The 72,089-nt window shown below is 33.5% G+C and overlaps 2 protein-coding genes across 8 annotated transcripts; one reads left to right on the top strand and one right to left on the bottom strand.

Annotated features, from left to right (window-relative positions):
* Positions 1 to 13,630: 13,630 nt before the first annotated feature.
* On the top strand, positions 13,631 to 43,220 carry LOC110024747 (probable ribosomal RNA small subunit methyltransferase B). Of its 7 annotated transcripts, none has more exons than XM_020724888.1 (10): positions 13,631 to 13,733; positions 13,830 to 13,977; positions 14,248 to 14,392; positions 17,638 to 17,728; positions 26,344 to 26,541; positions 26,608 to 26,849; positions 32,155 to 32,286; positions 36,469 to 36,536; positions 36,766 to 36,827; positions 42,905 to 43,220. In XM_020724888.1, exons 2-10 carry the CDS (start codon positions 13,832 to 13,834, stop codon positions 43,036 to 43,038), a joined length of 1,218 nt encoding a protein of 405 aa, XP_020580547.1. In that variant the 5' UTR covers positions 13,631 to 13,733; positions 13,830 to 13,831; the 3' UTR covers positions 43,039 to 43,220. The 7 variants fall into 7 exon arrangements, with proteins under 7 accessions (XP_020580547.1, XP_020580546.1, XP_020580550.1 ...); XM_020724887.1 differs by having other exon boundaries at positions 13,820 to 13,977; XM_020724891.1 differs by having other exon boundaries at positions 13,809 to 13,977; positions 26,404 to 26,541.
* Positions 43,221 to 49,864: 6,644 nt separating this feature from the next.
* On the bottom strand, positions 49,865 to 55,600 carry LOC110024749 (eukaryotic peptide chain release factor subunit 1-3-like). Its single transcript, XM_020724894.1, has 4 exons — positions 55,505 to 55,600; positions 51,444 to 51,673; positions 50,190 to 51,396; positions 49,865 to 50,096 (listed from the first exon to the last, which is right to left on the bottom strand). Exons 2-3 carry the CDS (start codon positions 51,648 to 51,650, stop codon positions 50,305 to 50,307), a joined length of 1,299 nt encoding a protein of 432 aa, XP_020580553.1. The 5' UTR covers positions 51,651 to 51,673; positions 55,505 to 55,600; the 3' UTR covers positions 49,865 to 50,096; positions 50,190 to 50,304.
* Between the last annotated feature and the right edge of the window lie 16,489 nt (positions 55,601 to 72,089).

Below are 72,089 nucleotides of genomic sequence, written 5' to 3'. Positions count from 1 at the left end.
TGGAACATTGTTATGATTCATTCAAAGTTACTGCACACTCACATTTACATGCATATTTTCTTAAATTTGTTCAACTTCAACCTACATTATTAAAGAGTGAGTGTATGCTTTTGATAATATAAATTCACATGAAACATCATGAGTTACATATAGAGCTAAAAATCCATTGCTTAGTTGAAAGCGATAAACAAGATGAACATCAAACTCATTAACATCAAAGTTTAAATGCTGAAGAATTTACTATTTTAACTTGTCATGATTCTTGTCTACTAGCATCTGTATCATTTTGTTCTTTCCACCAAAATAGTTAGGTGTGAAATCTTTCATAGCCCTTAGCTCACCAGCATATTATAACATCAGTATGTAAATATATCATATGTCATGTAAATAGCCTTATATGTAAGTTCTTCATCAGCATAAGATTCCTCCCTATGTGCATTAATTGGCCAATATGATGGTGGACCTCCCTTTTTGTACTTGTGTTATGGGTTAATATCTTTAATAATTATCCTAATTAAGCACTAATATGGCCACTAGTGGATGATGTGACCACACTATGCTAAATAGTACGTTGATAGAGCCCTATGTTTGCACCATGTATTGGCGAAGATCAAAATAGTTGTCATTATTAGCAGATAATGTCAGATTATACTAAATTAATTCAGATATCATCCAACCCTAAATTAAATGCCCGTGATTTATCTAGAAACTCAGAATTATAGGCATCACAAACCTCCAAAATCTAAGATTAATTCATTTGGATCATAACTTGTTATTAGCCTTAGTGGAGTGATGGTCACTAGGTTAGATATTGGCTTCCTGTGTGTGGATGGTAGATGCAAGACATACATTGATTGACTTGACCATGATCAATTAAGAATATAGTTATGGAATCAAAGATTTGCTTACATTATATATCCCATAATCATGCCAAATAATGATTGTCATGCAATAGCTTGTTAGTATATTGGTATAAGTATGACTTCATTATAATTTGCTTCAAGCTAAGTCATAACCTTGAAGAACTCTATCATGGGGCACTTATTTAATGGATTTATGTAAATATATTTCACTTTTATATACATTTTCTATTGAATTTTCAATACACAATTTTATTATTTTATTATAACAAAAGATAATTGATCGAATGTATGACATGTTTGAACCATTATAGGGTAATGATGCGAGAGATGTTGGCGTAATAAAGCTCGCCATCAATAATTTTACTGTGGAGGCCTGACAACTACATTCTTTAGTGCACTCTGAAAGCACTAAACGATAATATTTTGATACATGTAAAGATTACGAGCAAACTATTCAACAACAGTAGAAGGCTTGATAGATAAAAGACAATTAAGAGAAGCACTAATTTTTTTTCTACCAAATTCCATGAACAATCATCATCCCTTAATCTCGGATGAGAATCACATCAAAGTACTATAACCATACAACAACAAATTGAATATTTACCTTATGGTTACACAATAACATACAACCTAGTTCAGGAATCACCAAAAGGGATGCCTTCTTTTCTTACTTTTTTTTCCTTCATATTCTCATAATATTTTTAGTCAACAAAATTTAGGGTCGGGTGCATCCCACCTTGATGTTGAGATGTCAGTAGTTACTTTTTTTTTTCACTGATATGTAATCAAAACTTTATTAGTTTTTAATTTTCATGAATCTTTTGAGTTCTTTTTTGTGGTAATTCTTTTATTTATATATTCTCTAGAAATTAGTTATAGAAACTAAATATATTTTTAATTTTAATTATTATTTTTGTATCAATTTATGAAAGAAAGAAAAATTACCTAAAAAATATAGAGAAATTTTATATTATTCTACATTTAAAAACAAATTTACGAGTATAAAATATTTTCTTACTTTGCGTATTAAAATTTTGAATAATTTTAGTTTACTAAAAATGTATTAAATTTATAAAAAAATTGTTAAATTTAATCAATATAAAATTAAATAGTTTCAAATATTTAAAATAAAAACCAAAAATTTTTAAATATTATACTACAATACAAACTTTTCTTTTTCTTTTAAATTATTTATTTTTGCTATAGTTAAACAAGTGTAATATTTTAATATTATCATTCAAATCACTTTAATAATTTAAGAAAAATTTTATATTTTTTCTAAATTAAATATTAAGTTTATTATTATAGAAAGAAAAGTACTTTTAAACTAAACAATTTGATAAAGGTTCTTAAATTTTTTTTTATAATATTTTGTTTTTTTATTTATTCAAACATTTTTAAAAAAATATTTATAATTATTACATTTTTAAACAAAATAACTTAAAAAATTAAAGTTTTTTTAATAAAAAATGAAATATTAAAAAAAATATTTGGCTCATTGTCGCGACCCACTTATGGTCTATTTGGGGCAGTTGTAACTTAGTAAAAAATTGTTGCACAATAACTGTGTTATGATGTTGTTGCGCGAAAGTTCTGTGTCTATTTATTTTGTGCAGTTAAGCAGCAGATGTGCTAAAGTTGTTTATGATAAAAATACAATTTTGTCATTGTACTATTGTGATGTTTAAAACAAAATAAGTGCTTGTTTTGGATATCACAAAGTAAAACCTAAACAGTGAGTAATTTAACAATCAAAATTAAAAATAAAATTATTAAAATAATAAATAATATTAACATAATATTGAATTTAAAATGTAAAAGATTAATGTCACGAGATAATCTTCACTCCAACAAAACTATTTACACCTCATCACCATTGGAGGTGGAATCATCAAACTGATCTGTCCATTTGAAAAATTTACAGCTCTCTGATATATTCCTTGGACAACTGTAAAATTATCTCCCATAACTATGCTCCGGTCGCAAATTAAGTAGAGAACATTGCAGTTCACTATATTAGGGCAATATTCTAGATGCATCGAAAGATCTTATTCATCTTTTTTGAAAGTTTAAAACCACAAAACACAGACCCCTATATGAAACATTAGTAAAACATAATAATAGAAATACACAAATAAAGTTTTATAAAGTTGTGGGGTTTCGGAGCATAAAATATAAACTAACGAATAATCTCACTACAAGAAAAAAGTAGATCTTAAGAGAAGGGGTCTTGGTTGCCTTTACACCATCAAATATAGAGCTCATATGTGTCCCAAAAGCATAGCACCATAAAGGCCATCCGGAAAAACCCCTACGTCATTTATGTCATCATAAACCTCGAGCTCATCTTTTTAAAGGTTTACAACCATAAAGCATAAACCCTTATATGCAACATTAATAAAAAAATAACAATATACATACACAAATGAAGTTTTGTAAAGTTAGGAGGTATCAAAGCATAAAGTATAAACCAACAAGTAATTTGTTACTACAAGAAGACAATGGATCTATAACAAAAAAGGGGTTCTTGTTTATCCTTAAACTAAGTAATACTGAGCTCGTATATGTCGCTGAAGCATATCACCAAAAAGACCATCCAGTAGTCATTTGACAGGATAAAAAATGTGATCTTAGTTGCCTTTAAAACATGTATAACCATGCCCGTATGTATCACAGAACCATATCACACAAAAGACCGTCTAGATAAACCCCAACTTTTATTTGACTTAAAAATAAGGGACATTTGGTTGCCTTGATAGTGATTTAATGTGTATCAAAACCCATAACAACATATAGGCCATCCAAAAAAACCATTAAGGGCTTACATCTCATCATAGACTTCCAATTCAAAAATAAAACATGCAAAAGAACTAAAAAATAAATAAACACGTGAAATATTTACCATAATTACCTAGAAGACCATCCATGCAGAAAAAAAATGCATACGAAAGAATTGAAAATAAATGTTGCTCCAAATTAAGATTCAACACAAGCATTATTTCGCAAACCGTCAGCTATAATAAACGCTAAGCATTTTCACAACACATTATACATAAAGAAATTAAAAAAAAAACATACAACATCATTTAACCCACTAATTATGACATCTGTAATTTAGCTCTTAACTCCATCATCTCCCCAGCACCTTCCCCATCTCGGGTACATGACAATGGCAAATCACTGTTAGCCTAAGATATTGAATTCCCTAAACGATATTCATCTTTAACAGGGACATATGAATGATCTTCATCTGTCCTATTGAAGTCAATGTCACTACGCGAAAGATGTCGACGAATGTAGTTTTGGAGTGCCATTCTATCGACCACAATCCACACTTATTTGTTGAATGTATATGTGGGCATATCTCACAGCATAACCCTTTTTGTCTTTCAATACCCAAATGCTCTTTCAATAACACGACATAAGGAATAGTGTCTCTTATTAAACATCTCTTTTCTAACTCGAGCGATGTTGTTAGCATTTTTAAAATAAGAAATATGGTATTTAGTATCAAGAAAGGGTTTGAGAAACCCTCTTTAAAATGGATATCCAGTATCTCCAGGACATAATTATAATCATTAATATTACACAGAAAGTACTATTTCGTTATTCAAGCAAACCTGAGGGTGGCCATGGAAAGTGGTATTTTTTAATAAATTTGAATATGCGACTGTCGTGTTCACTGTTTTCGCATCTACCCATAACAAAAGTGAAGCACATATTAAAATCACATAAAACAAATAAATTTTGTGTGACTGAACAACATTGCCCGATACAACCTTTTCACAGTTTGGCATGCGTGCATCTCCTTATGTTCCATCAATCACTCCAATACAACCTTAAAGCATTATCCAAGGTATTAAAGTAACTATGTTTAAGTAAATTTAAGAAAATATGAATACATTAACTTCAACTTAAAATATGATATACAACGTCAGTCTTGTGAAACCTCTACAGGAGTCCTTTGGAACGTGGGGTCCTTAAGGCTGATAATGTTTTATGATAAGCTGATCCGAACATTTAAACTAATTAGGAAATATCTACTGATTATTTCTGATTAGTGTTGGATTTGGTCAATGACTCCTCTCATAGATTCATTCTGTGATAAATTATAGTGTTATGACTAACATCTCTCTTGAAGTTATTATGGAGGAGCCATGAAGTTCATGATTCATGCGTAGTTCTTCTAACATATTAATGAATATTTGTTGTGTTATACTAAACATATTGTTAAATCTTGTCAAGTGACCTACAAGCAACTCTCCAATGCGCTTCTTGCCTGTGTATGTGGATGTCATACATCTAGAGCGAGCAATATATGAGTTGTAATACTTCTTTTCTTCAAGCTCGGGGTCAATTTTGCTTAATTTATTTGTTTTTTTTTTTTTGCATTTGGCTCAACCTATAGATTAATGGATGATTGATATCTTGATTTAATTGCATAGAAAAAAAGATGAAGGGTTGGATGTTTCATAAATTCTTACCTCCAATCTCTCGGTCGGCCCACCATTATTCCGAAGCATTAATAGGTTGCTTTATTAGATCTCAACCCATGCTCATGGATCCTAGTTTCAACTCTTTTCATATTCTCCAGACCCTTTTTAACGAATCTCACTTGTTGTTCAATTGTATTCTATCATATTCCCTTCTCGTGCTTTCCATGTTTTTTTTTCATTATATTTTGTCAACACTCATTGTTAAAATATGTGGTTGGCCTATATTCCAATTCCACATTTTTAAAGCAGAGATCGTAAAATATTAACTTCACATCTTTATTCAACATGACAGACGAACCAATTTCTTCAATTTTAATCATGACATTTACTAAGATGAAAAGAACTAATCAACATAAATGTGTGATAGAGAAAACATAAAGTGTCATTTAAAATACCACAAATCAAAAATATAACATAAAATAAACATCGGAAATCTATTAGCACATCACCACTGACACACCATCACATCATCATCATCATCAATACCAACGTACCACTACCACTTCATCAACACCCACACTTCATCATCACCAACCAACCACCATAAAAACAACCACCAACCCAAAAAACCACCACCACCACTTCAACAAACCATCACCAACACACTATTAACACACTAATACCACCAATCCCAGCTCCACACGTACCTTCCACATCACATAAAAAAGCAAACTCATCATCAATGGAGCACAACCAACAACCACCACCACCATCAACACCAATATAGCACCATCACCACATCATCAACACCAATATAGCACCATCACCACATCATCACAACGGACAAACTACTACCAAAACCACCACCAACACACCATTAACACACCAACACTACCACTTCCATTTCTACACACACCCCCATACCACTATCACAAAAAAAAAAACAAATTCACCACCAATAGACCACCACAACATTCAAGAAAGAGAGAAGCCCACCGAGACCAATTAAATCAAAAAATGAAGGAGCAAAAGCATCATTTCGGTGGCCATACACAGAGACCACAAATCAGAATTAACAACCTAACCTCCAAATGTCATAAAAAACAAATTCTTCACCAATAGAACACTACAAAAAATCTATCACCAAAACTAACAAAGAGCGGAGCAACAACCTATTGAACAAGCCATACATCAAAAATAAAAAATATAATTACTTCCAGAGGCCACATACCACAAAAAGCAATCCACATATCTCATTGATCAGAAAACAAAAGGTGCACAAAATCAGAAATAGTAAAGAGAAAAGGCCACAAAAGACAAACCTCAAATCAAACCTTCCAACATAGAGCAAAGCCATAAATCTTAAAGATCAGGCAACATGGGGTAAACCTCAAACCACAACATCTCAAATAACAAAAAATGTATAGAGCAGAGAATGTCGTAGGAGGAGAAGGGAAACTGTCATTATTGACCTCATTTTTTATGATATCAAATTATCTTATTTAGAAGCTTAGGATCTAACCATAGAACTTTCATGTCGACTATCTTAGAGAAATAGTATGGAACTTACCCCCATAGAAATTCTAATCACTTCTTATCTCTTCTTGTGGAGTGCCACATGGGTGGTCACAAGCCCTCATTTGTCACTTGAGATGGCTAAGAAAAACATGTCAAGACGCAAGAATGAGTTACTATAAGATCATGAAGTCTTAAGGCGACCCTAGGTGGCTTGGTCTTGCACACACACACTTGCACTCACCTCAAACTCCTCAACACATCCAAAACCATCCATTTACCTAAATTAACTTATCTTCCCTCTGAATACCCATATTAAACTTCCTAAACTCTTTTGAAGGCTCATGTGGATGGTCCCAAGTCCCCAACCTTTGGTTAGGAGGGCTAAGATCAACATTTGGAGGCTCCAAAATGAGTTCTTAAGGACCATACAACTTTAATGAGACTTTCATGGATTACATGCTTACATCACCCAATTGACCTCAAATCCACCCTAAAATAAAAATTTACCCTAAATATCCCTAAAATCTCAAAATACAAAAATTATCAAAATCCCTAATTTCAGTCAAAACTTCACCAAAACCAATCCTAGCCATCCAATTTACTCAAATTCACCATAGATTTCCCAAATCCACCAAAATTGCCCAAATTACCAAAATACCAAATATTGACCAAATACCCAAATTTTCACCAAAAATCATTTTAAACCTCTCAAAATAATCCAATAGCCCTAAAATTACCAAAATTGATAAAAATGTCCAATTTTTACCAAAATACTAAAAAAATAGCTAAAATTTTTAATTTACCCCCAATTTTCACTAAACATATTCCAAACCAATTCATCAAAATTCAAATACAATTTTATCAAAATCTAATTGTAAATTCAAAATTACCCAAGCCCAATTTCAAGCCCACCATACCAATTTCAAAAGCCTAATTTCAAGCACACCTTACTTAAATTCCAAAAGCCCAAATCCAAGCCCACATGACAAAATTTCATCCCATCATCCATTCAATTAAATCAAACCATACACCATGGCATGACTGATTGATTCACCTATATTTATACTCATGACAATCCTTCATAAAATACCCAAAAAATTCCAAAATCCTTTCTCATGCAAATTGACCAAGCCAAATGCAAGCCATGAAGCCATCTTCAAGCCACATGCTAGCCATGCGAGTTAAACCATGTCACCCTCAAGTCCCAAAAAGGAGGGGGCTCTTTCTTGATTCCATTTAAAGTGCCTAACCCTTCTCATGATTCCTTCTAACCTATGCTTAATGCCTAATATCTTAGATGGGGACTTGACCACACTAATCCAGCTGACTCTCATCAGCCCAAGCCACCTTAGGAGTGACCTAACTCCATTTTCATGAGCCTAAACCCAAGTTAGACCCAAGTTGACCCAAACCCCTTTCCTCTTTGATCAAACACATCTACCCATGCACAAATCTAATTGTCTTCTCATATGTCACCCCTGACCACCCTGAACCAGATGGTGACCTATTCCCTGACAACCGACCACCTTAGCTGTCGGAAAACACCAAACCCGAGAGCACCACCATGGTCAAAATCCAAAATTGAGCCCATCCAATGTGGATCACCCCAATTGGACACTTGTCATCTTCTTCCCTTCACCTAAGTGCCACCTTGAACTTCTTAGCTTGGTCAATCAAGCTCCATGACCGAGCCTATAAGAAGGACCCCCTCACGACCAAATAGAAGTGATGCACAAACCCTGACAAAGCCCTGCCAAATTGATCCCAAAATTTTCCTACAGCCTCACGAAGATCATCCCCCATAATTCCATCCATTGCCTTCTATATAGAAATAATAATTTCATCACTGAAATCCAGGGCTTTTTTGTTCATTCCACCAAACTCCACAAAACTCACAATTGATCATCCCAAAAGCTTCACAACACCTCAAAACCACTTCCTCAATCAAAAGCAGCCATTCCTAAGCTCTCTAACCTAGTCCAAAACCAAGCCGGATTCCCCCTTTGGTCTAGATCATACTTAAATCCAACCACAACTCAAATTAGCACTTAAAGGACGTTCGTGGACTCAAGGCAAAGTTCTCAACAAACCCAATTGAGGACTCACCTCTTAGGCAAAGGTATAACCTGAAATTTCTCATTTTTACCTCATTTTGGACCTTTGTGAAAGAAATTTATATTTCATGTGTATTTAGCCGTATGTATGTGTTAGTCACGTAAATGAAGTTGTAGAAACAAACCCCATGATATTTGGAATATCGAGTGAGATCGTAGGGTTAGAACGTGAACAGTTCTCAAGTTTGGGCGATCGGGGATGATGAACGGGTGTTGTCCATTTCCACGTGTATCAAAAAAATGATGGAGATCAGGTCAGATTGATGAATGATATGTGAACCACAGGTCGATTCATCAACGTACATGAAAGTGCAACCAATCAAGCAAAGACGCGTGGGGCTTCAGAATTGGCGAGGTTGACGCGACGCCGACGTGTATAAGTAGATAAATAGGAAATTCTCTATTTAAATTAATTCAGAAACTTTCAAAATTCATATCTTGGTGTAGAAAAATCACAAAAAAAATTAAAACACATCTATGCTCAGTAAACAGAGGAGAATTTATTCAACTAAAAATAAAAAATATTCATTAAGTATTTTATTATAAATTAATTTAATACTCCATAGAGTAATTAAATCATAATTATATGAATATTTATCCAAATTAAATAAAATTTTTAGGGTTTATTCCCAATGATCTTAGGAGCATCCTTTGATTTTTTCAAAGTTAGAGAGCACCATAACATGAAAAAACCTAATTTTCTAGGATTATTAGCATTATTTTAATTAAAAAAATTATAAAAAAATAAAATAAGAAACTAGAAAAATATAAATCAAATTTGTTAGGTTCACTGTGGCTAGAGAACCTTAGAAAAAATAAAAAACAAATTTAAAAAGTTAAAAGTACTTTTTTCTATTTTAAAATAAATAAAAATCATTAAAAAATAAGAAAATATAAAACAATTTAAAAAATTAGCAAAATGGCTCAAATTGAAGAGAATGATCTTAGAAAGCCTTTACAAAAATTTAAAAGTCATAAAAAGTTATTTTTAATATAGAAATGTATTTTCTAAGTAAATAAGGATTTTAGCTTGGAATAATTCTAAAAAAAGAAATAAAAAATCAGAACATTATAAAAATTAATTTGGAGTGTTCTTTGAAACTAGCGGCACTTATGAAAAACAAAAATAAAGTTAAAACAAAAAGTTAAATTTTTAGGCATTTTTCTAATTTAAAAATAATTAGAAATAGAAAAAAATCACAAAATATAAATATACTTCAAAATGTCACAAACTTCACCCTAATTAAGAAAACAACAAAAAAAATGCTTTTGTAAATTTTTAAAGTGTAAATATATATTTTTAAGTACTTAAATGTATTTTTATGCATTTTTGGATAAAATAATTATAAAAATAAAATAAAAATCATAAAAATATGAAATTCATTTCTCTGTGTTCTCTGAAGTCAGGGAGATCAATGAAAAATATAAAAAATAATTTTTTAAATAAAATATATTTTATATTTATTTATTTATTAAAATTAATTAAAAAAATTAAATATTATTCAAAAATTTCTGAAAATTATTTCAAGTGGCCCTCTAACCTAGGTAAACCTTTTAAAAATTTACTAAGAATATAAAGTGTGTTTTAGTTAAATAAATTAATTAACATTGAAAATTCCTTTTTTTTACTAAAATAAGTTCATAAAAATTAAATAAAAATTAGAAAAATAGAAATTCTTCTCTGATGTGTAGATTGACCCATAGGGTAACAACAAAGTGTTAAAGACTTTGAAATTAAATTGAAGGAATTATGGAGTAAAAAATCCTAAGGGTAAAATGGTAATTTTGAAATTTCATATCTTAATTAAAATTTAAGTCAAACCAGAGGGAAAGGGCACTTAATTAGGATGATTTGAGATCAAATACAATTTATAAATCTTTTTAAAATTATAAAATTTCCCCTAAAGCCTTTAGGAGCTTAATGGTGAATCAAAATGAGAACTCTTGTTGAATAATTTGAGGACAAGATTAAAATGATAACAACATCTTGAGATACCATAAGCTAGGAACCAATAGGAAGGGGAAGAGTGAAAGTCTCCCAATACTTTGCAAATACATCCTTAGGGTTAAACCATATCAAAATTGATTTCACCCTTACTCATGGGTTAATTAAAACATAAAACATTGAGCACAGTTTAAAGAACAATGTAATTCAACATGGGTTGATTAATTCAACAACATAGTAAGATCAAATGAATTAGAAGTGACCGAGAAATATTAAGGGTGTTTTAGAATTATATCTTAAATACCATTGAGAGATGTTGGATATTTCGGAGGACATTTGAGTTTACTACACTTTGTTGTGCGAAATCATCCACAAAACACAACAATCATTACATTCAAACTGAACAAACATGAAATCTCTAAGGACCCACCAAGATATGACTCAGGACCCGTTAATACACATCAAATGAAAATACCCTAACACAACTTATCTTACCATAATAACCCAATGCTCAAGGGTATGAGTCTTGGATATGATATTTATACCCGTGGGGGCACTTGAGAATTTTTAATGCCACATATGGATCATTGGGCTTGTGTAAGTTGGTGGTTCAAGTGGCGAGGGCGATGACGATAATGCTTATGTGTGCTAAGAGTGGGACATTAAGATAGTGTCTCCTACCTCAGATCTTTAGGGAGGGGATGTGACCGGTGATTTTGTTCCCCAACTTTTGGTAAGAAGTTGTCCTTGATTTCTTAGGTAGCCGGTAGTTATAGTTCGATCAAGGTGAGGAATTTGTGGACTATCCTATTTTACCAAAACATTTACATACAACATAACAAAAATATATTTTCCTGTGACAACACTACTTTTGATTGCTAAGTAAGTTTTACATGCATGAAAAATTAAAGAATTTTTTGATGTTACCCTATAAAGGTCCACTTATTAAGCACTATGATTGAGGTCAGGAATTGCCCTCCTTAGATTTGCTTGGTTGGTGGCTCATATCCAAAGTTGGGATTACAAAGCATACAACTCAGCTCTGAGCCCTATGATAACAAGTTTAGTTTTACTTGAGTTGTGTGTTCTTACGATTTGCTTAAGTTTTTCTCATACATAATTTTCTTACAATTTGCTTAAATTCCCTGCATTTGTTTAAATTTCATGCATGTTACCGTATTATGTTTATCGTACTAACCTTGCAGTAGTGGCAAGAATCCCAGGCACGCAAATTTATTTTTTACATTTACTGCATATTATTGTGCTTTACTGTTCTTTTATATTCTACATACTTGTTATATCTGTTAGAATAGGAGAATAGTAGACTGATTATTTAGGAGGTACACAGTGACAGACCACGAGACCCAACATTAATTGCATGTTCACATTGAATCCTAAACCTGAAATCATTTTGTAAAGAACAAGTTGCAAGCAGATCGAGGATAACTTTCGTCGACGAATCAAGACTCAACAACATTAACTGGATCTACATCAGCTAAACTTTCCTCAGACTTAAATAATTAATCAATAGGACTTCGAGGTTGTATGTTTAGTGCGACATAAATCCTCATAGCATCTTTACACTTTTGCACAACCATTGTGTGCAATACAAACCCTAACTCTCTTAGGGTTCCGAGGTCGTCGTCTGATACAACATAAGTCCTCATATCATCCACGCTATTTGAATGATCGGATATCCTGCAAAAATAAGCCCTAAATAATAAAAATTGATAGAATTGAAACATCAAATAATATTATCATAAAAAAGGTAAGGCCAAACAATAGGATTATTTGAGAATTCACCGATGTTCTCCTCATCGTGACATCCTCTACTTTTCACTCATTTGACTTCTAAAATAATTGCTCCTATTTAGTCCTTTCCTACTTGATTTTCTCTATGTTCAACCTTGAAATCTCGAAGACAAAAATCTCTGATCATTATCGAGAGTTTTCTTAAGTGACATTATTCATTTATGATGTGATTAACTATAAAGACTTGCCTCTGTAAGGAACTAAAGAACCCATGTAATATAAACCCAACATAATCTTCAATATTCGGTAGGAGAACTTGTCAGTTATACATTAAAGATTCACAGACCAAATGAATGTCATAAACTGTTTTAGTTTATTTAATCGACCCCGATGTTGAGTAATGTGTCTATTCTCTGGGATAGATGCATTATTTTTCGTTTATTTAAACTATATGTATGAAATCTTGTTAGTCTTATATTTTTAAAATTAAAATGCTATTTTCCAAATTTTAAAAAATATATATTAAATTAAATTATAATCAATTTCAAAATTAAAGCGACCAAATCCAAATTCCGACCGACAGTCACCAGAGTCGGAGATTGGAGAGAAGTATGAAAGGAGAAGAGAGTTCATGCCACCAGAACCATAGATAGAAGAGAAGCGAGAGAGGAGAAGCGGGCTAGGGCATAAACGTGAGAGAAGCACGAGAGAAAAATGGGCACACGAGTGAAGCTCGCAAGGGCCGCAAGGTCATTTGTTTCAAAAAAAAATGATAGCCGCAGGGTCAAATCTGTGACACTCGTTTAGATAGGATTTTCCCAAAACGTGACTACATCGCAATATCCAAATGCAGCTTCTTGCATTTACGTGTCTTGATACATTGGTACTCCAATTATGGCCCACCTAAAAAAAAAAAAATTAATATATGAGTAATCTCAATGTAAATACGACACAAACACACTACTCAAAATGAAATATTTTTTCCAACCTTACTCAGCAAATTAATATCAAAGCGCGCACAAGCTCCCTCGCGGTTTTCTCGATTTTGGTCTCTTTCTCCATCTCGGTTTCCCTTGGAGATCGGTGCAAGTAGGTGGTGCAGGTAGGCGTCGAATTTATTCTTTTGTTTCGTTCATTTTCAATTTTCACTGTAAGTTTACGAAGCATATTGGTTTAGTAAACCTGTAGGTATCTCTAGGAATGGACTTGAGCCAGGCTTGTATTCCCGGCGAGGAGAACAAAGCTTCTGTATTACCATTGCCCGATTCTTTTCTTGAATTTCTGAAGGAGAATGATCTTAATTCATCGATATATACTGGTTTGGATACCATCCCACGCTATATAAGGTGAGATTTCTTTTAAAAAATTATTTTTGTAGCCATGTAATCCTTTATATGCTGTACCAAGCTTTTGCCAACCACTATTCCGGCTACATTAGATTAGCTTAGCATATTGAAGAAAAACATTTGTGTATTTTGCCCAAAAAGCTGATTTGTTGATTAATAAACCATGCTGGCTATTGTTATGCATTGTATTCTTTTCTCGTTTTCTTCCGCATCGCTTTTTGTGAAACCCTATTTTACATACTGCTATAATCTTAAATTTTGATTTGCAAGATTGAAACCTGGTTATGAATCTCAGCTAAAAGAGATTGAAACTGAGCTAGATTGCAAGCTGGAGAAGGTAGATTGGCTACCAGGCTTCTTTTCCATCCCTCCTCAGATTCAAATTGCTAGAACAAATGCATATCGCTCTGGAAAGGTGAGGCAACTGCTCTGTTAAGTGCAATCCTAATAATGACTTTACTTCTTTTTTGTGATTTTTTAGCATGTCTTGTAATTAAATAAAGCTCGCATTGGAATGCCACACGGTCAACTACTCCAAACAACAAATGATTTAAAGTGACTGAACTAGACGTTCTTGTTCAGAATGATACACAAGATAAAAGACTATTATTTGAGGTTTTCATGAATTTAAGTAGCTCTGTAGTCCCTAAATGCAGAACGAAGTTGTAGACCAACCCAAGGCTGTTTCTTGCTTTAAGATATACTCATGTATGCTTTTTTTAGCATCAAATATCTTTGTTTACCATGTCAAAAATCAAACTTGGTTCTTAAACCTTTGCAATTAAATTATCTACCTGTTTCATGTTCGCTGTATAATTGCCTAGGGATAATTAGTTGTAAGGCTTTTGCATTCAAAGCTATTATTTGCTCACCTTTATCAATTTTAACTGTTTGACATCTATCTGGGTAGTATGATGAATGTCATGGTCTCCTTTAGGAAAAGTATGTACCCATGTATAAACTCACTGTTATTATTGTTCTTACTCCAGCTTCAGTATTCGATGTCATAAGTTAAAAACTGCTTGGTTATCTTAAAACCAACTGTGATTTTCTGCTTGCTGCAGCTTTTTTTTTATGGCACTTTTCTGTAATCTCATTTACTCCATATCATATGCTGTTCGCTGAGTTCATTGGGTTTTTTTAACTTCCCTTACGGGCAATATAATCACGTGCCTTTGCATAATGACAATCATATAACTATGGAGTCTTAGTTGGATGATTTTCATGGAAGGTATTTGATTCAAAATGTGGATTTTTAGCCGCACTACAACCCTTAACTGCAGCTCTCAATAAATAAGTGATCAGAGTGCCCAGTGAGTCTCCAAAGTAAAATTATACATGGACCTTATATTACCTTAAATCAATCAGTAAATAACAATTAGTAATGGTGGAAGAAATCATGAAGGTGTTGAGATTTTGGTTCTTTCTATATCAACATCATCATCATCAGCAAATTTTGGATTAATTTTTGAATTAATTTCCATTTTTCTCTATTACATATTTCACGAGATGTTAAACTTATTCTGCTAAAATCTTTTTGGGCAGCTTCTAGCTAGGTTATCTTTACTCATTTTTTTCCTAATGTTTCGACAGATATTCTTTTTTCTTTATGCATCTTATTGGTGAATTTTCTATTTTTCATTATACATGCTCGGGCCATTCAAGTCGATTAACACTATGATGTAGGGCATCATCATTGTCATCATTGTTGTCATCCTGAAGTTTAATTTTATGTTTTAAGAGATAATATGATTGTAAATTGTATACACCCATGTTTTTGGGTCTTTGGGTCATATTATATTTTTGGCATGTATGTGTTTTGTAATTTCTTATGTCATGGGCGATGATGCGGCCTTTATGTTATGGAGCTTGGTTGTAAGTGTGAAAGTGACATATATGAAAATTAAAGGGGTACATTTGATCACTTTGGATGATTTGGCTTATGAATCAGCCAAATCATTTGATTTTGGTTATAAAATTTAACCGTCAAACTATTTTTCAAATCAAACCAAACCAAACTTTAGTTTTGTTGGTTTGGGTTTTGTATGAATAAAATGTAATTATTTTTAGCAATGAGCCTAATTATCTTTAATTTAAATAATGTTTATTAAGAAGAATACTGAATAATATTTTTTAAAATTTATAATTTTAGCATGTGCAATAAATGTTATCCACATTAATCTTTATGTCACTTGTTTATTTACATGTGTTTATTGATTTGATGTTGGAAGAATTTAAGAATTAGATTTTGGGTTTATAAGAGCAAATATCAAACCAATAATGGAAAATTAATAAAAAGTTAAAATTACGACCAATAATCCATCTGATATTTTAGCAACTGAGCGAACCAGTGAAAGAAGATCAATTTGGTTTGATTTTTTGATTTTATCCAAACAAATTTCTTGCAAATGAAAATGTTGGTGGGTAATACTTTAGTGATAGTTTTGAATTTTGAAGTAGATTTATATCTTCCCGTCTTTCTTCCTTATTCATATAATTATTTCTCTTGTAACACCAAACCCTTGGTTATTGAATAAGAAGTTTTCTTATTTTTTTTATTTTCAATTCTTCTCGCGTTTTTCCACTCCGAAGTGACCCACTACTTGAGTATTTGAGGCATAGCTTTTAGAGAACCACTTTTAAGGAAGAGTGGAGTTCCTTGCGTGGTGGATTGTTCCATAAAGGTTGACTTCAAAATTATATTCACATTAAATCTATTACAATTTAAATTATCCATAAGTTAAATTATTATTATTATTATTATATTTTTTTTTACATTCATAGGAATTAGACTACTAATGTATTTAACATAACATGAGCTTGATTGATCCCACCTTTATCATTCTCTCATTATTGTATTTTCCTTAATATTGGTTGCCTATTTATCGTTCATATATATTTTTAGAACCACCGGTGCAGTCGTCTAGTTTATATTCATCTCATAGTAGAATACACTCATCTTATAGTAATTTACAATTATCTTACATCCGTGTATCTTATCTTGATTCTTTCTATGAAAAATGAAAATTAAATGAGAACACACCTGTCACTATTATGGTTGAACGGTATAATTGGAGAGGAGCCGCTATAGCGCTTCTTGTTTAGTTTGCTTGAGAACATTGTTATATGTATCTTATTATTATGCCAAAAAAGAATCCAGAAGCAAGGAAGCCCTTGGTCATGTGCAAGGATAATGCTAACATGACCTTGCTAAAACTTATTTAACTGAGAAATACTTAACATCGAATGCTACTCTATGCTAGAACTAACAGGAAAGAAGGATTCCTCAACTAGTCGTAAAATGATGTTACACATTGTATCGAAAGCTACCTTGTGTCCTGTTCTCTCTCCATGATGATCCTGTTCTCTCTCCATGATGATTGCCATTTATCTAGTTATATGAATATTATAATACTTGCAAGTTAATTTTTTGTTCAATGTGAATTATTTGTTTGACCAGAAAAAGCAGGTTGGTAAAAACTTCTACTGACGGTTGGCCTTATGTTGTTTATGATGCATATCCTCCGGGTTATCTATTGTTTAGTTTTTTTTAATCTTCAATGCATTACTTCATTCTTGACTTCCAACTTCACTTGTAGAAAATTGAAATAGGTTATCCAGACATCTTGTATCTAATCTAATGCATCACACTTCCACTAGATTTATGGAATGGATGCAGCATCAGGGGCAGCTGTGATGGCCTTGAATGTGACATGTGGAGATCATGTCCTTGATTTGTGTGCTGCCCCAGGTACCTTTTTCTTTATTGTAATTCACTTGTTTATCCATGTTTCTGCGTTTGCTTTTTTCATGTGCAGTTTGCTATGATGGGTATATGTTACGGTATTGGAAGATATAATCTTAGAACCATGTGGTGAATATGCCTTTTGATTTTAACTTTACTATTATCTAACCATATGCAGTTTTGGGGAAAACAATGCAAAAGTAAAACTATGCATAAATTACAGAAAAATATAAGCAAGGCTGTTTGACTCCCCCTTTAATAAACTTGCACGAGATATAGGCATCCAAGCCTATTTTAGTTTATTTGAATGTTTTTTCACTCTGGAGAGAAACTTATATTTCAATGTCTACCATGTTACTGCCCTGTGGCAACTAAATTGTTCATTTTGATTTTTCTTAATATTCTTATGTTCTTGCACTCGAAACTTTCTTTTTTCTGAAGTACTTTATTTTTGTATCCCTAAGTTGCTTTTAGAGAAAAAGTACGTTCTTTTGCAAAAAAGGAAAAAGGTAGATTCAGTTGCAGTGGGTTAATTATGGTCTAAATGTATAAATACATAAACTTTTATTACATAAAAATAAATTAATTTTCTCTAAACTACTTGGATTAAAAATTAATTTTTATTTTTTAAAGAATGCATGTCAGACAGCAAAAAATTTGGTAGAGTTTTGCCACTATATGATTCTACATCCGCTGCCACATGGACATCGGTGTGTCAATGATTCATGTTAAAGTTTCTTTTGGGAGTGTAGCATTACTTCTTTTGCTTTAATTGTAGCTTTTAGATAAATGAGTTCTGAGAGATATGGCTAGACTTAGTTGATGAAGTGTTGATAATATGTTTAAGTTTGATTTTGGTTTAGGACCATTGGAGGTTACTCATCTTCTGAAGGTGAAATTGAAAAGATTTTAGTTTGCAAACTTTGTGAGCAAATGTCACAAAAATTATGAGTAACTCTGGAAGTTGGCATATTCATGGAATCGTGGTTTTGAATTTATTTTTGACAAAAACAAAGTGTCCTTATTTGAAAGCACTTATATATATATATATATATATATATATACATGTTACTAAGTACCACCAAATGTGTGTGTGTGTGTGTGTGTGTGTGTGTGTTACTAAATACCACCAAGGCTTATTGATTTATTTGGTTAGGTATTTCCGAGGATGTCGGCACTTAGTTGACCTAGACCAAGAAAAGTCTTCTTGGATTATTATGTGATTGGTTTGGACCAGCCATATTTAGCCTTTTTGACTGCAAGCACTAAGCTACATTTTTCTATCCAAGGTCACATTGCCAACCGTAGATGGTTCTAAAATATCCCATTTCAGTGAATATGACATGTGGTTTTGGGCATCTTTTGGCGAAATTTCCCTTGCTCATCTTGGATGAATGATGCTATTTAATATATCCTGGAATTTAGAAGCAGAGGAGGTCAACCTTTCTTTTTTTGCATGATATAATTGTGCATGCATAAAGGGGATGCACAAGAATATGGAAATTTTAGAGGAATTAATTTAATGTGTCATATATTAAAGTTATGGAAGAAAATAATTGAACATATGTTCAACGTGATACAAAAATTTCTCAAAATCAATTTGGATTGATGCCGGGCAAGTCTACTATGGAATCTATAAATTTTGGGGAGAGTTGATGGAGAAATATATAGAGAGTAAGGAGGATTTACATATATCTTTGTTGATTTAGAAAAAGCATATGATAAGGTTCCAAGAGTACTTTGGAGAGTTCTAGAAAAGAAAGATGTTGATATTGGTTATGTTCAAGTCATTAAAGATATGTATGCTAGAGCTATTACTTGTTTTAGAACACAAGGTTGATTCACCATTTATTTTTCTATTTCAGTTAGATTACATCAGGGATCGGCTTTATGCCCATATCTTTTTGCTTTTCTTATTGAACATTTATAGGAGGATGCACCTTGATATATGTTTTTTGCTGATGTTATCCTTCTCGTGGATAAGACTAGAGAGAGTTCCGAAAAAATATGATTTGTGGAGGTCATTTTTTGAATCTAAAGACTTTCATTTGAGTAGATCTAAAATTGAATACATGGATGTAATTTTGATAGTAGTAGGTCTAGTGAGAGGGTTGTAACAATTGTTGATCAAGTCATTAAAATGAGTGAGCATTTTAGATATCTCGAGTCTATTGTTCAAAGCGATAATGATATAGACAGGGATGCTATTAGTAGAATTTGAGTCGTATGGTTGAAGTGGTGGAATGTATCAGACTTATTATGTGATAGAAAATTATCACTCAGACTTAGAAGAAGATTTTAGAAGATTTCGGTGAGACCTGCAATGCTTTATGGTGCATAATGTTGGCCTTGTAAAAGAGAAGCATAGAATTAAGCTATTTTGCTGAGAGGAGAATGCTTAGGTGGATGAGTGGCTGGCTTTACACTTAGAGACAAAATGCGAAACAGATATATTCATGAAATGGTTGGAGTAGCTCCAACGACAAACTAAATTAGAAATAGTCATCTTAGATGGTTTTGTCAAGTTAAACATCGACCATCTGATGACTCTATTAGGAGAGTAATGTTTAAATTTGACTTATGTTAAGAAAGGTAGAGGTAAGACTAAAAAGATCGGGACATGTTGTATAAAATAATGATCTTAATTTATTAGAATTAATGAAAGTATGACACTCAATAGGACACAATAGAGAAAATGATTCATGCAGCCAATCCCACTTAGTTGATTTAATTGTGCTTGCATATAGCTAGAGCTTAACTAAGACTCACTTTATTCATATTTATCTAAAATAAAAATTTATAGTACCGTTGAGTCATGGTTCTTGTACTTTTTCTAATTTTGTTCATTATGTGATGCATGCTAGTTTTAAGTTTAGTATTTCCTAATGCATCTAGAAAAATATAATTTATACAAATAATACAAGGTAGCTTAGGATTCATAGATCACAAACTAGTAAGTCAATCAATAGCTTTCATTAGATGCAAATATTATTTATAATAATTTTGGTCCAAATAATTATGTAATGTCTAAATTAATATGAAAACATTGCTAAAATGTTAGAAATAAGCAAAATCAACGAGAGATTGTTAGTTTCTCACCATAATTAGATTCATAATTGGGCCAAATTTGAACAAAATTTGGGATACTAGCAAACCAATAACAAGCTATGTAGCTCCAGGTTGTTGGTACAAAGAAGAATTTAACGAAGTTTGAAATCTTGGTCGCCAATAAGGTTGCTACTACCAAAATTTATTTCATACACTTTTTGATTTCTGAAATAGAAAACTTCAAATTTCTATTTTTTTTTCTGCTCTTTTGAACACAATGTTGCCAAACCCTTCTCCACGGAAAACAATATTATTGGCCATATTCCCTTTGTTAAAGGTTTCCTTGGGATTGAGGGATGCGATCCAAATCCAACGAGTGAACTTCAAATCATTTATTCAACATATCGCTTGAATGGAAAGTCTTATCCAAAGTGGTTATAATTGGTTTAGACATTTTTTAAGGAAAGAGAAAAAGTGGGCCGTTTATTTGGCACCAAACCTAAGTATGGAAATTTTTTTTTCTTAAATTTAGGGCGAGCATTTTTTCTTAAGTGATGTCCTGGTTATGAATCTATGTGGTTTTTGAGATAAGGCACACATGCCTGCTCCTTCATTTCAAAGTTTGTGATGTTAAATAAATCTATGAAGTCAAGGCCAAGATCTCATCCATAAAGAACGAAGGATAATTTATCATCGAATATTCAAACCTTTAGCAAAGCCTTTGGTAAGATATGGATCATGATCAAAGCATTTAATTGAAAGTGGCAAAAATGCTTCTCTCCATGAAAAAATTGTTGAAAAAAAATGATAGAAATGATTATTTAGCTGTAGTAAATGTTGAGTTTGATGCTGTAAGGGTACAATTATTAGAAAGTATGATTTACTATGATTAAATGAAAGCGATGATCCAAATTGAAGAAAGGAAACCATGATCTCTAATAACCTATTAGAGGGATTGACTTTAATATCATAGGCTGTTGACATTAAGAACTCTGACTCAAAGCTATCTCCTATTAAGGACCAGAAATGACAAATCTGAGTGATGATCAGTAGAGATATTATGGCACTCATATGGCAAAAAAACATGATATACAGAAGTGAGATATTGAAAACTTTGTGGAAAATCACAAAAATTGAAATTGGGCATAACAAATGTGACAAACAGAAGAGCAGGCACATGGATATATAGTACATTTGAGAAGATAATTCCAAAGAATAATCCATCGAGTTTCAAAAACCAAAAATAAATGTAAAAGCTAAAAAATTCTTTAGGGGTACACAAACTTCTATTGCAACTATTTATATTCTAATTTAAGTTATAAAGCTGTCATTTCTAGCTCACTCCTAGATTTGAAGATCTACAAATCTTCTTACCAACTTTCTTACAAAATTATTTCATAGTCACTTTCTTTTTTAAGCAACAAGAAAATAGTTATTGTCAATGGATCCTTAAAGGTCATGACCGGTCAATCAAATATTCTTATCATTAGATTTCTCATAGCCAAAAATGTTTTAATTTATCCAAGGTATTTAACTATATGTTATCCATTTAAAAATTAACTAAAAACATAGTACACTGTTCCATTTTATCTTTCTTATTTTACCTTTTATAGGAGAGCACGAGGACCATTAGATTTAATGAATAAAAATGATAATATATGTTAACTTTTGGAATCCAATGATGAAGAGAGCTCCATACAACTATAGTATTATCTGTTCTTCTAGAAACTCTTAAATCAGTAAAGAATAAAATATGACTTCAACCATTACGCCTTGGTCATCCATGTCTTGTTGTCTTCAAAATTATTTTTCTTTCGTCATTCAAAGAAATCAATAATAAAGAATTTCTTTGTGATGTTTGTAAACTAGCAAAACACCAAACATGGAAGTTTTCCAAGCACAAGAACCGTTACTTTTTTTTTTATTTATTTATAGTGACATTTGTAGACCACTTCTACACCTAGCATCTATTGGGCTAATTGATTTGCACCTTATTAATAATTGGGCCCATGTCATTAATCTATTTACTAAAATTTTAAAAATGATATCCATCTTCTTGCCCACCTTTTATATCATGCTAAAAAAAAAATAGTGTTAAAATAAAAAGAGTCATATCTGCTAATGCTAAAGACAAATTTTGTCTATTTTTATATAGACCTCTAAGAGATAGTAGTTCACGAGTCCTCTTTTATGCATATACTCTTACATTATTGAGTGGCTAAATGAAAGAAGAATCACATCTGTTATTATGACGGTTCTAATTTTTCAAATGATTGTTCCTAAAATTTATTGAGGGAAGTTATTTTAATGGCCGCTTACAACTGAAATTGATTACTTATAAGGGCTCTTGAGATTAATAATTCTATCTAAATCCTAAATAATTTCTTTTCTCAATTCGACGCCTGCAATAATCTTGTTCTTAAAATATTTGGTAGTGTTTCATTCGTTCATACACATTCTCAAAGTATAGAAAAGCTTGATCCATGTGTAATTAAATGCATCTTCATTAGCTTTCTCTTATACAAAAGGCATACAAATGCTATCATCACCGCAATGAACATGTGTTTCCTAATCTCACTTTTAATAAACGACACTACTTTATTATTGCTTACCCTTAAGAAGAAATAATATTAACAAATCATAAATTAAAATATTTATTCTCTTGGGTTGCCTTCTCTCGCCACTCATTCCATCAAGCAACTCTATCCCAGAATTGAATGCTCTTACCCAAATTGATTATATACATCAGGTTTACTCAAGAGGAAATACATCAATCCCTCAATGTATCTAAGTCAAATCAACCAAGTCAACGGGCATGAGAATTTTTTGAAAGCTCTTTGTGTTTGTTTTCATTAAAAAATTTTTCTTATTAGTTTACATTCTACGTCTATCTCTAAGGCAATCTCTAATGTATTATATAGTGAGAAGGAATAATATTATGAAAGATGAAATGAAAGCTCTTTGAAAATTTAAAACATCGGATTTGGTATAGTTACCATAAGAAATGAAATTATTGGGAAGTAGATGGGTCTTTACTGTAAAGTATAAATTATACGGGTCACTTGAAAAATATAAAGTTAGATTGGTTATTGAAGGCTGCACTCAAATTTATGGATTAATTACATCAAAAGCTTTGATCGATTGCTCAAAGTGAAAACTATTCGGGTTCTTACAATTAACAAGGGCTCGAAAGAAAAAATTTGCTGTTAAGGATTTCTTTCTTCAATAATGATCTAGAGGAGGAAGTTTATATGGAAGTATCATTAGGATTGATTCAACTATGTAACGAAAGATATGTAAGCTAAAGAAACATTGTTGGGGCCGAAGTAATCTCCAAAGCTTGATTTGAAAGATCGTTGAAATAATGCTCAATATGAGCTATGAGTAAAGTCAATGAGACTATTTTATTAGTAAGAACACATCTTTAGAGTATTAGTTTATGTTGATAACATATCGTGAAAAACAATGATGTAAAATGAATGAAAAACTTAAATGAATGGTCTTTAATGAAATTGAAGTCAAATAATAACGCAAGCTATGTTACTATCTGACTCGGGGTTTGAAATTAACCAAGACGGGAACATACGGTCGGGTATTGAAATCTAATTATTTCTATTTTCTATTACTATCAATTTATGATCCAAAAAGTAAATGAAAGAAACACTATAGCAAAAAAAGGAATTAAATTAGAGAAGTTATAAATTTAACTTAGGTCAGGTATTGGGTGTCTTCTATAAATATTTTCTATTCTATTACACATTCTAATCAAAATTATTAACCTTGAAAAGCTAATTTAAAAAAAAAATGTGCTACCTATTTCTAAACTATTGTAATATGATGAAATAAAAATGCATGCTAGTTAAATTTTTATTAAATCAGTATGAGTGCTTTGTTAGTTTATATTTATGAATATGATCGATCAAGGTATTTCAAAATGTTCATTATGTTATATTATATCATTTTCATATCTATATTATTTTATATAAATTCATAACAGGAGCATCGTTTAAAATTATACCATTTAAGGTACATCAATATTAATAACCTTCTTCATTTACGTGCACGGGTACCTTATCATTCTCCTACTAGTACTATAAATGGGTGAACTCCATCATAGCTAAGTATGCACCAACAAGCATACTATATTGTCCATACAATATGTGCTTTTTTCATTCAATTCTGCTTTTAAATTATACATAACATTAATATCTGTAAAATGTTGCAAGTAACAATCAATGAATTCGGTTTAGAAGAACAAAAAATCATCATAGCTTAAAAGGGTATTCACCTTGAATTACTTCATGAAATAATACCTTCAGAATTCTTAAACTTGTTGTTTTGCTTTTAAGTTATGTTTTATATACAACCGTCATAGGAGCACCGTCTAAAATTAAATACTAATAAATACAAATTTTCTTTAATAAATTTATTAAAAATAAACCTGTGCTTTACCTCCTTTTTCTTCTTTTCTTTTGCATAACCACTGATCTCGATCTTTCTTATCCTTTAGTTTAACTGTTTGACAATTTATATCACTAACATTAATTCATAGAATTTTATATAACTTAATAACATTTAATAAGTGAACTAAAATAGCCTACATAAATAAAACACCAAACCCTACCTCTATTGTTGCCAACTTTTCTCGATCCAACCCAAAAATTTTGTGATTTTTTACATTTTGGATATTCTAATTATTATTTCATAAACAATAATTAATTCATTTCAATGAAATATAAAATCCCAAAATAAAAAAAAAGAAATTAACCCTAACCTTAAAAAAACTTCGATCCGGCCTCCCTTCTAAAAAATTTCTATTTTGATGACTTATCTCTCATACTAGTTTTAACTTTCAATTGGATGGGTTAAAAAAAATGGATGGGCTTAATTGTGATTGAAATATACTTTTGGTTAAGAAATGTGAACTTAATTAGCTTTCAAATTATCAAGTCATGTGTTAACTATATAAATGCCAACACTTAATTGGTTTTGTTTATTCTATAGTTCATCCAATTGAATTCACAAAGTTGTCAAAATCCGATCTCCATCATCTATTAGGTTACGCGGTAGTTAGCAATGATTTTGAGTAACATATTGAGCCAACCTAAAATTTTGTTGTAATTCATTACGTGATCGTTTGGTTAGGATTTTTTAATGCAACTAAAATGATGCACTGCATGCAAATCTTATTTGTTAAGTTTAGGATTTGTAACTCACAAATCTCTACTTAAGCCTACAACTTACTTTCATTAAATGAAAATAATAAATACAAAATAAGAAACCGAATGATAATATATTGATTGAATAAATCCAAAGAATTTAATTAAAAATTGAACTTTATAAACTTAGTGAGGAATTATTATTAAAACCACTATCTATCTTGAATGCAATTTGATAATAATACTCTCAGGAATACCTACTAGCAAGAATAGCTTAGGGATATCTACTCTATAACAACAAACCCATTAAGGCGCTACAGTTTTGCATCACTAGGTTTTGCAGAAGCTAGTTACTAGATTATTTTCACATTATGTTATCATACCACTATTTTCTCCACCTGCCCGTGGTTTTAGGTGCCAAACTCTGCATGCTTGCTGACTTGCTTGGTAACTCTGGAACCATTACCGGTGTAGATGTTGCACATCACAGATTGGCAGCTTGCCGCACTATGCTGCAGAAATATGAAATTGGGGATCGATGCCGTCTATTTGTAGCTGATGGAACAACATTTTCCTTTGTACCTGCAAGATCACATACTGATGTGAAAATTTGTAAGGAGTTTGTATTGTTGACTTTCAGCACTTTATGCATTTATGCCAGGCCTGTTTAAAACTTAGCAGGTGCTCCTGATCTTAAGAATGAGGAAGATACATTTAAAGAGTGGACTTCAAAGAGAACATGGAAAGACCGAAAAGATGCAACTAAAAGAAAGACTGCAACCAATGATCTTACTTCACTAGAATGTTCAGAACCTGAGTTGATATTTTATGGTAGATATTCTGGAGTTGTTGGCATGAGCAGGAACAATTTATTTCATACAGTAGATGCTGTTGAGAGTTCAACTTCTGGTTATGATAAGGTAGGATGCGATAATAAATCTGCACTGCAGTGAATTTAGTCATCAATCCATCGGGCACACTATTATCTTTTTGTACTAGCCTTTTACTGCTTGTTCCAAATTCTAGCTAAATCGCGTTTCTTTGAAATATTGCATTTGCATGACTATAACAAAAAGGCCAAAGACGTACAAAACTTTGCCTCAGGGATTTACTAATTGAGATATCTTCTGAAATAAGAGAAAAAAGGGGCATGCTGCTCATTTACATCTTTTAAAACAAAATCACTTCGAAGGGCTGCATGAGGCACAATAGAGTGCAGCTCTATTTCCATCTTTAGCTGTGTTAGAATAAAACTTGTTTAAATTGTAAAAGAAATGCAACGTTTGGGCTGTCATGTTGTTGGGTGACACGGGGCGAGTTTTCAAAATGCATGAGCACATTCAAACCGAACGCGGAAGCCGAATTTTATGTTTTCCTGTGATCATTGAATCGGACACAATGATTTTGTAGGATTGCAAAAAAACATGTGATCGGGGGAGAACCGAGCGTGATATCGTCCAGATTTCACTTATGCACGATTTGTTTTCATTATCTATTTTTTTTTTCTTATTTTTTTAGTTCTAATTAAGGTTTCTTTCAGGGATGAAACTATTTATGCATACATTTGGCTGTTTTTGAGACTTAGTGTTGAGTTTGAGTATTTTGGAGACATGGTTATCTATTTTATGCTCTTCGGAGCGCTGCATCATTTTATTTTGCAATTGGTGTGTTGGTATCTTTTTTCGAGAACTGGTGGCGGAACCCCTTGAGGTCGGCAGCTCGCCGTTTTGTTGTTCGGCCATTGTTTTCAATCCGGAATGCCCCATATTATCATTCCACTGCTATCCCACAACCCTTTTCCCGCAAAAAAAAAAAAAAAAAATCCCTTCTCTAAACACCTTCTTAAAACCCTAAAATGGTGTTATCAGGCTTGCCAAGTTCCTCCATAAATAGACTCTCTGGAATTTTACGACACTCATATTATCCCCCTCTATAATACTGCATTTGCCTTCAATCATCCATGGTCTGATGATGTGCTGGAGTGAAGGTTGAATCTCCACATGTGTGCTGTCCCAATATTAAAGTTGTCCCATGGCCACCACAACGTTCCTCGTCTCATTTTTGATGATGGCTCCAATACTATCCTGGTTTCCATGCAGTGTTATCTTGTTTCTATCTCTTCTATATACATTTAAAGCTGTTTTCATCGGCTATACATATGTCATTACAACTGGTACTTCACACATGGAAGCCAGGATAAGCTTTCCTTTTTGTTAATGCCTAATGGCATATTTCTGTACACTGTTAAGGAAGCTAGGTAAATTGTCAAGTTTAAACAAATACATTAAGATTTGACATGCATAAAATAGTTAAGCAAACGTAGCAATGATTCAGAATTTATTAATCAGTTACCCAGGCATTAATTTTGTAAAGGGAACCTAAAATAACAAATTTGCTTTGCTTTTTTTTTTTTTTGTTATGCAGACTCATGTTTCCATACATTTCCCATCTTAAGCTAATCAATTCTTGACTTCTCCAATCCAATTTCAAGTATTCAACCTGCAATTAGTTTGCTTTTGTTTATTTTCTCTTTTTCATTCACATCCTGACAATTTAAAAATGTTTCACACGTAGCAGTATTTCCATGAACTTAGTCCAGCTTTGCTAGATAGTTGGCCTTGAAATTTAAATATGTTTTGAACAATTCTAGTGACTTAAATTTTGTCTTCACCTTCTAACTGGCCTCAACAGGGAATATTAGTTTTTTATGTAATACCAGCTTAATTTACAAAGCAGTTGTGTGTGTCTAAGCCAACATATTGGCATTCAATATTTTAAATGGATCTTAGTTATTTACCATTTATGTATGGGAAACTTCTTTTAAAGTGGGAAAACCATTTCATTAAAAATTTGTCAGCTGCTAGTAAAATGCACGATCCTTCAAGAGAAGAATTTATGACACACCTACTAGTTAGCTTAATTGAAATTTAGAATATGGCCATAAACATTCAAATTTACATTCAAAATAGTACATTTGTTCTTAAAAACTGTAAAATACTTGTTGCTCTTTAAGATTTATAACACTTTATGTGAACGTATCTATTTGGCAATGAGATGTAGAAAAGGAGAGAAAAAAAGTGGAGTACTTGCTTTATTACGTTGGCTGCAATTTGGCCCTGTAAATAAAGTTATGTAGGTGGAAATTAAAGAAGAAATTAACTCATCTTAGTCAGAATGGAAAATTGAAATGCTACAGCAGATTTAATTGAAGAACTTCTAAATATTTATTGTAAAATTTCATGATATTAGAGCCCACATTGTCCCATGCGAACTGCCTTCCATTTCAGCCCAACTGCAACTTGCCATGTGGGGGAAAAGGTTGGAATTGCCGTCCAGGCAAGCATCACCAGCTAGTATTGCAATTAAAGGAAGATTCGTTTGCTGTCCTTTATTGTGCCTGTCTATGGGCTGGACCTCACCAAACCAACATATTTTTGCGTGCTCAATTTCTATACAGAGAAAACTCCATGTTTGAAATTAATCAGCTTTTACCTTTTCTATTTTTATAAGGCGACAAAAGTTGGAATCCAATAGCCCCCCATGCTCTTTGTAAATACCATAGAAGCCAAGCTCGTCAATCACTTTTTCAACAGGGGTTTTGTCAATTCTCTGGTCAAGATATTAGCAGTTTGATCTGCTCTTGAAATATGCAAATACAAAAACCTGTATTTTCAGTTTTTTATTTTATTTAGCGACCTGCTGATCTATATCCGCACAATCTGTTTGATTTTGATGGCCAGGATTATGTGTTATATGATAACAACTTTATTTGTTACAACATAAGATTATGTGGGACTTGACAATTACCTGAAGTTCTTCCTGAAGTATTTTAAATCAAATTAATTCTTTCATCTTACTAGCTAATGTGATCCCTCATTTAATCTTCCCGAGAGAACTGAAGAGGGGGAGAAGAGGCAACGAATCGGGCAACCGTGGAGGGGGACATGAAGCGAGAGGGTTGGGAATCCAAGGAGGTGCAACTCACTCTATAAATTATCAAACGACTTACCTGTAGAGCCAAGCAACTTGTTTGTGGTGAAGGAATACATGAGGAAAAGAAGAACCCGAAGGAGGCGGAGGCTCGAGTGTGTGGCAAGAGTCACTATGTTGGGTCTAGTTGAGCCCTAGTTGAGGAGGCAACGACGTCGTGCTTCCATGCAGAGGTGGTGGCGTTGGGTTGTGCGATCGATCGAAGGAAGACAGAAGGAATAGGCTGTCGTGCGTGTAGGAAGGTGGCAAAACCATGTGCATGGGGGAGGAAGATGAAGTTGTCACATGGTTTAGGGCTCTCGACCGAGGAATATAAGGTATGTTTTAAGATTCTATTTATTTAAGTAAAATATGTATATTGTAGAAAAGAAAATTAATAATAATAATAATAATAATAATAATAATAATAATAATAATAATAATAATAATAATAATAATAATAATAATAATAATAATAATAATAATAATAATAATAATAATCAGAATTACATAATAATGGGAATTGATACTTAAATAATGTAAATTTAACAGGTAATTAAAATATTTATTAATTAAAGTTTTATAATGTATATATCATGTTTATTTTAGATTTTCAATTTTAAAATAGTGGATGTCAAAACAAATCAAATAATAAATTAATCAAAATCGATGTGAGTATTAATACTTTTAATCTATGACAATATTTTGATTCTTCTCAACTATTTTGAATGTGATGAGCACATAAATGATATGTCTATATTTATTGCTTGTATGTGCATGACTGTCTATGATATCGTCAACTCTTTATGTTGCTAGTGGGAGACGCAAATATACTCGTGCACATAAATGAAAAAAAAAATATTGATATTAAAGTACTTTAATTGATACAATTTTTAGACGGTGTTCTTGTAATGTATAGATATAGAAATGATATATATATATGCTATTATTATGGTAAAACACTTATTAATCATATTCATAAATTATCAAAGGTTTTACGATTTATTAAAAGCTTAACTGACATGCATATTGTTTTCTTTTTTTTATATTATTGTAGTTTAGGAGTATGAGTATTCACTAGCTTTATTTAGCTCACTGTTATTTTACTAATTTTTTAGATTAATTTAGTTGATTACAAAATGAACGATGGAAGTTAAATGTTTATAGAAAACGCAGACAACCTGTAATGCGATAAATTTGATTCTCTTGCATTAATTTAAATTCTTTAGCGGCTATTTCATTTGTTAATAAATAGTTATAGAAAATGAACATAGAAATTTTACCATCCGACCGTCTCTATAGGACTTGGTTAATTCCAAACCCTGAGCTAAGTCGTGGCAGCTAAGCCTCTGAGTATAGCTTCTAGTTTGAACCATGGTCAGCAAAATATTATAGATTTGGGACTTCGGTCAATGGAAGTGATGCCCCTATATGCTTTTGCAATATAGGGTTCTAAGTTAATGTACTATAGCATGCTTGCAGCCCAGACTTCTTAGCTAAAGTATCATCCTATTTTTCTTTAATAATTGGAATCTTTAACATATCTCTCTTTGTTTTAATTTTTTAGCCATGTTATATGTAATAAATGATATGCCACTATTAAATTTTGGTCTTGATTTTGCTTTATTTTTTTTAAGCGTTACGAGTTAATAGTATTTGGTTATTGTATATCTTGATTCCTGAAAACTAAATTGTGCTTTATTTGTCTATGTAATAAGATGAGGATGGATAGAGTTAGAATGTAAAAGAAATTTGTTGATATGATGCTTAGGATTAGTGAAACATATAATGCATTTGTTATATATAGTTTTTGTAGATGTGAAATAAATCATCAATCAATAATGTTAGAAGATTGGGCTATTAATAGACTTAGATGCACTTGATTTAAGCATCGTAGATCTTTTATAATGAACAAATACCTCTTGTTGAAATGAAAATTTGCTTTCATATTTTGCTTCTTTTAGTCGAATAAGTTAAATAAATTTAAATGTAACAATTATGAGTTTGGATGGATATGTTGCAATTCTAAATTCTGTCAGACCAGACAGTTAGAAGTCTTGAACTACTTTTGCTGGTTACTTGCATAATTATCATCAATTAATATCAAATGTTTGCATATTCAGATGCTTATTGAGTGTGTTATAGTTACTTGCGTTTTGATACTACTTTTAGAGCCTTGTTTGCTTTTTCAATCTAAAACTTTCCTGTCAGATAATACAGAAGTCATTGCTAAACATTCATATTTGAAACTCTTAGGTGCTTGTGGACGCAGAATGCACACATGATGGATCAGTTAAGCACATTCAAAAGTTTGATTATTGGGGATGGCCTACTTTCCAACGCAGGGTACTTGATGCAAAACGAACACAAAATTTGACAACTCTTCAAGTATTGTTCTCTCAAATTCTAAGTTGGATTTGTTTGTTATGAGAAACCGTGCATGCCTTATAGGTCTAATAAGTTCAATGTGATATTTTGACGTGATCAATTTAATAATCATAGTATCATATTTCTCAAATTTAGTCTCGCAATTATACAAAATTGATAAAGAATGATCTCTTAGAGACTTAATTGGTATAATTTTATAAATTTGGGAGACTAATTGGGATTAATTTTGTATTAGTATTTCTTGAGAGGTCATTTTGAATTAATTGATGTAGTCGAGAAACCAAATAGGGAAATTAGAATACTTTGATATTAAATTGGCCGCGAATAATCATGGGATTATTTTGTGATTTAGTTCGACACACACACACACACACATGTAAGAGCAAAATTTTCAGAATGTAGATTAGATTATACACAAAATAATACTCATAAATTTTCTTCTTATTTGAGAGGTTTTAAGTTCTAGTTCTATTATCTTAATTAGGCAGAAGACATTATATTTAATTAGCCACTTTAGTGACGAAAGAACTTTTGATTAAGGCTATCTTGATTAACTCCAATTTACTTAATCAAATGAAATAGTCGACATAATTTGACTGAAGGTTTTTGGTTGGTTTGCGTTATTCAAGATGACTTTGACTTTGGGGTGGACATTTGTCTAAAAGGATAAGTTATAAGTTAATTTTAGTTAACAATAGGTTCTGTGGTTATATTATGTCCTCTTGCATGCGTTAATTTGCGGATTTACTTGCAATTTTTCGGGGCTTTAATATTTTAGTTTGCAACAGGGAAATTTTGTGCTCATAGGCGAGCATTCATGATTATTTTTAAGTCCTCTGTATGAATAATTTTGTGTTCACTTTATTGTTCAATTTTTGTTCTTTCTATTTGTGGTGACTTGTATGTCATTTCTAATGTTCATTAATGTCATTAACACCATTCTAGGATTCCTAGATGTAAAGGATCGATACATGTGTTGGAAAAGTTGTAGAATTGTAAGAAGAGAAGACTGAAAAAATGACACGCATTGGAGGGGGAAAATCAGTTATGGCTGCTGTCCAGGAGGAAAACAGCAGGAAACATAACAATGTGACATTATCGACAAGTCACAAACATCAAGGAACAAAATTTTTTAACTCTTAACTTTATTAAAACTTTACTCTTTAGCCCTAACTTCATGCAGGCGTCCCTTTTTTCTTTGTCGCACATGGCTTCGATCCTCAACGCTGGCTCAACTTCCTCGCATTAGTTTTCTCAATCGTTGCCTTCTTCTTCTCTGCGGAAAAGCTCAGCTTCCTCCACACGAATTCAGCCCGCGGCTTCTTCCCCTTTTTCTCTACCATTGTGTTCATATTCATGGCATTTGAAACACTTCTTGGTTGGAAAAATCTCGGGAGTACTAGTCAGATCAATCTTTTCTTCTTCTCATGCTGACTTTTCCTCACATGGGGAAGGTTTTGGCTCTCTGATTGATGTACTTTTGCTGTCGGACCCTATGATTGAACCTTATTTTAGGATTAAGTTGATTTGATGCTATCATGCTACTTCTCTATTTATTGGGCTAAGGCCTGTTTATCTTGAAAGGTCTAGTAAGGTTGTAATTGAACTACATTTCTTATAAAATGTCTCAATTCTATAAGATATCAATATATGGTGTTTTTTTTCTAGTTCTATTAACTCACATTTTAACATGACTTTTTCAAACTTAGCGATATACTTATCTATTATAAGTCCAGTTATAAATGTTTAAGTTTTGAAAAGATATCCTATTTTTAGGGTGCTATGAGAGACTCATACTGCACTTTTTTTTTCATTTTGAACTAATTCATGGCGTTTTTTTTTTCACTCTAGCGTAGGCCCTTCGTGTAACAGTCAATTTAGCCTTTATGTTTGGTGGAATTTCTTTGTACTCAATGATTAGTTTCACAGTTTTGAGTCACTCAATAAACTCCTCTAGATTTATATGCTCATCAAATCTAGTAAATCAAACTTCACCTTAAAATTACTCTCCCTTCTTTTGTACTCAATGCTAAATTTGGCACGACATTGGCTTTTCGTCACTCGAGGTTTCTTGGTGGAAGAGGTTTGACACGAAAGCTTCTCTCAATGACTCCAGCAGTGCTACATTAATACATGAGCAATTTTACGATTCTAGCTACAGTAGTGCTACGTTAATGCTAACGTAAAAAGTCGTAGGAGCCGATCCCACGATTTCTCTCGTCTAGACCGAACCAGACTCTAAAGGGTTGACTTGCTTACTCACAGTGGTTTGGCGCCTTCTATCCACAGGGGGATCCAATCCTAAGTATCTTGGGCTTTTTTATGTGATTCCTTGTTTGAGGCTTTTAGTTTTTCTTGTGTTTTGTTTAGGACAGCTGGCGACATCCGTTCTTCTCCCTTCAGGGGTTGTATTTGAGGGATTGGGTGGTGCTCCGACATTATCTCTCTCTCTCTCTCGAGGCGGTGCTTGTCCCCTATCCCCTTTCGTATCTTTTGACATCACTCCTGACTGCTCCATCCCTGTTGTTGCCGCTAGGAAAAACTTTCTTGTAGTTTCTTCCTGCCATTTTCTAACTTCAAGCCACCGCCAGCTGCTTTTTTGTTTGTTGAAGCCATCTAGGACAACAAGGAGTGCTGTCTTTGCCTTTTCCTGCCCTCCCCGCCACCCTGCCTTCGCTTTCGACTAGCCACCGCCTCTAAATTTGGTCTCACTTATTTAAAAATTAAAATGTTACTTCTTTAAAAAAAAAAGTTATATTTATATTTAAATTATTTTCAAAATCACAAAATCATCACTTTTTCAAACTACGAAAGTCAAGTTGAACATAAAAACGGCCGACACCTGCGTCCTACCCCTTCCCACGTTCTACCACCTTCCAAAATTTGTCTCCCTCGCTGCTGCGACCATTCCAGCCACCCTTACCATCCTCCACTACGTAGCTGCTGTCCCAATTGTTCTTCGTACTGTCTTCACTGTTCCAGCCGTCCAAATCCGTCCCTTGTGCTAATTTGTTGCTATTTCATCCCCCAACAGGCCTTACCTCAACTCATCCACCTTATAGAAACCTTACCTACTCATTCCGGCCTACTTTATCGCCCTCCACCACCCTTAGGATACAATTTAGTTATTTTTGTTTGTTTTTGTTGTTGCATTTCCCTTTCAGCGTGTGAGTTGTAACTGCTTATTAGCCTTTTGGTAATAATATTTGCTTACTTATTGTGGTTTTGGTTAACTCCGGTATCAAGGTTCTTCTTATAGTCTGATTACCATTATGACTTTGTGTCACCTCAATGTGTTGTCTTTCTTCAAAATTAGTAAGTACTGTAGTCATCATTATTTTGGTTAAGGTTGATTTTGGATCTAGGGTTGGCTGAAAATTTAGGTTTAGGTTGGGGATGTATGTATGGTTTTTGGTGGTGATACAAATGTGAAGTAGATTTATGGGTATGAATAAAAAATTAGATCTATAAATAGATCTAGAATTATGGTTGAAAATTTGGCATTGATATCAAATTCTACTGTTGGGTTTTTAGAATGTGCAAGAGGATTGATATACATGTTGGGAATATTGTGGAGTTGTAAGAAGATAAGAACACGAGAGAACCGCGTGGATTGGGAAGTGGAAAATTAGTTTGTACTGTTGTCAAGGAGGAAAATAGTAGGAAATACAGCGATGTGGTGTTATTGGCTATAGCTTGCGGGGCACACATAGAGTTGTGGGTATTGGTAGGAGTGAGCAGAGGCAGAGTGGGGCATGCAACAGGGCAACACGAGCATGGTGTTGTGGCTGCACGTGCTAGTGAGTGCCCAAGCTGTGGCCTGCTGGCAGTGGCGGGGCTACTACTATTTGTAAACCAAGGAGCATGAGAGAGAGAGCGCGTGAGGAAAATTGTGTGGGCCATGGGTTTTTACTTCTATTCTATTTTATTTTTTCTTTCAAAAAAAAAAAAGTGTGTTATGTCCCTCACACTTTTTGCCGGGGCTTGAGTATGGGGCAAGAGGGGGAAGCGTGCGCATGGGCTGTTGGGTACATGATTTTATTTTATTTTTTTGATAGGTCAACAGTGAGTTGTTGTCGCTTAATGGCTTTGAGCATCAATGCATCTTTGTTGAAAGCTTGGCTTAATGACTGAAATGAAATTCATCATTTATACTGCACAATAATACTTTGTCATTTGCAGCTGGCACTACTGACAAATGGCTTCAGATTATTAAAAGTTGGAGGCTCACTCGTATACAGCACATGTAGGTAGGTATCTTGTGAGTTCCTATAATCCGGGGCATTGCATATTTATATTGCAGTTCGATATGTTATCTGCAATGTATGTATTCTGTCATTCCATGTTATTCAACTTGAAACAAGCATCCCTTGCCCCCATTATTTTTCCCACTTAAAACGTTTTGAAGTTCTGTATAGCATGGTTTGTTGGAGAAATATTCAAGGGGTTGCTGATTTTCATTTCATTCTTCTTTCTTAGCTTAACAGTTTCACAGAATGAGGCTGTGGTCGAGCAGTTCCTTTCCAGAAATCCCAAAGCTGGTATGTTGACTTTCTTTTTGTTTTTTTAGTATGAAGTTTTAGTTCACTATGGAAGCATAAACTTTATTGAGGTTTTATTCACTCTACAGTAGGTTCTGCATCAGTTGGTCTGAAAGCCATTTAAAGAACATAACCTTGTTTGTGTTCATCTCTGCAATTATGTAATAACCGTATCAACCTATCAATTGTTTTTAGGCCATATTATATGAAAAATCTATTCTTGTTTTTGTTTCACGATCTATTTCATTCACTCTATAGGTAGGGTTTAGTTCTGTTTTTTTCTTTCCAGATATCTACCTCTAGGCATCTCCCCTTGGTAGGGCTGTATCCAAAGATATGTGGTGCTTCAGCCGCATCCTGCTCTATGATGGTAATTATCTCATCGATTCCCTCCACTCCTCCCCTTTTTCTTATTCCGGCCTCTGGCCATCCTCTTTTCTCCTTTTTGTTTCAGCTGCCGGTCACCCTTGCCCTTCTTCCTGTTCCAGCCACCGGCCTACTACCCTCCTTTCCTCCTATTTTCAGCTGCCCGCCCTGCTGCCTACGTACCTCCTGTTTCCTGCTGCAGACCTCCCCCCACCTCTCTTCCTATTCCCTAGCCGCTGGCCACCCTTCCCCTTCCCCTTCCCCTTCCCTGTACCTAGCCGCTGCCACTTGTTCCTTCACCTTTCCTGTACTTAGCCACCCGTCACTTGTTCCTTACCGTTCCTTGTTTCAGCTGTCAGCCACCGCGCCATCACCACCGCTGTTCCCGGATATTCCTTCTCGACCCTAGTTGGATATTGACGTTGTTGTGTTTTCTGTTTCTGTTTGAGTCGTACTTGTAACCCGATCTAATTTTAGTAGTAATATTTGCTTGTGGTTTGGATTAAATTCGATACCATTTCGTATTAGAGCTAGCTTAACCTTAGTCCGATTCTAGGATTTCTTAGCATTCTCCTTATCCTCCCACCAAAATTTTTTCTTTCCTATCCTCAATCACCCCTTCAATCCCAAACTCTAATCATGCTACCACGAAGATACATGCTGGAATATTCTTGGGATGAGATATAGCGGGAGATCCTTCGATTTCAACAGAGGCTTTTCTTTCCTATCCTCAATCACCCCTTCAATCCCAAATTCTAATCATGCTACCACGAAGATACATGCTGGAACATTCTTGGGATGAGATATAGCGGACAGAGGCTCGGCTTGCGAAGATTGATATGGAACCTATGGAGAGATTACCCTCAACTGCAATATCGAGAGTCGAAGGGGAGATAAGGACGACGATCTAAATTCATTCCATAGGGAAGGCGTCAGTGACGAGGAATACATACCCTGTTGCTTCGGGAATTAGTATCAGAAGATGCCGATAGAGGAGCCCACATGTAGAGGATATGGGGATTTCAACTTCAAGATGGATTTGCCATAGTTCAATGGAGGTATGGGTACAAATGACTTTATTGACTGAGTGTAATCTATTGAGCAAATCTTCGATATGAAGAAGTGTCAGGGGATAACAGGTACAATTAACAATCATCAAATTGAAGAACAATCCGTCATAGTGGTGGGAAAACTTGCAAAGGCAGAGGAAGAGGGAAGAAATTGATAAGATTACCAAGTGAGAAAAGATGAGGAAAGAGATGCAAAGGAAATACCTTCCAGCTCATTACCGCCATGATATGTTTTTGAGACTACAACCACCTGCAGCGGAAGTCCTATCAGTGGAGGAGTTCACGACACATTTTGATCAGTTGCAGATAAAGTGTGAGTTGGTCGAGCCAGAGGAACACATCATAGCACATTACCTGGGGGTTCTGAAGCCCGCTATTAGCAATGTTGTGCAGTTACAATCATATTAGTCATTGGGGGATGTCCAAATCTTAGCCTAGAAGATGGAAAAACAACAGAAACAGAGCAAAAGACAATCCTTATTAGACAAAGTATTCAGTCAGGTGGTCACCTACAACTACAACGACCGACAATGGTACCTCTGGAGGAGTTGGCAAGAGAAAATCGGGGAGTGATAAAACAAATATGAGTGGAAAGAAGCCAGAAAAAGGTAGCTCGCCCAATACAGTGCCTGCCAGGAGGTGTTTCAGATGCCATAGTTATGGACACAGTCTCACGCGCCGAGTTGTTTCATTCACAGATCAGAACTTCGTTGAGGAATTGGAGGGATTGGAATCAAAGGATAGTTCAGAGGGAGGGAAGTTAGTCAGACGAAGAGTTCTGCAGTCAGAGCCGAAGTGAGTACCACCTAATTTGGATGAGACCAAGGGACTAGTGGAAGATTGCTTTCAAGACACGAGATGGCTTGTACGAGTGAATCTTTATGCCCTTCAAATTGTCAAACCCTCCCAACACTTTTATGAGGCTGATGAATCAAATGTTTCAGGTCCACATTGGGAAATTTGTGGTGGTGTACTTCGATGATATTCTGGTATACACTCGATCCGAGGAGGAACACTTACAACACTTGAAGGCAATATTCGAGGTGTTACAAGCAAAAAAGTTATATGCTCATCCAAAGAAGTGTTACTTTATGACAACCCAGGCTTATTTTTTGGGTTATATCGTGTCTAGTGCAAGCATTAAGATGAACCATACAAAGTCAAGGTAATTGTGAGCTGGACCACGCCACATTATTTCACCAATTTGTCACTGTTTTGGGACTAGTATCATTTTGCAGGCGATTCATTTGGAGCTTCAGTATCAACTTCGCTACCTTGACCGAGCTTTTGAAGGGAGAGAAATTCCAGGGATAGATGCAAATTAGAATAGCTTTGACGCACTGAAGGAGAATATGACCTAAGCACCAGTCTTGGCATTACCAGATTTTAATCAACTGTTCGATATAGAATGTGATGCCTCCTATGAGATTTCTCGAGCAATGAAGCCATTACTTATTGATGGGCGAGTTAAAGTTGTTCACGAACCACACGGCCTTGAATTTCTTAAACAACTAAAGTAAACTGAAGGGCTAACACACAACTTGGGTGGAGTCTTTATCGTAGTTCCAGTTCGTGTTTAAACACAAGGTGGGGAATCAGAACCGTGTAGTAGATGCACTGAGCCGCCGTATTACAGAGCTGAGGATTACTTGTTCAACTAGAGTAAATTATGCATTTCTAGATTTTCATTGAGGGAGTCCATTGTTCAGGAAAGCCATAGTGGAGGACTTAAACATGATATTTTGGCTGGTACAAGACTTTCATATTCGCGAAAGAATACTTATTTTTGCCCCGACTAGTGAGAGATGTGGAGCGGACGTTGGGAAATGCTGGATTTGTCATGCAGTAAAAACCAGGGGACATAATACAACTTTATACCCCATTACTAGTACCAGAGGCATCGTGGGTGAATGTTGTTATAGATTTTGCAGTGGGTCTTTCGAGGACACAACATAATGATTCAGTTATGGTCGCGGGGGATCAATTCTTGAAGATGACACATTTCGTACCCTGCCACTGAGCATTGGATGCATCTCATGTCGTTGACTTGTACTAAAAGGAGATTATGAAGTTGCACGGGATGCCTAGGACCTTCACCGCAGATAGAGATGTCAAGTTCTCGAGTGAATTCTGGAGAATTTTGTGGGGAAAGCTAGGCATTAAGCTTCATATTTTCTTTCTTCCCTTCGACCTTCCACATCACGGTCTAGTGTATCCTCCCACTTGATTTTCTTTTCAATATTCATAAGCCTCAGTTGTAGGCAACGGAGCTCTCGCCGTATTTCTTCCCGAGTAGGCTCAGACATGTTTCTCATTGATGACATCTTTTTGACGGTTTCAGATCCTCAGAAAGAAAGAAAAGAAGGAATAAAGAAAGAAAGAAAAAAAATTTTTGTGTGGTTGATGGGACTCAGAAAGAAAGAAAAGAAGGAATAAAGAAAGAAAAAAAAAATTTTGTGTGGTTGATGGGGTTGATGGGATAGGGGCGGACGCTAGAAACCCTAGGATGGGAGTACGGTTAGGCTAGCTCTGATACCAAATGATATCAGAGTTAATCCAAACCAAGATGCACGACACAAGATTAATGAGGGAGGCCAGGCGGTGGTGCAATCCTGGTGATTGCGGTGAAGGTCGGAGAGGTGGCCCATTGCTATGGAAGGGATGAGCAGCAAATCAACGAGGATGAAAGCGTCGAACCGCAGCTAGAGGTAGAGAGCGTTATCGACGGCTGAAATCCGATGGGGAAGAAGATTGAGGCCTACTATAGTAGGGTGGAGGGGCTGCAAATTGCTAGAAGGAAGATGACAGCCTGTTGAAGGCAGGAAAGTAGAGGACAATGGTCTGCTAGATGTAGGAGGAAGCTAGGCCGCGGTCTGCACGGGTGCAGGGCGGCGTCTGAGTTGGTTCAGCACCGGCTGCTGGGTAGAGGGTAGGAGTAGCGGTGGCCTGCTGTAGCGCTGGGAGGTGGGTTGACAGCAGCAGGAAAGTAGAGGACAGCGGCCTGTGGGATGCAGGAGGAAGCTGGGCAGCGGTTTGCAGGGGTGCAGGGAGGAGTTTGAGGTGGTCCGATAGATTGGGAAGCAGCCGATGGGTGTTGGGTAGAGGGCAGGAGCTATTGTAGGGTTGGGAGGTGGGTTGTCAGCTGCAGGTTGGGTGGAAGGACAAATAAGTATTTCGACGGGGTCGAGCTACAGCCACTACTCAGACCCGTGGAATCGACACCACCTCGGACAAAAGGCAGCCGGAGCACTACCTCGGCATTGGATACAACCCTCGAAGGGAAAAATCAAGGCTAAAATCTGAATTCAAATATAAAAAACAAGACCCGTAACTCTAAGCACTTGATTCCATATTTATAAAGAGGCTAGACTTATTTTAGGTAATGAAAATAAGGAAGGAAAATAAAATATAACAGGAGAATAAAATATAACAGGTTTTTAGATTTTAATAAATAATTTAAAATAGGAAATGATTTAAAATAAGAAAGAATTTAAAATACGAAGGGAGAATAAAATATAATTATGATTTCAGATTTTAGAAAAGATTTAAAATATATAAGTGCTTAGGAAAGAAAGGTTGAGGGGGAGAGAAAGGAAAGGTGGGGAAGGAAGGAGGTGGGAGAAAAGAAAAGAGGAAAGGAAGACAAAAGGGAATGAGGGAATGGAAGAAGGGGAAGGAGGGGGCGGCAGACCCCCTCCCTTGAGGACCGTCCGATCTTTCCTTGAGCCTTGTGTAAGTGAGTTTTAATATTTAGATGCAAACTTTTTAATTAAATTATCTTGAATTTAATTTTTATAATTTCACTGTAATAATATTAAATTAATGTAATTCATTGATGTAAAATTTTAATGTGATTCACTCGAATAATTTTAAATTAATGTAATTCACTAATGTCAACTTTAATGTGAGTTTTTTTCAGAGCTAGGATCAAATAGTTTCAAGCACTTAGGTGACTTTTGGGATAACCTTTAATTTTTTGTTTTTATTTTTTATTTTAAGTTTTAATTTTTATTTTTAATATTTTGAATTGAAATAAAATGTTTGATATTGTAAAAGTATGTTTTTTTTTTGGTTTTTATTGAATTTCAAATTAGTTAATTTTTGTGGTCGTGTTTTGGTGGTGGTGGTCACTAGCAGGGAAGCACCACTGGATTATGAGGTGATGAAAGCTGCGGTGGTTGATGGCAGCAATGGTAACAACAGAGGTTGCGATGGTGCTAGTGGCAAGTGATTGTGATATTTAGACTTAAAAACATTCAAAACATCTCAAATCTGTTTCGAGTGTTTTTAAAAATAATTTGATTTGTTTTGAAAAAGTACTTAAAAATACACCAAATAACATATTTCTTAAAAATATAATAGAAATAAAAACAAAAGTAATCCCAAATAGATTTTTAATTTGACAAATAGGCACTTGGAGATTTCAACATGATTTTTATGCTTATGGTTCTCAAAATCCGAATAACTCATTGTGTTGCCGTTTTTAGCATACCAAACGGTGTATTCTTACCTGTAGCTTCAAGAAGTTTGAATTTCTACATACAGTAGGATGCTACAAGCAGATTTTTTTTTTTTTTTGTGCCTGCGTAGGGTTTCATAGAGTTTGACTTTAGCTTATTGTTACACGATTTTCTTGTGTAGAGCTAATGAAGGTTGATTCTGCTAAGATGTGGCGCTGTAGGAGTGGAGGAATTCTCCAAACCGTGCGATTTGATCCTAAAACATCCCAAACCAGTGGGTTATTTATTGCAAAATTCAGAAAAATAGCAGCGTAGTCAAGGTTTGGTTTGTAATTGCCAATTCAATCCTTGTCAGATCGATAATTTTTCTGATAGATGAGTTTAATGATCTGTTAATTTTTTTTCGTACTTCTCTAATGATGAAAAAAAATTGCTTACTACTACTGTTGGAACTTAAATTGTTTAAATCATGATAAAATTACTTTTAACATTGCATTGGCTGGAATATCTTGTAGAGCCATCTTTTCTCTTGCAGGTATTTTTATGAAACTAAAAATATATTGGTAATGGGGGAAATATTGAGCAAGAACAGTCAAAGAAAGTAATCCTAGATAGCAAAAAAAAATTATCAGAAAAAGACGAGATGCACTAATCAAATAAAAGATACAATATACAAGAGGTTTCTTCTCACAAGCAATCGGGATACAAAAATCACCATTAAATAGTTGATCAAGGAAAGTGATCCGGGATGTCATCACCAACAACGAAGGGATATAGTTGCCATCACCCAACGCCGTGGATACAGACTCATCCCCCTCTGGAAACCGAAAAGAGGGCATACGCCCTCACAAATGTCAAATGACCAAAAGACCTCTAATATGATAAATGAACACATGGTTATAATCAACAAATAATATAAACCTAATAAAAGCAAACAAACAAAAATATTCTTACTGCTAATAGGAGTTGGTGATAACCCTAGTCCTAGAGAGAAAGCCCACTATCCCTTCCCACTTGGAACAAACTGGTTTAGGGTCCTTTCCCTATCCCACATTAATCTATGGGGGTTGGTAGATCTTCGACCTCATCTGTCGAAGCTTCTAACTCTTTATGATGTGACATTAAGGTCGACCATGTTGGAAGTGGCGAAGCTAGTGTAATCTCCCGGGATGAGAGGGATTTCTACTTCGGACACTTGTTTCCTCATTGTCATTGCTAGAAGAAATGTGTAGGGTTGCTGATTTTGAAAATGAGTAAGGGAAAATTATGGTTAGGTCAAGATTTGGCTATGGTTTAGTGGGTTTAGGTTTAGGGGGTGAATGAAGGTGTATGAGACCGATTTATGGTGCTAAAAAAATATTTAGGGTTGCAGATTTTGAAACAGGAGGAACAAGATTTGAAAATATTTAGGGTTGCAGATTTTGAAACAGGAGGAATTAGGGTAGGGTCAAGATTTGGCAATAATTTGGTGGGTTTAGGTTTGAGAGGTAAAAGAAGGTGCATGGGGCTAATTTAGGGTGCAAAAAGAAAATTTCTGGTTGTTAATTTTGAAAATCTGTAGGGGAATTAGGGTTATGTCAAGATTTGGCTATGGTTTGTTGGGTTTAGGTTTGAGAGGATTTTTGTAACCCTAGGGCTATGGTAGCTCTAATGCCAAATGATATCAGAGAAGTTGTTTGGAGAAGATTCAACAAGAACATCTAAGAAAACAATCTGAGACAAGACAAAAAGCGATTAGAACAAAGACGAGATATACTGATAAAATAAAAGACACGAATTCCCTACTCTCACAACGATCTGGATATAAAAATCACCACCCAAAGGATTGACGAATGGAGTCTCAGGATGTCACCATCAACAATGGAGGGATACAGTTGTCACCGCCCGACGCTGTGAATACAGACTCATCCCCATTTGGGAACCAATAAGTGAGCACATGCCCTCACAAAATTTAAATGAACAAAAGACCCCTAATACAAGAAACAATCACATATTTATAATCAACTAAAGACCTGAACCTAAGAGCTATAAGATGAAAATATCCTTGTTGATATTAGGAGTAGATGACAACCGTTTCCCGAGAGAGAGGGCTGATCAGCCCTACCCCCCTTCCCCGCCCCACATCCTATTTATTCGTGAGAAGCATATAAAGTGGATATTGAGGTGAGCATTATGAGTGCATAATGAATCCTATTGTGAACGGTCTGTCATCCAGTGTTTTAATCGTCTCATGTGATTTGATTTAATTATGGAAGTCGTTTAGGTCAGCCCTTAGATTTCTTATTTACATTGTTTCCATTTCTTTATTTCAGTTCCTTAAGAAGATTGTTAATTGAAAAGATTTCAATAACAATTATCTCTATTTAACTAGCGGTTTGTCTATTGCTTGATAAAGATATTATGGTAAAAAATGTCACTTTAAGGGAAGCTCGGCTTTTGCATCCATGTCCCACCTTTGAGGGATTTTTTTTCTTAGAAGTTCTATGTGGGTGGTATTGTAGGAAATTTTGGACATGATAAAAATGAGTTTATGATTGAAGAAGGTTAAGTATTGCCAACTAATTAAAGGAAAGGCATAATGTTGAGAAATATATATTATTCGTCAGTCCATGTAAACTCTGGGATGATATTAGTATTGATTTTGTTCTTGGATTATCAAAAATTCCTTTCAATTATGGTTTTGTTTTATAATGGTCGATTGTTTTTAAAATGTTGATGCATTTCATTTATAAAATCATATTTTAATAAAATGATTAAAAGTGGGCAATTGTGTATAAACCAACCGAAACTTGCTATTTACAAATCAATTTTCTTTTTTCATCCATTCTTCAAATTCTCACTTAAAATATCAAAATTCATGATAAAACCTTAATCCATATTTCTCTTTTTTATCGGATTCTCGATAATTTGATTATGGCATGCGAAAATAAATCGGCTCGGTAGTTCAAAAAAATCATTTGGGCGGTTAATTTGTAAATGTCAATGTTTCTGGTGATTTGTGTGTAATTATCCCTAATTAAAATTATAGTGTCTCATAGAAATATAGTATTTGCGAAAAGAATTTGAATATAGCTAAAACTCTAGATTGTTCATCACTCATACATTAATAATTTAATTGTTTGAGTTAAAATTCTAAGCGAGTTGTTAAGCCGCTAGTGTTTAGAAATTGCATTTTGATAGGATTAGTTTTTAGTATGGTTATGTTTAAACATTATTTATTTGTTAAGTCATGAGCTCATTTTAAATTGTTATGGGATATCATATTGGAGAATCTATAGATTTTGTTTAACTTTTTACTAAGTCTAGGCGAGTTATTTACTTGATTATTTGCAAATCATATATATACACACGCGCATCTAATGATATTTACACTGATTTATTTATCGAATATAACAATTATAAGCATGATTTGGTGTGAACATTAACAATGGAAATTAAATTTGGTGGTAAGATAATGGGGTGCTTGAATCATGAACAATTTTTTATGGGGAGTTCTAAGAATATACAAGGCTTTTTACTATGTAATGTGCTCATAAACATAAAATTTAAGAAGCATTGATATTATTGTAGTCTTCAAATGCATATGATTTGATTTTTTTTTATGGCCTTATGATTAGTATCTTGTTTTTTTCAATCTTCTTTTCAATCTCATCAAAGAGATCTACTAAATTTGTCCCTAGACCTATTATAGGTGTTGAGATTGTGTTCATTATTGATGATGAATATCAAAGGATCGTAGGCATTGGTATAATTAATTCTCTTATTATGATTCATTGATTGCGTTGGATAAAGTCTAGTTGTTATGCCCAAACTTACGTTAAATACCAAAATTTTATTTAATCTAAATTGATGTTAAAGACATACAAACTTTATGGAAATTTAAAAATGTATACTCAAGGAAGCACAAAAGATGAATATTGACATGAGCATTAGTGATTATGGGTTTTCAGAAGCATTGGTTTATTTCATTTTGTTAGAAGTATGCCCAGTGATAATGATCTTAATTAGGGTTGTTTTTTTTCTGTAGAAAATTGATTATCTAATAGGCTTTGTTTACTCTACAAATCAATTTGGTGCAACTCTTTTGTTTCAAATTGAATTCTTCAGTATGTAATCATCTCCCATTTGGAAGTTCATTGTTGGCCATTGTTATCAGCATTTTGCTATGAAAGTGATGGTTGTTGTTTTCCCTTTCAGTGGAGCCCTAGTTTGGGTACTATATGTCATGACCCCATTGGCTCTCCCTTATAGGGTCAATCGCGATACGAAAGATACGTACGATTCAGTCAGACTAAATTCTCATTAGCACTCGTCCTGACTTACAGAATTAGAATCCAGTTGGTGATGAATTAGTCAACTAATATTTGATACATTTTATTCTATAATTTATTCATATGCATATAGTATGAAGCGTGGAAATCATATCATCAAAACATATGTATTTATACAGAATTTCTAAATCCAAGATAAATAAAATACATACCCAAAAGTCTGTAGAAGTTCTCAAAATTATGAAATGCAAAAGTTGTATAAGTCATATGTAGCTATTCGCTCCAGTGCTCCTTACCTTCTTAAAAGTTAATAACGTAGAGTGAACAACAAAGAGCTCAACGAAATAATCAAGACTAAAAGAAGATTTTATAGAAAAAAATGAAACACATCCATGCTCGTATGTAATCATGTAAATGTCCACATAACATGACACAATATGCTATAAACTTATAAAATATGAAAAGAAAGGACATATAATGCAAGGAATCATGATTGTCGTATAAAATATATATTTAATCCATTCATGTATAATTATAAGCATATTCATAAGAGTCATAAATCTAATCATAGAAATGCCATTTGTAATTTTATATCTTAATTATTTTTATGTCATGTCATATCCTTGGTTCATCACCCAACATGAATGTCACATTAATTATTGATGAAGGTCGGGACACCTAATATAGCAGTCATCAATAGTCTCCTGACATCAACGGTTCCATACGTTTTGTTGTTGCTTGATCCCAACGGTTTCCGGAGTTTCGTCACTGTCTGAATATCGAGGGTCGGAAATTTCATCGTTTCATATCATCCAAACTTGCAAATATTCATGTATAGTTTATCTATAACATCATATGTGATATTTTTTAAAGCATAATTCTTATAACAAGCATTCATCATGGGCATTTCACATAACATACGCATTAATCATAACAAATGAATGCCTGCACACAATGATTTCATAAGCATGTTCATCAAATTTGTACATATTAATTTTATAGGTATAGTAAATGACAATAAATTTGCATTCATACACAATGCAGATATTAATTCACAATATGCATGAAATTATACATGCAAGTGTCTTTTTCTTGATATTATAGGTATCGTAAATGACATAATCACGTGAGCTTACAGTGTTAATTTTTATAAATTAACACATGATTTTTTCACCTTAATTGATGGAGCAGCTCTACGACGAGTTTTCTTAAGCTCGCCTCGAGCACGCCGCCTAGTGGAGACAACTTGAAAATTGTAAACATCTTGGATTTCATGAAATCTTGGCTCATCTCGTGATTTAGCTCAAAACATAATTCATTTACGATTTCTTATTACAAAAGAGTTTCTCAGCGTAACCAACCATCTTATATACTTCTTATTATTCTTCCCTCTTCCTCCTATCACCTTAATTTTTTCTTTTACTTCGTTGATTTCGTGCTAATAACCCTTACGGAAACCCATAGACCAAAACCAGTTTCATCATTTTCGATGCAAATTCGTCTCCCTCTACGACTACCTGAAAGGAAAAGTGCATTGCTTAGTGACATACGTCAAAACGTAAGTGTTAGGGAAAGGAATGTTTGGAATAGTGTGAAAGAGAGTTGCCTACTCACTAATTTCTTCCCGGGACTCTGTAATGCCGTTTTTGGTATCTTCGGGTCGCAGGACTGTGTCGTTCGGGTTTAATACTTGTTATGATTAATTAAGTTTAATTAAACTTATAACTTCTTAATTTTATATATTCTCATGTGTTAAAAATTCATGCATATTGCTAATAGATCAAATTGATCGATAATCTTATAAATTACTTCTATGTGAATTTTGGGATGCATTTTAAAGTTAAAATTTTATTTGGCTTTTCAAATTTTGGGTGCAACACTATACCTTGGCGGGTGTTTCTACTCGATGGAGCTCCACGTGTATCTCTTTATGTGGCTATTCCCACATTTGGCTTTGTTGTATTTGATAGTTTTTCTCTTCATTTTTTTCTCTTCATGTGTTTAAGGGCTATTTATCAACACTCAAAATTAATTGATTGATCTCTCTTTAAAATACTAAGTCATGATAAATTTATGGCCCTAGTTAGAACAAAATTTTGACTTAGAACAATAATTGTGTCAAGTAGGGTTGATTGTGTCAAGTTGGATTTGGTTTGGCCATATAATAAGTTCATGTTTAGGTTTGGCTCGAGTCAACCTTTCACATGTTATTTGTAATTATTTGAAACAAAAATTAAATAAAATATTATACAAAATTCAAGTAATTTTTTTTTACAAATGATTAATATAAATAAAATATAAACAAACCAATTCATTGAAATAGTTAAAACCAACCAAATGAGTAATGATTTGATAATTAATAAGCTCATAATTTTGAGCTTTTAAAATTAATATTATCATCAAGAATTTTAAAAAAAGCATAATGAAAATTCTAGCAAGAAAATAAATTGATTTTAATATAAAATTTTTTATAATGAATAATAACTCCAAATAACTTAAATAGCGCGAAATTGATCCAAACAAAATGAAATCTTAATTTCATCAAATGTAACTTCTAAAATTAGAATAAAATATCATCTTCAATGTTAATCAAAATATTAACTTAAATTTCAGAAAAAAAATTAATTCAAGCAAATATGAATGCTAATTTAATAAATGTAAAATTAATTATAGTAAATATTAAAGTTAATTTTATTATATATGAATATTAATTTTAGTAAGAGTAAGATGGGTGGTATATCTAAAGAAAGGGATGCTAATATTTTTGATACGATGCCTGAATGGTGTTCATATAAATAGTAAACTTTGGATGATAGATATGTAAATATGTAAAAGTTATGTGGCCTGCATGTACAATAGAACTAACCAAGTTGCAGCAAAGCATATTATATTGTTTTCAGGACATCAAAGTTAGATATAACATAACAAACATCATATGGCAGACATAGCAACATAACGATATTGACAAAACAGTGAACATAATCACATCAAGGCAAACGATAAGCAGCAATAGCTCCAAGACATGCTTATCAGCAATAGGTTGATGAAGATCATTTGTTCAAATATGGCAGATTCTTGGTACCAGGATCAGCTCCTTGAAACCTGAAAGGTGATGATTAAGATATTAATGGTCATGGTTTGGATATTAGAAAAGATGTGCCAAGACAGAAGAATAAAAAATAGATGGTACAAAACCTTTCATGAATATAATTCAACTGCGTGTTTTAAGTTTCCGTGGAGTATCAGAAGTTTCAGGAAGGGCCAGCCCCGGCGACTCCTGGACTGGCTCCAGGCAACGATTGGCTGATTGCTAATCAGAATCTTCGTTAAATTCCTCATCAGAGACCTCATCAAAAGACCTCATATCAAGTTGGTAGCGAAGGATGCCGCCAATGCCTCCGAAGCCCCGGCAGAACTGAGACCCCTCTTGAGATTTGTTAGTAACAAACTCGAGCGAACAGCCGAATCGCTTGTACTCGTTGGCAAGCCACTCCAATAGAGAGAGTTTTTCCTGCACCTCAAGTTCCGCAGATGAATCAGTATCACGGAAGTTGGTCTGATCCGACTCCTGATCTTTGTTGAGATGCTTGATGACAGGTTCCCCAGTAGCACAGTTCTTGAGAACGTATCGGTTGATATCCAAATTCTCCCACACGAGTAAGATCTCGACAGCACCCATCTCGAGTGCTTTCAGTGTGTCATCAATGCCAAAAACATACTTTCCCGTATCCTGGCTAATCTCCTCGAAGTACTTCCCGATCAATTTCTTTTCCTGTATGAACTTCACATTTGCCAAAATCTCTGAAGACAAATCAATTGCCTGGTTGAAACCATTTTCTCCACCATTTGAGACATCAATCACAGCCTGCAGACGTGGATCAAACATATCAGATTGGCTCAATTCAGTTTTAAAATCAGCAGACCCAGCCAATATCAACCCAGCAACATTTGGCTGACTTGTAGCAGGATTAATGAAGAATTGTGTGGCAAGTTCAGCTGTCTTCCTGACATAGTTATGGCGCTTCTCCATCCGAAGACGGGCAAACCGCAGTGCAGACTGCCCTCCTCTTCCATGCTTCTTTGGAAGATCAACAGTGAACTTGTGAAGCACCTCACGGGTATTCCCGCTTAGAGTGCCAAAGAGAGTCCCATTACCATCCATGACAATAAAACCAAACTTCTCATCAGATTCAAGAAGTTCATTGAGTGCCTCAGTGTGGAACTTGTTATCGCATAAATAGAGTGATGCATTTATGGGCTTAAATGGCTCAAAATCTATCGTAACCTTTTTTTCTTTTCCATCATCGGTAATAATGGTCCCAGTATATAGAACTAAACCATTAGGTGGAACCTTGCTGTAAAGCTTTAGCCTTTGTTGTGCAGAAGTTATGGCAGTCAGTTGCTGTAAAGCTTTAGCCTTTGTTGTGCAGAAGTTAGGGCAGCCAGTACAGATTGCCGATTAACTCTGCTTTTAATATTAGAAGCAGTTCCATATTCATCACCCAACATCTTAGCCACACGAGAGACCTGATCACGAGGGGTCATGATCAGGGAGATCATGCTTGTGCCATTACCTCTTGCAGCTTCCAATGCCTTGATAAGTTTCTTGATCTTCCATATCTCAATGTTCCTATCGTTCTCATGAGCATCAGCCATCTTGCAAGCTTTGAGAGATGAATCTGCACAAAAAGATGGCCAGATAATACAAACAAACATAAAAAACATCAAATAAAGGTTTGAAAATAAATTAACTATGCTAAAGTACAAAACTGGATAGTGGATCCTAGGAAATAATTGAAGCAAACAAAATGTTTGGCATCATTTGAGATAAGAATAAAATAATATTAACAAGAAAGATGGTTCAATTACTTCAAAAAGAAGCAACATAACCACATCATTGATAAAATGAGCTCCTTCATAGATCATACAAACTAAAAAAAAGTTATAAAATATTTATAAGGAAAAGAATAACCATGTAAGAAGACGGGAAAACCACTTTAGTATAAATATAGATCTTCAGTCATGAAGATCTATGAAGTCTCATCCCATCTATTTTCCTCTTCAGTCATGAAGATCTATGAAGTCTCATCCCATCTATTTTCCTACCTCTATGAAGTCTCATTTCTCATTCGCTCCACTTAAGTGTTCCATATGGCATTCAATCTAATCTTTGCAACAAAATTTCACCAACTTCTATGTATTGTTATCTTACGTCTTACCTATTCTCTTTTATAATCCTCCTGAAATGATTTTAACTATGCGTCAAATTCTTACCATTTTATATGTCCAAACTACCATATTCAATTACCTAATCCTCAATGGATGTCCCTCCAATTATTCCTCTAATACGATTAATGTTTTAATTTATCCTTAAATCTTATTTTCTTTCCACAAGTGTTACATATGGTGTTAAATCTAATTTTTGCAAAATATTTGACCAACTTCTATCTATTGTAATCTTAGGTCTGCTTACTCTCTTTTGCAATCCTCCTAAAATGATCTTAACTATGCATCAAATTTTTAGCATTATATATATCTAAACCACCAATCCTAGGTTCAGCTATCTGATCTTCAATAGATGCACTCCAATTATTCCTCTAATATGATTAATCCTTAATTTATCCTTACAAATTTTAACACATTCATGCTCAAGTTATCCACTAAATACTTTCTATTGTCCAACACTCAAATCCACAGAAAGTCTTTGCAATTTTACGTAATTAACTTTAAAATTTCAATATATCCTCTTAACACAATAATCTCGAGGCATTTCTAAATTTTAACCGTCTAAGTATGATTGTGCACATTCATGCTTAACACAATAATCATCATTTGCTTAAGAAAATCTATTCTTCATTTTTGTCTAATAAATGCAAGGCACTTGAGCCTATCATACCTATGTAAAACTTTAAGTTTTAACAATAATAAATGATGATGGTTGATATCACATTTGCTATATTTGCAAATCATACCGCTAATTTTGCTTTGTATTTCTGTAAAGTGTGTGCATTTGCTTGCATCAGAAAACAAACATATTATCTTTTATGATCCTCCTTAAATGATTTTAATTATGCATCTAATTGTTACCATTTTACATGTCCAAACCACCAAATTCAATTACCTGATCTTCAATAGATGCCCCTCCAATTATTCCTCTAATACAATTAATACTTTAATTTATCCTTAATCTCATTCTTCACTCGTTCTTCTTAAGTGTTCCATATGGTGTTAAATCTAATTTTTGCAGAATATTTTATCCAACTTATATTTATTATAATCTTAGGTCTACCGATTTTCTTTTGTAATCCTCCTAAAATGATCTTAACTATACAAAATTTTTTTTACCATTTTAGATATCTAAACCCACCAATCCTAGATTCAGCTATCTAAGCTTCAATAGACGTCACTCCAATTATTCCACTAGTATGATTAATCCTTAATTTATCCTTACAAATTTTAACACATTCATGCTCAAGTTATCCACTAACTACTTTCTATTGCCCAACACTCAAACCCACAGAATGTCTTTGCAATTCTACGTAAAATTTCAATATATCCTCTTAACACAATAATCTTGAGGCATTTCTACATTTAAACTTAACATTTGCTTGAGAAAATCTATTCTTCATTTTTTGTTCTAATAAATGCAAGGCATCTGAGCCTATCATACCTATGTAATACTTTAAATTTTAACAATAATGGATGATGATAGTTGATATCACATTTGCTACATTTGCAAATCATAACGCTAATTTTGCTTTGTATTTATGTAAGGTGTGTGCATTTGCTTGCATCTGAAAACAAACATATTCTCTATTATAACCCTCCTGAAATGATTTTAATTATGCATCAAATTGTTACCATTTTATATGTCCAAAGCACCATATTCAATTACCTAATCTTCAATAGATGTCCCTCCAATTATTCCTCTAATACAATTAATCCTTTAATTTAACCTTAATCTCATACTTCACTCGTTCCTCTTAAGTGTTCCATATGGTGTTAAATCAAATTTTTGCATAATATTTTGACCAACTCCTATCCATTATAATCTTAGGTCTACCTATTTTCTTTTCTAATCCTCCTAAAATGATCTTAACCATGCATCAAATTTTTTACCATTTTATATATCTAAACCCACCAATCCTAGATTCAGCTATCTAATTTTCAATAGATGTCACTCCAATTATTCCACTAATATGATTAATCCTTAATTTATCCTTACAAATTTTAATACATTCATGCTTAAGTTATCCACTAACTACTTTCTATTGCACAACTCTCAAATCCACAGAAAGTCTTTGCAATTTTACGTAATTAACTTTAAAAATTCAATATATCCTCTTAACACAATAATCTCAAGGCATTTCTACATTTAAACTGTCTAACATTTGCTTAAGAAAATCTATTCTTCATTTTTTGTCCGATAAATGCAAGACACTTGAGCCTATCATAACTATGCAATACTTTAAATTTTAACAATAATGGATGATGATAGTTGATATCACATTTGGTATATTTGCAAATCATAACACTAATTTTGCTTTGTATTTCTGTAAGGTGTGTGCATTTGCTAGCATCTGAAAACAAACATATTCCTCCAATGCTTTGCTATCATTCTTATACCTCCATATTCCACCAGCCCTCTGATAGAATCAAGAATATAATAATGCAAAAAATATTTCAGTAGAAAATCAATCAAGGAATTGAAACAGGCCGCCTAAACCATCTATAAGCTCATCATTAACAAGAGAATGTAGTCACATCAAACTAACATAAGAATACCTCCACATTTTCCTAAAGAAGAAACAACAATCCAGCTCCATGCACCATGTTGCTTAGGGACCAATGTCTAATGTATTACAAAAATCAGCAACATCACAAAAAAAAGAACTCAGCTTGTCCGTAAGCATCTTATATTGCGACAAGGAATACACATATAAATCTATTTCCATCATTCAGGACATTTCTGACAACTTGGCATAAAATCATCTTGATTTGAACATCCGCAAATGAAATAAAAAACAGAATTTAAGATTCAACATAATACCAAATCTGAATCCTTTCATATACTAGCTAGAAAAAAAATCTAACGCAACTCCCTTGCCCTAGGCCCTTTGCAAGTATTGGTAAAACAAAAACGATATATTGAAAAAATAACTACAATTTCCAGAAAATTCATGCCGACGCTCTAGGTGTCGTCTGCCCGATAGATCAAAAGCACATTCCGATAGAAAAAATAGTCTCAAAACACGGTCCAAATACAAACTCAACAAGTAAATCCACAAATCTAAGATCTAGAACCCAAACATCAAAACCCTAGGCTCCAGCATCAAGATTCTTTCTCCAGAAGATAATTGTACAAACGACTATTAAGATCATAGAATTCAAACAAACATAATTACAAAAATTTCGTGCCCACGATTTGCAAGATTAAATGCCGAAAGCCTAGCATGAATAGGAAGCAAGATCGAGCAAATAGAACTTGAAATTAAAGGAAGAAAGCAGACCTGTGTAAGACCTCCCCTCGCACCGCGGCTTGGATTCTGATGGCGTCAAAATCGGAAAGATGTGACGATGAATTTATAAATAGAAATAGACGGACGGATGAGATCGCCAGCTTCATGCTAAGGAGAGCCGTGTGATGCTTTGCTCCTTTTCATTTTATAACAATAATAAAAATAATGATGTGGTTCTTTTGGGTGAACCTTGATTCGTTAATAAAAACTTTTTTTTTAAGCCTTCGACTTAGAACCCAAATTGAACCTCATGATTAAGATAGAGGAATGCAATGTACGCATGCACGAAAATAGAAATGGAAATGAAAATGAGAACAGAAAAAGTTGCAGGCCTTTATGGTAGGTTGGAAATAGTTAAACATATATATTTTTAAAAAGCATGTGTTTAGACATTGACTCATAATTATGAAAAGTGTAAACTAAATAAATGAAAGGAAATGAAATTGATTTATTTACTGTTTTTTTTTACTGTGCAGTTTTACGGTGAATGTTTTTTTTACAAAATATTTTAAAATGATAATTATTGTAATATGGAAATATTTGCTCGCTAAGTAGTTTTAACTCAATCTTGACCTCACATTTGTGAGGGCTCATCCATTCACTTTGCATAGCCTCAGACCAGAGTTGTGATTGTTAGGACTCATCAGGCCAAACCTAAAAATCCTTAACTCTTAGTTGGGTTGGATTAGGGTTTTGGCCTGATGGGAGACCCAAATTGACCCCCATGAGTAAGACATGCCTCAAGTCACCTCTAAGAACCCAGAACACTAAAGACCTTCTTATAGATTGTAGGGGCCACTATGACCATAAAATTCACATTGGGAAGGGGAAATTGATCCCTAGTCTCACCTAAAGCCTCCCCAGCCCTAATTAACCTTAAAAATACTTGAAATTTCACTGCACCAATTTGGTCCCAAGACTTGGTGGCACCATGAGTGGTCAAATCCAATTGGGAGTAGCCTAACTTTGGTCAATTCTTGACCAATTGAACACATTGTCATACAATTGAACCTCACCTAAAGTGGTCATGACATCAAACCACTTAGAGGCTAAAATTGACATAATGGGGCCAACCTTCATCACCTAGTTATTTAATTAGGCGGATTATGAAATTCCCATATGACCCAAACCTTTGAACTGAACCCAACCCAATTAGGTTAGCCCTAAACCCTAAAAATCTAAACCCAAGCCAATGGCCCAATTTCCTTAACCCATTATACATGGGCTAACCATGACTCACCATGACCCACCATAACCCACTATGACCCATCATGACATTCCAATTTAAATTAAGATTAATTAAAATAAAATTGAGCATGGGACAACCACTAAAAGATAAATTTTGCACTCTTCACCATGGGGACGGGGAGACACTTGGCACCAAGTCAAGCCCACCCATGTTCAAAATTTGAGGACCTAAACCAGGCCAAAATTGGGTCAAGCCAGACCAAACTTGATCTTAGCCACCCCACAAAAAATCTCCCTAATCAAGCCAAGCACCCTCCCATGCCTCCTACACTCCCATTGGCACAACAATGCCCAACACTTAGATAAGTAGGAGGATGTGTGGAGAGCGCAGAGCACCGAACCGCTAGACTATTCTACATTGGCGTGGAAAGCACAGTGAATCGACAGAGGATGTGTGGGCTTTCAACGACACCAAGGTTGACGTGGCATTGAGCTGGATAAGTAGGAAATTCCTATTTTCCTATTTAATTAAATCCAGAAAATGCCTAAAAACATACAAACTACATAACTTAATGTAGAAAAATCACAAAAAATAAAATAAAAATATCTTTGAACTCAAGGAATAGAGGAGAAAATAATATAAATAATAATGAAAATGATTAACTTATAATTAATTTTTAGATAATTAAATACTCCAGAGAGTATTTTAATTATTAAAAATTAATTCTGATACAGAAAAATCCAAAATTTTGGGAGAATTTCCCTCTACATTTGGAAATATCCTCTATTTTTTCCAAAGTCAGAGGGGCTCTCTAATTTTTAAAATGATATATTTTCTACCAAAATTGTAATTATTTTGAAAAATAATTACAAAAATTGAAATAAAAATTAGAAAAATGAAAATTAAAATTGAAATTAAAAAGAAAATTTTGGGCAGTGAAATTAAACACTAAAATAACAATTTTCATCCCTAACCTAAAGAAGAAATTTCGAAAACTTAGGGGTGAAAATGTAAAATTTAAAATTTACACTTTAGCCCAAAATTTCCCCTAAATTTAATTTAAAACACTAAACCAATCTTAGGGGCATAACCTGATAGAGTTCTTAAGGGATTCAAAGCGTAGTTATCAACCTAACCATAAAACCACCCTTAATGACCCAGGGTTAGCCCAAATTGAGCTTGAACTTGGTTTAGGTCTAACCTAACTTAAACCCGACCCAAGTAGACTCACAAGTGGACCCAATCCAATTGAGGTCAAGCCTGAGCCCCAGTCAGGTTTCACCTAGCTCATGTTTAACTTGGGTTTGCTCTAGGTCTAACCCAACTTAGACATAGTACAACCTAAACCCTTTTAGGTCTAACCCCAAATTAGACCTAACAACAACTTAAACCCTTTTTGCCTAACCTAAATTAGACCTAATCACAACATAAACCCCACTAGGTCTAACCCAATTTACCTATTGCAACCTAAAAGCCACTAGGTCTAACCCAACTTAGACCTAGTGCAACCTAAATCCTTTTAGGTCTAACACAAATTAGACCTAACTGCAACTTAAAATCCTTTTAGGTTTAACCCAAATTAGATCTAAACCAAACCCAAACCCTTTAAGTCTAACCCATATTGGACTTAACCATAGCCCAAGCCCTTCTAGGTCTAACCCAAATTAGACTTAGATTATCCTAAATCTTTCTATGTCTAGCCCAAATTAAACCTAGCTCAACCAAAACCATCCTAAATCTAATCCAACCTAGACTTAGTTCAACTCAAACTCAACTAGGTCTAACCTAACTTTGACCTAGCTTAACCTATGCTCAACTAGGTATAACTTAACATAGACATAGTTCAACTCAAACCACCCAAGGTCTAACTCAACTTAGAACTAGTTCAACATCAACCCCTTTAAGTCTAACTCAAATTAAACCTAATTGCAACCTAAGCTCAACTGGACATAACCTAAATTAGACCTAGCTTAGTTCAAATACTACTGGGTCTGGCTTAACTTAGACATAGTCCAATCCAACCCTTACTAGCTCTAATCCAACTTAGACCTAGTTTAACCTAAAACCTTTTAGGTCTAACCCTAATATGAATTGTTTTAGGCTAACCCAAATTAGACATATTTTTGACATGAAACATTTAGGTCTAACCCCAAATCAACCAAATCATCAGGTCAACCCGACCTAACACAGGTTAACCTAAATCAACTAAATCACCAGGCTGACCCAACATAACTCGAGTTAACCCAAATCAACTAAATCACCGGCTTGACTCGACCTAACTCAGGTTACCCAAAGCAACTGATTATTTGGGTCAACCCAACTTAACTTGAGTTAACCAAATCAACTGATTCTCTATGTCAACACGACCTAACTCGTGTTAACCCAAATCAATTGCATTACTGGGTCAACCTGACCTAACTCAGGTTAACCAAATCAACTAAATCGTCATGTCAATCTGACCTAACTCGGGTTAACCCAAATCAAGTGATTCACCGGGTTAACCTGACCTAATGATACACCTAAAATATATAATATTTTTGTACACATTTTTATACCTATGTTTGAGATATTACACTTTAATGGAAGGAATTTGTGTGTTTTTTTAGGTAGAACTACAAAGGTGAAAAATTGCAAAAGAAGTGAAAAATAATTAAATATGGAGCAAAAATGCAAAAATGGTGCAAAAGTATTTTGGTGCCTAAGCGCCAGATCCGACGCTTAAGTTCCGGTGAAACAGAGAAGGCCACGCCTAAGAGCGAGAGACCCTGCGCTTAAGCGCCATTGACAGTTACTTGACGGGTTAATTCATTTTGAAAAATTTCAAAGGGACATTTGAGACTGCTATTGGCTAAAGAGGGTAGTTATTGATCCGTGGATTTTGACACGCCTAAAAATTACCTACTTTTTCATATCTATTTTATGCTCAATTTTAATGATTTTTAATGATATTACACTTTAAAGGAATGTATTTTGCATATTTTTAGTTTCAGGTATAAAAAATAGAATTTTGGAGAAAATGAAGTAAAAATGGTGCAATTTGGAGTTAAAATGAGCAAGAAAGAAAATTCTGTCTTGATACATCTCGATATGTCTTTCTATACTTCATTTACTCTACATTTCTTACATGTTGTTAGATGAAATTACACTTTAAAGAAATGTTGTTTTCATGCTTATTTTGTAGGTAAATCTGTAATGAGCAAAATGCAACGGAAATGGGGCAAATCAGAGTTGAAACGGAGCCAAATGGAGCAAAACAGTAGAGCTGCTGCAGGGTGGCGCATGATGCGCCAAAATCCAGAGAACTGGCGCATGATGCGCTGATTTGGCGCCAGATGCGCCAGAGATGACTTTTTACGGATTAAGGCGGTTTGGGATGAGTTTTTGCACGAATTTTCAAAGGGACACTTGTTCTAAACACCCATTGGAGTGCTTCAATCCATCTAGATACATTGGAAGGATCTTTTATGAAGACATATGTCTCATGGATCAATAGACATGTCTTTTGAATTCAAATGAGTTGACTTTTGGATAAAATTTCAGAGGGAATTTTAAATTTTTTTTGGAGGGAGGCAGCCTTTTATAAAAGAGAGGAAAGTCTAGGGCTTGAAGAGGAGTTTTGGGGCGTGAGTTGGTGGTGTGTGTGTATGTGTGTGTGTGGCGTGAGTTGAGAAGAAGGAAAAGGAGAGAGTGAGAGAGAAATTCAAGGGCTTGTGATTTTCTTCAAGGATTGTAAGAGGAGAGGGAAGGTGACAATTTCTTCTTCTTTACATTTTTTGGAGAGAATTGAGAGTGCTTGTAAGGAGAGAAAGACTTGATGAGAACTTCTAGGGATTTTCTTAGGAAGGATTGTGAGATAAGTTGTCTCTTTTATTTCTTTTGTATTCTAAACTTGTTTTTATTAATAAAATCTGTGTTTTGTTGTTCCTTCTCATGAATTATGAATAATTTTTTTTATCCTTCTCCTTACTTTGAGATTTGGTTTTGTGAAGAAATGATTTTATTTTCTAGTTTTAAATGTCAATAATTTGTGATGATTCAAACTCCGATCTTCATTTACTTTTCGATCTAATCAATTGAAATGTTAAAATGTGTTGAAAAACGTATGTTCCGAAAGGGCTATGATTTCTAGAACATAGGGAGAATCACATTTGATTTCATGGGGGAGTATTTCATCCATCGGATTGGGTGCAAATAAATAGTCAAATATACTTTATTGGATGTAGAATTGGAAGATTTTAAGGTGACAGATTAGAATCCTCAATTTGGTTTAGTTAATTGGAAACTAATGTGAGCACGTTAGCCATCAGGTGAGAGAGTAGTGGGAGCTCTAGAGTGACAGTAGGTATCGTCCCAGCCTAACCACAGAATTAAGGACTAAACTATGGATTAGTCAATATTCTTCACAGCGCTCGGAAGGGGGTAAAGAATATGGTTGCTCCTATTTAGCACCAAACAGTTTTTTTAAATATATTTTTCAAATGATTTCAATTTCTTCAAATGTTTTCAAATGATTTCAATTTCTTCACAATCCATATACTTATTGTAAAGGGGAAGGATGCTTTCTTAAATTTGAATTCTTCATCACAAAACTTTGTTAGTCTAAGTAAATTTAATTTTAAAGTTTGACAATTAGTTTAATTAGCTTAGTCTTTTAACTGCATTTCTGTTAGCATTCATTTAACTCATTTTAACTTGTCCTTCTTACTTTAATTTTTATAGTTTGAATATTGTGATTTATGTTATTATCATAATAATTTCCATCTTCCAAATTAAGACTTTATAGTAGTAGACTATAATTAGCATAAATAAATTCTTACTGCTCTTCTCTGTGGGATCGATACTGGGATTTTTAAAGAAAGCTCTATATTACTTGAAGCGAAACATGCACTTGCGTAGAATCACTAGTGTGTGAACTATTTTATATATTTTATAAACATTTCGATTTTACACCTTAAATACTTAATATAAATTGGGCCAAGATTTTAGCCATATTTTTGAAAGATAAATTATTGCGTAATTTCGGGACGAGTCAAGTTTTTGGCACTGTTACCATAGATTTAAATTGACATAAAACATGCAGAAAAATAGCACACAATAAGAGCACATTAAGTTTTTGGCGCCGTTGCCGGGGAAGCTTCGGTAAGAACTTTAGGAGGATTTTAGTTAAACCTGTAAGACTTGGATTTGGAATTTATAATATTAGTATATAATGTGTTTAGTTATTGTGTGTTTATTTTAAAGAAAAACCAAAATACCAAAAATATTTTTTATACATGTCATATTAGTTAAGTATTTAAATTTGTATGCGTAGTTTAGGAGCTACAGACCTTGAATTTTGCAAGTCAGATTTGGAGAGAACTTTTGGGAGAGATTTGAAAAGACTCCATGAATTTAATGTAGAAATGATGGATCAACGATATAATGAATATTCAGATTTGGATTATAATGCTAGTAGCTTTGAAAGAGTAAACCCCAAGAGAGTGGCAAATTTTCAAGAAGATATGCTTACAATTTTAAGTTCTCAGGTTGCAGATATTGAGAGGAAGTTGGATCAATACATAGAAAGATATAGTCATGAGATACATAATTCTTATTCCAATTATTACAATCCAGGTTGGGAAAATCATTTGAATTTTAACATGAATAATAATTTTTGAGGAGAATACTAATTTTGGGAATATAATCAATTTAATCAGGCATGTAGTTGAAATAACAATGGATATTATTATAATAAACTTTCTTTTCCTCATAATTTTAACTTCAACCCCTAGAATGAGGAGAAGGATTTATTAGAAGAGGTCGTTATTCAAATATAGAGTGAGTTGGAGTGTCAAGGGACCGAAATAAGGAATATAGAAAACCAATTGGGGCAGATTATTAACTCAATTAATAATCATTCTCAATTTAACTCCAGCCCACAGGATGATGAGAAGATGTTAGAAAAGGTTGTGATTCAAATGATGAGACGGGTGGAAAATCAGGAGTTCGTAATAAGAAATATAGAAAATCAGCTGGGCTAGATTATTAATGCAATTAACAGTTACCCCCCAGAGATTTTACCTAGTGAACCTGAGATAAACCCCAAGGAGATGAATGATGAGCAATTTAAAATTGTCGAGCAAGTATTTAGAAGATAATTTGAGGATATGTTTTAAAAGAAATTTGAGTTGAGAAATGAGGATAAGGAGATCAAAAGACCAATGGAAAAAAATCTTAAGGAATTAGAAAAACCTATTTCCTCAACTAAGATAAATATAAAAAGACCACCTCTACCATTTACTCAGCACCAAGGGGAAGAATTAGAAGATAACTTGAAACAGAAGAGTAACAAAGAAGAATTTGATCCAAAATTTGAATTATCTAGAGAGAATTCGATCCAAAATTTGGGAGATCATGACGTATCATATAAAGATCAATTTCTTATAAATTTCAAGGATGATATTAATATGAAAATTGAGAAAATCACTAGAAGAATAATGGATCTAGAAAGAAATATGAGGAACAATGATATGAATCAGTCTGAAAAGGAAGAGCTGAAAGAAAAAATTTAAATTGAAGGACTTTGCAGAAATCCCTAGATCTGGAAAAGGTTGGGTGATTGATCAAGGATTACTTAAATAGAATTTTGATCTAGGTGGAATCATTTATGGGGCAGATGACGTTAAACAAAAAACATTTATAATGCTTATGCTTCTATACTATTATGGTGAATTTAGTTATCAGTGTGGTTTGATTTAGTGTGCTTTAGAGTCATGATTGTTAGTGTTGTATTGTGTTTGCTTTAGTGTGGATTAGTCAGTTTAATTGATGATTGGTAGATGTTTGGATTGTTAGTGGTTTGATTTACTTTTTGTATCATGAGGGAGGTGATTTCTTACCTTCTTATTATGGTTAGACTTGTATGTTCTCTTCTAGTAGTTGGATTGATGAGTTCACTACAACTTGGGTCTCACTTTAAGTTTTATAAGAGACATTATGGAGACATTATGAATTTTAACAGCGACAATTCCATCTCAATTTTGTTACTTCTTTTCTTTGACTTTGTTTTCATTTGATAGGAGTAGCTAACTTAATTGATAAATAACATGTGGATGATTTTACACTATCCTTATAACTGCTAGAGGTGCTTAATTAATGGGATATGGTGACTCCTGAGGTTGGTGTTCGCGACCCAATGTATCAGGGATAATCATATCTTTGGGATTAGAATCTATAAAATCATTTATAAGTATCCAATATATCTGTGTAGTGATTCCATTAGAAATTGGATGTAAGTTAGTGAGATGCAATGAGTTAAAGACAGAATTGACCTCATTTTTCATGTGTGTTTGTGTTTGTATTACAATAATATAAAGATTTGAAAAACACATAAATATATATATTCCCATGTCGATACCTGTTCTACTTGTTAGACCTTTCTTTCTATTTTAGCAAGCATGTTTTAGTTTAAACTTACTTTCTATTGCATATTGTTATTTCCTGATGAATACTTATTGATGTTTGTGGTAGATAGAATTTCTGAATTGTTTTTCTTCCTGCTTATATTTTCTGTATTTAATGTTATACATGTTTAAAACAAGTTTGGAGGCAGGAAGAAAAATAAATTTTAAAGTTAATATACTTCCTTTTAAGTTTAATATTATTGCAAGCATGTGTTAGACTAAATTTACATTCTCCTGCAGTCATTCTATCCTTATTATGTACGTATATGAATTTGATAGGATGTTGTAGTTGTTAGTATATTCAACTTTTACTTTTTCTTGATGCTACATTTTATGGAATTAAATGTAAAATATTTAAAAATGCCAGTTTGGGGGAAAAGAAAATTTTCTTTTTAAAAAGAAGTAAACTAAATTTTATTTGTCCCTAAATTTTATTTGTCCTTTTTTTGCTTAATTAACTGTAGTTTTAAAATTATTTAATATGATCTCAAATATTAAGATTTAACTTTAAATGACAATACTTATTTTTATGAATATTGTGGTAAATTTAGGTAAAAAGTTTTTAATAATGAATTTCATATTATAAGTTAAAGATATTTTGTATCAATGGATAAGACTATGTTTTTCTATTTAAATTAAATGAAATAGTATTTTTGAAGTGTTAAAAATTTTATAGTTTCATGTAAAAAGAAAAGAATGAGACTTTTATGAAAAATCATAAACTAATATGAATTTATAAAGTGAAGAAAGGTTTAAGAAGAAGATAGTGAAGTTCAAAATTGTTAAAGGTTATCCAGATATAGTAATCCTCACTTAAAAAAAAAAAGAAAGGATTGAAAAGATCCTAAAAGAATAAAAAATAGAGAAGAAAAGAAAAGAAAAGAAAAAAAAAAGAAAAATGAGTGAGGAGAAGCTTGAGAAGATGCCTAATAAAAAATTGGCTTCACTTGAATGAACTTAAGGAAAAGATTTTATTACATTTTCTAAACTTGTATTAGAGTATTATTAGCATTATTAGTAAAGTTTTTATGAAGTTGTTTTTCATATGAATGTTCTAAGTATCATTAATATGACAAATTTCAGTTCTTATTGAAATGAATAGAGATTCAGAAATCTTAAATTTGATTATTAAGTACTCTTAGACTTAGAGTTTGAATCTAAATTATTAAAGATTTTTCTTAAATTTTACTATTTTATTTATTAAACTAAAGTATAGAAATTTATAAGTTAATCTCTATCCTAAGTCATATTTTTATGTAGTAAAAGGGTTACCTGAGAACAAGTAACATTTAAGTTTGGGGGGATTTTGATTTGCATAAAAATTACCTACTTTTTCATATCTATTTTATGTTCAATTTTAATGATTTTTAATAATATTATACTTTAAAGGAAGGTATTTTGCATATTTTTTGTTTCAGGTATAAGAAATGGAATTTTGGAGAAAATGAAGAAAAAATTGTGCAATTTAGAGTAAAAACGAGCAAGAAAGAAAATTCTGACTTGGCACATCTCGATATGTCTTTCTATGCTTCATCTAATTTACATTTCTTACATGTTTTTGAATGAAATTACACTTTAAAGAAATGTTGTTTTCATGCTTATTTGGTAGGTATATATGTTAGGAGCAAAACACAACTGAAATGGGGTGAATCGGAGTTGAAACGAAGCCAAACAAAACAAAACAGTGGAGCTGTTGCAGGGTGGCGCATGATGCGTTGGTTTGGCCCTAGATGCGCTGGAGATAACTTTTTGCAGATTAAGGCGGTTCGGGACGAGTTTTTGCACAAATTTTTAAAGGGACACTTGTTCAAAACACCCCTTAGAGTGATTCAATGCATCTAGACACATTAGAAGGATCTTTTATGAAGGGATATGTCTCATGGATCAATGGACATGTCTTTTGAATTCAAATGAGTTGATATTTGGATAGAATTTTAGAGGGAATTTTGAATTCTTTTTGTAGGGAGGTAGCTTTTTATAAAAGAAATAGAAGTTGAGGCCATGAGAAGGAGTTTTGGGGCGTGAGTTGGTGGTGTGTGTGTGTGTGTGGTGTGAGAGTGAGAAGAAGGAAATGGAGAGAGTGAGAGAGAAATTCAAGGGCTTGGAGATTTTCTTCAAGGATTGTAAGAGGAGAGGGAATGTGATAGATTTCTTCTTCATTACATTTCTAGGAGAGAATTGAGAGTGCTTGAAAGAAGAGAAAGACTTGAAGAGAACTTCTAAGGATTTGCTTGAAAAGGATTGTGAGATAAGTTGTGTCTTTTATTTCTTTTGTATTGTGATTCTGACTTAACTCAGGCCAACCTGATCAAGAGCTCGACTTTGAACTTAACTTAAGTCTAATTTGAATCGAGCTTAATCGACTCAAGTCTAACTGAACTTAGACTTAATTCGATTAAAAGAATGGTCAAACTCAACTTAGACCTGAATCGATTAAAGATTTCAGCTAAGTCTAACTCAAGTTAGATTTGACTCAACTTAGGAGGCCTAACTTGAGTCAACCCAGCTTACACCGGGTAACTTAAAGTTAACTTAGTTAAATTTGGATCGACTTAATACAAATCAGTTAGGCTTAGCTTTAACCCAGTCAAACCAAGCCAGCCTGAATCAATCCTGTTAAACTCTGGTTGACTTAAATCAATTTGAAGTCGACACAATGAGAACTCGAGCTAACTCGAATCTGCTAGGAATTTACTTCAGGTCAGTCTGACCTAATTCAGGCTAATCTGAATTCAACTCAGGCCTAGGTGATTTGATATTAATGAGTGTTTGACTTCTCATTCGAGAACAAAAGCACACTTAGCCTTAGTCTGGGACAACTTGGGCCAAGGAATAAACAATCATAAAAGACATGACATAAAATCCACCATAAAATCCAGTAAAACTTAAACTTTAACCATAAAATGCAACTTGGTTTGAGAATGTATTGTGGAGGAGGCAACCCATGGCTGCTAAGAAAATATCTTCCAGTCACTTGTGACTAATCAAACAACAAACCCCAATGACCCCGGGAAGATGAAACAATGGGATCTTGACCGGGTCATGTCAAACATAAAAAATAAAATACAAACATAAAAAAAAATTAATCAGCTAATAAGTCTTAAGCAACCTAAAATTTCCAACTCTTAAAATCTTAAAAGGACATTAAAACTTATATGAAACCCTAATTAACAAAAATACCGAACAAAACTTTAACCCTGCTACCCAGGTCTACAAAGATTTCTTGGACGAGGCAATCCATGGTTACTGACAGGAATCTTCTAGTTGGAGTAGGTTTGATCACCTCTCAGACTAAGTAGGTCAGGAAACCTGACAGCCCCGAGATGATGGAAAGCCATGAGCATATTAATCGGTATCTAAAAAATAATAAACAAATAGCTAAATCACCTAACAAAAAAACATATTTTATGCTAACTTTATTTTGCAGGGTTGCTAAAGACAAAAGGCGGACGTCTGTTGACCTCATTTTTGGTGAGGCCTAATTTTCTATTAGAGCTTAGGATTTAGCCAAAGGATTTTCCCTATTGACTATCCTAGAAAGAATAGTGATGGGACCCACCTCACTTAGAATTTTTTGCCACCTCTTAACTCTTTTGTGGAGTCCCACATCGGTGATCCCAAACCCTCAACACTTGGTTGAGTTGGTTTAGGCCAACATGGTGAAGCCCCAAAAAAAAGTTCCCATAGGGTCACAAGGCCTTAGAGAGGCCATTTATGACTTGGACATTCACCTCACACTACATACACATTCAACACTCACCCACTCATGCACACCACACACACATTCACATGCACCACATCATACACCCCATACATAATTCACACACAACTCACACACTACCATAATTCACATTACCCTCATACCTTACCCTATAATTCACATACATCACATACACTACAATACCCTCTCACCACTTAAATTCGTTCAATTTACCCATAATCCTATAAATAGTCAAAATTACTCAAAATCCCCAATTTCACTCAAGAATCCTCCAAGAACAATCGTAGCCACCAAATACACCCAAATCCAAATTAAAACTAAAATTCCCCCAATTCCAAATTCAAATCCAATTTCCATGAGCTCTAAATCCAAATTTATCAGAAGTTCACTATGAATCCAAAAGATACCAAAATCAATCCCACATGCCAAATTAAATTTCACTGAGCTCAAGTCCTAAATTCCTTCTTGACAAATTCAAGACTTCATGAAACCCATCATGATCAAATTTCAATTCTATTAACATTAAATCAAAGCCCAATTTCAATCCCAAAATAACCCCTTCATATCAAAATTCAAAAGCCCATAATTTGAGTCCAATTTCCAAATCTCCTTAAACCCAAATCCACATGACAAAATTCAGCCCCCACATCAAATTCAATCAAACTTATAGTCCAAAATTTTCATGATTAATCAACCAAAGTGGAAGGCATGAAAATATTTTCAAAGCTTGGAATTCCCCTCTCTTTCTTTGATGTAAGCCATGTAGGATATACAAGAGCCATGGGAAAGCCATGTGGCTTCATACAAACCATATGGAAGCCACGAAGCCAAGTACAAGCCTCATGTGAACCATCATGCCAAAAATAGCGAAAGAGGGATTCTCTTTCAAGATCCCCTAAGAAGTGCTTAGCCACTCCAATGATTCACTTAAACGTAAATTTAATCTAAATCCACATGATGGGGACTTGACCACACTAATCAAGCTTATCACCACCAACCTTAGCCGACTTGGTGGATGAAGCCAACCCAAACACATGACTTGAACACAAACTCCCAAAAAATCAATTCAAACCCTTTCCTCCTTCCCTTGGACACATGGAACCACACAATTGACTTCACAACTTTCCACCCCTTGGTTGCCACAGGTGGATGATGACCACCAATGGCCCGACCAACCACCTTGGCAGCTGGGAAACCCAAACCCAAGAGGCCACCCATGGCCAAAACTCAAAATAAAACCCCTCCAATGTGGCTCACCCACATTGGAAGATGAAAAAATGTCATTCATTTGTGTGTATTTAAAACGAGCGACGCAGATGGAGTCAGACGAGAGATCAGAACACAAACAGTGGGCCAAGTCAGCACACACGTGGAAAGCACATGAATAGAAAGCTTCCACATGGTCTTTCGGAGATGTCGAGGATGAGTCGGATGTTGCGTGGTTAAGTGGATAAATAGGGATATTTTGATTTAATTAAATCCAAAAAACTAAATATAACTTTAAAAAATCATATCTTGGTGTAGAAAAATAAATAAAAAAAATCCCCATGCTAAGTAAATAGAGGACAGTCCATTAAACCTAAAGCTTTAAAATAATTATATATTTTCTAATTTTTAATTATTTATTTACTTTAAAACTTGTTTAATCCATAATTAATTAAATATTTATCATCATGACTTGAAATTTTTAGGGTTTGTTAATCATGTTGTCAGGGATGCTCTCTGATTTTTCCAAGGTCAAAGAACACCCCTAACCCTAAGAACCCTAATTATTTAGGTTAATAATCTCTATTTTAATTAAAAATTATAAAAAAATAAAATATACAACAAAAAATTTTAAAATCAAGTTTTATGAGTTCACTAGAGTTAGAGGGACCTAAGAAAAATAAAAATGGGATTTAAAATTAAAAAAATATTTTTATATTATTTTGCTATTTAAAAGTCATTTAAAAATTATAAAATATAAATATGTTTCAAAATACCACAAAAATCTCCCTGATTGAAGCAAAAAAATACTCCCAAAAAATTTTGAAAGCAGAAAATGTATTTTCTCATTATTTAACAAATTGCCCACTAAAATAATTATAAAAAATAAATCAGAAAAACTCAAAATCCATTTTGGTGAACTCACTGAAGTCAGAGGCACTTAGGAAAAATAAAATTAAAAATAAAATTAAAAGTATATTTTTAAAGTATTTTTCTAATTAAAAATGCTTTAAACTAATTAAAAATTATAAAAATATAAATATATCTCAAAGTGTCACAAAATTTGTTCTAATTAGAAGTAGCAACTTTAAAGTGCTTTTATAAATTTTTAGATATCTAAAAAATGTATTTTAATACTTAAATGTATTTTCTTATAATTTATAAATTATTGACTAAAATAATTCTAAAAAATAAAATAAAAATAAAAAAATTTATAAAACCAAGTTCTCTGAGTTTACTAAAGTTAGAGAGATTAATGAAAAATAAAAGTATATTTTTAACATAAAAATGTATTTTCTAATTATTTATTTATCAAATCAGTTAAAAATCATAAAAATCCAAAGACAATTAAAAAACTCTTGAAAGTTACTCCAAGTGGTCCTCTGACTTTCAACAACAACAAAAAAATTTCATAAGGACAAAGAATATTTTTTGGATAATTAAACTAATTAACATTAGAAATTCATAATTATGGATTACAAATAATTATAAAAAAAAATAAATATTAGAAAGATATAATTCCTCTAATGTCTTAATTGGTCCATGAGTAAGAGGTCAAAAAAATTTCATGGTCATCTGGTTCAAAATATAAGAGTTATGAAGTATAAACCCTAAGGGTATAATTGTAATTTAGGAATTTTTACACCCTAGCCCTAATTTAATCAATTTTTTAGAATAAACCAGAAGGAAAAGGTATTAAATTAAGATGATTAACCTATTGAGAAGATTGAAATGTGAGGGCAAGTAAGGATAGTAACCCACTCACAACCTTTTCTACAAAGGGTAAAATTGTAATTATTTAAAATTGTTGATTATATGAAGAAAGAATGAATTTGGATGATCTAAGAGTGAGGGGTATGAGTTAGGAGATTATTAAACTACAAATTTAAACCGCCCAATCAATGGTTAAACATAGTTCAATCTTTCTGATGAAAATCAAACACTCTTTTTTATAAGACTTCTCTACCAAATTACAAATCTACCCTTAAGTTCCAAGAGCTTAGCAGTGAATTAGGTTTAATCTAATATCATTTGAGGAATAATTAAAAAAGATTTATAAGTAAGAGTGAAATATTCAAAACACTACAAGCTCAAACCCAATTGAGGACAAAAGTGTAAAATTCCCTAATGATCAAACATACCACTAGGGGTGCTTACTTATACAACTCTTAACATGAAATTAAGTGAATAATCATTTACCTTACTCATGGGCTAATTAAGGGTGTGTTTGGGGCAACTTGTGCTTATTTGGAAACGTGACCCGTGTTCCTCATTTAGTGTAAAAAATTAACTGCGTTTTCGGATAAGCTGCTCAAACACAGTTTTGAAATGGTGAGGTGGCACTTTCAAAACGTCACCGCAGTTGATAAACTACCCCAAACTCACCTAAGATATCATGATAACACTAAACATAATTGCAACCTAAAAGACTCTTAATACAATTACGATGATTAACTCAATAATATAAGCAATATCAAGTGAAATTAAAATGATCCATGAGATTCTAAAGTTGTTTGGGGTCATCCCCGTATGGCCTTTGCAAGATTTTGGACATTTTAGAGGATATTTGGGTTTATTATAATTTATTGAGGAAAATCGTCGATAAAAATCTAAGAACCCACCAAGATATGATAAAATCATCGATAAAAATCTGAGAACCCACCAAGATATGATTCGAGACCCTTCAGCTTAAGACACATTAATGAGGAATTACCCTTTACAACTTAACCTATAGTAAAACCCAATGCTCAAGGGTACGAGGCTTGAATATGGTATTCAAACTCTTGTGGGTAGCTTGTGATATTTAAAATAAGGCAGTATATGGTGACTCTACTATTTTGACTGCTAAGTAAAAGTTTAACATTACATGCCTGACAAAATTAAGAATTTTGGATGTTATCCTATAAAAGTTCACTTGTTGATATCTTTGATCGGGCTAGGAGTTGTCCTCTTATGATTGTTCGGTTGGTGGTTTCTACTCGAGGTTGGACGGGACAAAGTACACAGATTGCTTATGGT

The sequence above is a fragment of the Phalaenopsis equestris genome, unplaced genomic scaffold (genome assembly GCF_001263595.1).
Source record: "Phalaenopsis equestris unplaced genomic scaffold, ASM126359v1 Scaffold000272, whole genome shotgun sequence".
Taxonomy (NCBI): Eukaryota; Viridiplantae; Streptophyta; class Magnoliopsida; order Asparagales; family Orchidaceae; genus Phalaenopsis; species Phalaenopsis equestris.
This window is presented reverse-complemented; position numbering and strand designations above follow the sequence as displayed.

Excerpts from the sequence above, each read along its gene's own strand:
- LOC110024747 (XM_020724888.1), top strand. The coding sequence starts at position 13,832 with ATGGACTTGAGCCAGGCTTGTATTCCCGGCGAGGAGAACAAAGCTTCT. Across the intron at positions 26,850-32,154 it reads CAACTTCTGGTTATGATAAG|GTGCTTGTGGACGCAGAATG; the intron begins GTAGGATGCGAT and ends TGAAACTCTTAG. Across the intron at positions 36,537-36,765 it reads CTCGTATACAGCACATGTAG|CTTAACAGTTTCACAGAATG; the intron begins GTAGGTATCTTG and ends CTTCTTTCTTAG.
- LOC110024749 (XM_020724894.1), bottom strand. The coding sequence starts at position 51,650 with ATGGCTGATGCTCATGAGAACGATAGGAACATTGAGATATGGAAGATC. Across the intron at positions 51,397-51,443 it reads GCAGAGTTAATCGGCAATCT|CAACTGACTGCCATAACTTC; the intron begins GTACTGGCTGCC and ends AAAGCTTTACAG.